The sequence below is a fragment of the Canis lupus genome, chromosome 15 (genome assembly GCF_048164855.1).
Source record: "Canis lupus baileyi chromosome 15, mCanLup2.hap1, whole genome shotgun sequence".
NCBI lineage: Eukaryota > Metazoa > Chordata > Mammalia > Carnivora > Canidae > Canis > Canis lupus.
This window is the reverse complement of record NC_132852.1, coordinates 45,350,922-45,423,010: the sequence shown is the minus strand read 5'-3', so window position 1 is coordinate 45,423,010 and position 72,089 is coordinate 45,350,922. Positions and strand designations below refer to the sequence as shown.

The window sequence follows — 72,089 nt, the reverse complement described above, 5'->3', positions numbered from 1 at the left end:
CATGTACTCTGTCATCTTGTGCTCACACAAGCCCCATGACGCTGCAGTTTCCCCTTGTAGGGTAGGAAAAGAAATCTGAGGGTGCTACATAACGTCTGAGCCGCGAGAGCCACAGCCTGCACAACTCGGACACAGAGAGGCGTTCCCCGAGCCTGCCTCTGTCTGATTCTAAAGCTTTATTCTAAATTACAGAGCTCTCAAAAAAATAAATAAATAAAATAAAATAAAATAAAAAAGTAAATAAATAAATTACAGAGCTCTCTTTCACTTCCCTGCCTTTTTATTTTATTTATTTATTTATTTTTTAAAGATTTATTTATTTATCTTATGATAGAGAGAGAGAGAGAGAGAGGCAGAGACACAGGAGGAGGCAGAAGCAGGCTCCATGCCAGGAGCCCGACAGGACTCGATTCCGGGACTCCAGGATTGCACCCTGGGCCAAAGGCAGGCGCCAAACCGCTGAGCCACCCAGGGATCCCCACTTCTCTGCCTTTTCAGCTGCTGTGTCCTTTACCTGCTTTTCTTAAGCTTCAAATGTCTCCTCCAAGGACACTTTCCCTAACAGCTCCAGGTGCCCCTTTCTGCTCAAGCCACTTCCTGCACACCTGGCATGCTACACTTGATACCGATTTGTCTTCTCCCCAGTAGACTGTGGGTGCCCTCGGCGTAGACTCTGTTTTTCACCTGTGTCTCTACCATCTAGCACTCATCCCAGGCAAACAATGGTGTTTCTTATTAATAATTGATACATTCTTTTCCTCCCCCTAAATTAATTAAGAAATGAATGAAGTCCATTTGTCAGCCTGTTGTTTGGAATCTGGGCTAAAAATAGTGCTTATGTGTTGCTGTAATAGTGCACACACTCTCAAGGTACATGTGGGTTAGCAGAAAGGGTGGGTTGAACTTGTTTTCCATGTTTTAACGACATTGTTTCTTTGGGAAAATACAGTCCACATTTAGGGAATGGTCTTAGACTTAAATTTTAAATCCTCACTGAAAAAAAAAATTAAATCCTCACTGACAGTTTGTGAACTGCCCTTGAAGCTGACGACTTTTTACTATCTGTGGCGTCCACCTGTACATTTTTTTCCTTCCTTCCTTCCTTCCTTCCTTCCTTCCTTCCTTCCTTCCTTCCTTCCTTCCTTCCTTCCTTCCTTCCTTCCTTCCTTCCTCCCTCCTATACAACTTGTTCAGGGCTTACCACTTTCCAGCCCTATCTAGGCACCAGGGCCACAGGTGGACAACAGCGTCCCTGGAATGAGAGGTTCAGTGTAATGGAGACCAGTAGTTACAGCCATGTGGCAAGAGGAGTATGACAAGGTGTCAGGGCTCAGAGGCGTGGACACTGGATTCTGCTCAGATTGGCTAGGAGAAGCTTCCAAGAGGTACTTGCACTGAGTCTTACTGGAGGCCCTGGTTTCTCAGCTGCTTGGGAGCCACCACTGTCACTTTAAGCTGAATGTGGAGGTTTAAGGATGTTTATGGGTATTAGATAGTCTACAGTAACAGGTATCTAGAGAGGGGCCTAGGATCCCACAGGAAGAAAAACGGCCACCCCGGTGTAGACTACTGTCCTGATGGTGTCGATCAGTTGTTCAGTCCATGCTGAAGGGCAGGCACACACCTGTCTGCCACATCTCAAGAGAAAGAAGATAAAATCCATTCGGGAGGCTGTGTTGTGGATATCTCATTGCCTTGACTATGCAGGACCAAGATGGTGCCCATCTGTCCTTTGCTCCACAGCTAAATTCAATAAACAAACAAACAAACAAATAAATAAAGTTTCCAGTGATCAGTGCCCTCCAGAGGGTCCCTCAACTCTGCTGCAACAAAAACAGTTTGAACAAGGGCTAAAAGAATTCATGCTGATTTTGACAAACCTTGACTCCTACTCTAAAACCTAATCTATGGGGATCCCTGGGTAGCGCAGCGGTTTGGCGCCTGCCTTTGGCCCAGGGCGCGATCCTGGAGACCCGGGATCGAATCCCACGTTGGGCTCCCAGTGTGTGGAGCCTGCTTTTCCCTCTGCCTGTGTCTCTGCCTCTCTCTCTCTCTCTCTGTGACTATCATAAAAAAAAAAAAACCTAATCTAAATAAACAAAAATTTAATTTAGATTCAATTTGCTAATACCCAGTGCTCATCCCCTCAAGTGCCCTCTTCAGTGCCCATCACCCAGTTACCCCATCTCCTCACCTATCTCACCTTCTGCAGCACTTTGTTTCCCAGAGTTAGGAGTCTCTCATGGTTTGTCTTCCTCTCTAATTTTCCCCCCACTCAGTTTCCCTGCTTTCCCTATGGTCTCTTTCACTATTTCTTCTATTCCACGTATGAGTGAAACCATATGATTGTCCTTCTCTGATTGACTTATTTCACTCAGCATAATACCCTCCAGTTCCATCGATGTTGAAGCAAATGATGGGTATTCATCTCTTCTGACGGCTGAGTAATATTCCTTTGCATATATAGACTACATCTTCTTTATCCATATGTCTGTTGAAGGACATTGTGGCTCCTTCCACAGTTTGGCTTTTGTGGACATTGCTGCTGTGAACATTGGGGTGCAGGGGTCCTGCTGTTTCACTACATATGCATCTTTGGGGTAAATGCCCAGTAGTGCAATAGCAGGATCATAGGGTAGCTCTATTTTTAACTTTTTGAGGAACCTCCACCCTGTTTTCCAGAGTAGCTGTACCAGCTTGCATTCCAACCAACCGTATAAGAGTTCTCCTTTCTCCACATCCTCTCCACCATTGTTGTTTCCTGTTTTGTTAATTTTAGCCATTCTTACTGGTGTGCTGTGGTATCTCATTGTGGTTTTGATTTGTATTTCTGTGATGATAAGTGATGTGGAGCATTTTTTCATATGCTTGTTGGCCACGAGAAGGTCTTCTTTGGAGAAAAGTCTATTCACATAAAGAAGTTTTCACTGGGTTCCAGAACTCTGCACCTGGAGGAAGAGATGAACATACTCATTCCTGTATCCTTGACATGGCCTGACACATGGGAAGTGCTCAGCAAGTTGGTTATAGGAGGGCTTTGATGCCTGATACCCACATTCAATGGATTACATACACAGTTGGAGAAGTTTCATCTGGGGAAATATTTACTGCAAGGAAGGACTTTGACATGCCTGTTAAGTCTAGAAATATATTTGATTGTTGGCCCTGAGTGATCATGGGAGTGAGTATATGGATAGGTGATGATCTCTAGCTATTTTGCATTTTTGGCTGAAGCTCTATAATTACTGTAATATATGAGATGCTGGCATCAACCCAAAAGCAGTCCATCCTTGGCTTGTCTCCTGAAGGAGGGCCAAGTAGGATGGTAGAAAAAGCATAAGACACAGACTTTGGAAATCTGCGTTTACATCTTTTCTGGATATAGTTATCCACTGATGCAAAACAAATTATACCAAACCTTAGTAGCTTTAAACTACTGACAAGACTCCTTGACCAAACTTTAGACTCCCCTGAGCCCTCTTCTCAATGAGGTCTCAATCTTGGCCCAGGAGAACTGCAAAATCTTGGCACAGACAGTTTTATCCACCCCCTTGAGCTTCCAGAAACAAGCTAGTGATTGTTCAAGTCTCCTGGTGGGAGGGGTGGATAAAACTGTTTGTGTCCCTGGCGTGACCCAGCCCCCTCTGAGTTCCTGCCCAGGGCAGCTCAAGCTGCCCAAAGAATTTTCTGTTTGAGATTTGCCCTGACCCAACACCTGCCTTAGCCTAACAGTTCTCATTAAATAGCCCCAGCCTGCTCTGTATCATTTTCTGTGTCTCTGACTCTGCTCAGGGCCTCCAGTGGTTGCTCCTCCCTTCTCTCTTTTTTCCCTTGAAAAGCCCAGTCTCTCTGCACAGATTAGAGCTGAGCCCTATTTATGCTGACATCTCTCTCCCCAACTGCAGTAGTCTGAATAAAATCCATCTTGGTTGGCTCTATTACCCTCTGACATTGCAATAAACTCCTATTAACTCATACCATTTCTGAGGGCCAGGAATTCAAGAGAGCCTCAGCTGGGTTGCTCTGGTTCAAGGCTTCTCAAGATGCAGACAGGGGCAGCACTCATCCGAAGGCTTGATTGGGGCTGCAGGGTCTTTCAAGGGGGCTCCCTCACATGGCTGACAAGTAGGTGCTGGCTGCGGGTGGGAGCCCTCAGCTTTCACCCTGTGAACCTCATTCAAGCAGTAGCTCTGCTTGAATGTCCTTGTGACATGAAAGCAAGGTGGGAATTGCACTATCTTTTATGACCTACCCTAGAAGTTATACACAGCCATGTCTGCAGTATTTCACAGGCTAGTCCTATCCACTGTGGGAGGGGACTCTAAGGCTGTGGATACTGGGAGGTGGGAGTCACTGGGGACCAGCATGGAGGCTGGCTGCCACGACTCTGCTAGCAGTCTGTATCATGTCCTTGGGCAGGTCACCAGAGCTCTCTGGGCTGGAACAATGAGGGGAGGGCTATGCTTAATCTATGAGGCTCCTCCCGGGCCTGACTTTATCTTTTATTAAATGAGAGAGTCAGTCGGTGAATGAAAGAGTTAATGTGCTTACAAAAGCATTTCTCACAGAGAGTAGCTCGTTTGCCAGGGTCTGGCCCAATTCCTAGAATTGGGTAGCTTGTTTCATGGGGGAGGGAGAGGGGGTCGCAGCAGCTGTCTGGGTTTCCCATCATCTCCCCTCTCCCTTCCGAGGTCAGGGAGGTGGGAGGGGACATGAACAGGTGGCTCCTGACGAGGCTGGCTTGGATCAATCCTGATACAAAGACACTAAGGATTTGGAAATGAACATGCAAGTGGGGGAAACTGGCAGGCTGCCCTTGGAAGGAGCTGGTCCTGGTTTTGCTCCTTTTAGGAGTTTTGCACCTGATTAATGATTCTGTTCAAGATGGATTAAGCTGCTGGAACCTTTCTCCATTTAGCAATGCCAGCTCTTTCCTCCTCTTAACACTTTTTCTTGGCTAATCTCATCTCCCCCACCCTCAATTTGTTCTTGGGGCAAACTATTGGTCTAGAATGAATTGGGTTTTCTCCTGGAAGGGAGGCTGACTACTCTCTGAGGTGAGAGACTAAGGAGCCATTACAAGCCAGGGGGGCTCAGGTTCAAAGCCCACTGAGATTCTCTTTACTCCCTCTGTAAGTTTCACTCTGAACAAATACTATTACTTTCAGAGGTCAGTTCCTGGCTCCATTCTGCCTTCCCCAGAAATGAGCGGAAGATAGGGAGCAGGCACTCAAACCAGGAAGTTGAAAGGAGTGGCTGTTATTCAAGGTGTAAATAAAGCCCTACACCTGAAATCCCTCCTTCTTCCTTCTGTCCTCTTCCCTCACTCCTCATGTGAGCCTCTACAAGAGCACAGCCTTGCACACAGTCTCACATAAGGAATGTGAAGCCACAGCATCAGGGCCCCGAGATGGACATTACAGAGATGGAGTCCAAGCTTCTTCCCTACTCTCCACCTTCCTGCAAGAGCACATGTTTAGCGCTGGTTGACCAGTCATCTGGCAATCCCTCTTCCTGCAGACAGCTGTCAGGAGGGTAGGACCTGGGTGACTGTGGGTGGTGGGGGGCAATAAACAGATGAGGGGCTGCATTTGCAGCCTTCCCTCCAGCCCTGCCCACCTCTCTTTTTCATGGACTTTCTCTGCCCTCCTCCACACTGCTCTTTATTCAGCAGGGACCCAAGGATCCCTCTCCAGAGAAAGCAGATCATCGTGGGCTGAGGGTGCCAAGTACCCTGCAGCCAAGGAACCCGGCACAAAGCTCCTTTATGCCTCGCTGTGTGCTCTCCTTCCTGGCCAGGCTGCCCTGTGCGTGGTTTTCCTTAGTCTTTCTTCACTATTTCTTTTCCAGTTGACTTAGTTATTACAGTACATGGATGGCAGGGGACGAAAGACCCTGGAGGGTGGGCCTGGCTCCAAAGTCTGAGTGGGAGTGGGGCTCCCCAGCCCTGCTGTGACTTCACTGGGGGGTGGTGCATCACATGCACCCACCTTCCAGAGGCAGGGCATGACTGTCAGTTATGGCTTCCCTGTTGGGGCTCTGGCCTCCACTGGCCTAGGACATCTCTGGAGAGTACTGAGTATGAAGTGGGGGGTGAGTGAGGCCCTCCTTGCCAGCTCCAGATGAGGTATAAGGTAGGTCGACACACTTAATCATGAGAGACACAAAGAGAGACGCAGAGAGAGAGGCAGAGGGAGAAGCAGGCTCCTCACAGGAAGCCCAATGTGGGACTCGATCCCCAGACCTGGGATCACACCCTGAGCCAAAGGCAGACACTCAACCACTGAGCCACCCAGGTGTACCCCTGTTCCTGCTCATAGATTTGACTTCCTCCTTCAATCAGTTTCAGAGGGTTACTAGAATGTCTATGACCCACACAACATGACACTGTCATTAAATTATCTGCTTTACATTTAAGTAACCTTTTAACTCAAACTCTTGTAATTCTTTTTTTTTTTTTTAAAGATTTTATTTATTCATAGAGACAGAGAGAGAGGCAGAGACACAGGCAGAGGGAGAAGCAGGCATCATACAGAAAGCCTGATGTGGGACTAATCCAGGGTCTCCAGGATCACGCCCTGGGCTGCAGGCGGCGCTAAACCGCTGCACCACCGGGGCTGCCCAACTCTTCTAATTCTTATGATCATACAACTGAAGTTTCACTTTTGAGGTCACATGCACATGCTTCATGTGGGAAAATATAAAAGTTAGTAGGGAGAACAAAGTTCAGCCCGGGTCCTTGGCCACCTTGGTTTTCCCCATCATTTATACCAACCTCAGACAGGTGACTACCTGTGTGTGTACTGCACGAGGACTTGGGGTAGATGCCCAACTCATATTGCAGCTGACAAAATGTAAAGGGGTGGAGGATAACTGGGGGCAAATTTTTAGGTGTGATACTGTTCATGAAATCTGTCCAGAGTGTTGGATATAACTAAGTTTGATGGAAAGGGGACTCTGGTCTGGGATTAGGGGACAGACAACCCCTGCTGAGATGCCCAGGCTGGTATAGACAGGGGCAGTGCTGCTAAATGCCTGCACCATATTACACATTTAAAACACTCAACTGCGGGGATCCCCGGGTGGCTCAGCGGTTTAGCACCTGCCTTTGGCCCAGGGCGTGATCCTGGAATCCTGGAATCCCGGGATCGAGTCCCGTGTCTGGCTCCCTGCATGGAGCCTGCTTCTCCCTCTGCCTGTGTCTCTGCCTCTCTGTGTCTCTCATGCATAAATAAATAAAATCTTTTTTTTAAAATTTTTATTTATTTATGATAGTCACACACACACACAGAGAGAGAGAGAGAGGCAGAGACACAGGCAGAGGGAGATGCAGGCTCCATGCACCGGGAGCCTGATGTGGGACTCGATCCCGGGATTCCAGGATCACGCCCTGGGCCAAAGGCAGGTGCTAAACCGCTGAGCCACCAGGGGATCCCCAATAAATAAAATCTTAAGAAAAAAATAAAACATTCAAATGCGAAAGGGAGGTGGGGGGTTGGGGTGACTGGGGATGGGCACTGAGGGGGGCACTTGGTGGGATGAGCACTGGGTGTCATGCTCTATGTTGAACTCCAATATAAATAAATAAATAAATAAATATCACTCAAATGCATCTCTACAGGCAGTAAAGAGATGCTGTTTCCCTACTCCCCAAGACTTCCCCCTAAAGCCATCTACTCCAGCACCACCACCCCCAAGCGCCTCCTGAAGCATCTTAAAATCCAGCTGCTAAAGGGTTAAGTCCATTATAGCTGGCGGCCAGGACCCTCTTTCAGTGTTAGAGCTAGTATCCCTTGTCAAACATTTCGAGTATTACCCCTGGCTATACGGATGACTATAATATGTGTTGGCAGAGATATCTGGAAGGAGCTTGGCTGTGGCAATGCTTGAAGGTCTGATTCACTGAATCTGAGAGTGAGTTCTGGTACATGGTGCGGGGGGGCCCATGGCATTAAACCCGTTCCTAGACATCGAAATTTGATTTATTAACATTGGCAACAGTTACAGGCCATCTTGCCAACAAACTTTCTGAAATTGAAATCACATGAAACTTTCCTAGTTCCTGCTAGTGCCACATACGCCCTTTCCTTTCTAAAGCAGCAAATTCACTTAAAAATAATTAAGAAAAGATTGATGGGATTTTGGAATTGTAATGAAAAATATGATCTCATTAGTAAGTCATGAGTCAGGGCCAGGCACTCTGTCAGATGTATGCACTTCTGCATAATTAGAAGAAGCTGATACAAGGGCAGCTAATAACGACATGAATTAAAAAATTAAAATGGTTTCCCTTTATACTTTTTGGCTGTGCTGAGGTTTTTCCTTTTGCAAAAATTCAGAAAGAGATCTCTTTCTTTACCCTATCAAATGGAACAGTTGGTCCAAGAGAAAATGGCAGGAGAAAGAATTAAAAACACTAACTAAAAGGCGTCTTTGCACTGAATCTGTCATCAAGTGTCATTTAGGTTATGGTCCAACATCAGAAATGCTCTCAGCCACTTATCTTCAAGAGGATAAATATACCCCTGAGGTGAGCATGTTTTGAAAAGAGCCACTGCATTAATAATATAAACTTCATATAATCTCTGATTTGAACTATACAACACACAAAGCGATTCCCCTTCAGCTGAGACATACAAACTCTGGAAAGACCACAAACAGCTGGGAGCGAGACATCAGAAAGATAGCCTCATTTCTGCCACTCCCGGCTGGGTGACCTTGAGCAGACCAAGTCTGAGCCTTGATTTATTCATTTATAAAATGGGGTGGGAAGACCAGCCTGTCCCTTTGATGGGGAGATTCAAATGATATAATGTTTACAAAGCAGGCATTCATTCAAAATTGTTTCTCTCTCCCTTCTCCTTAGGAACCTTGCTTAGTTGACATTTGAAAGTTAACGATTTCCCTTTTCTTTCTTTCTTTTTTTTTTTTTGGGCGATTTCCCTTTTCTTTATTTTAAAGGTCGCTGAGTATCCACCATGTGCAAAGCTTCAGCAGAGGAGCACAGTGAGGACTGGATTTATAATCTTGGTGCAGGTGGGGTGAAGGGATGGACAAATGCGCATCGCTTGTGCACAAAGCAGAACGGGCTAGATGCTGCGGAAGCTCAGGGATGCTGGAAGCTGCCAAAGCAGAGGGTCTGCATGAGGGAGAACAAGGAGCCCATGCTAGCTGGTATACGCTACTGTGTCCACTGTTAAAATATTGATGTGCCTCTGCCCTGAGCTCCCCCACACTCCCGCACTTTGGCTCCCTCCCTGGCCTCCCCCAATCCAGCAACAAAAGGTCAATGCCCATCATGTCAGGGACTAGAGGCCCTCCTCTACCTATGACTCGAACCTTGTGATTAGATGGTGCCTGTGATGTGGTGGTGGTTAAATACATTCAGTATCACCCCTGGGTGTGGGAAGCATAAGGGACTTCATAAGCTTGCTGGTATATGAAGTGACCCTGACAAGAAGAATGAGATTTTGACCAGCAAATCAGAGGGAGGGTATCCCAGGAAGGAAGAACAGCTAATGAGAATGGGGGAAGAAACAAAATAAGGCATTGATTTGAAAAACAGGAAGTGGGAACTGGTAAGCGGTAGGAGACAAGGATAAAAATGTTATTAGGATATTGTAGAAGGTCTTGGGCACTTGGGTTGCTCAGTTGGGTAAGCATCTGCCTTCAGCTCAGGTCATGATCCTGGGGTCCTGGGATTGAGTCCCTCATGAGGCTCCCTACTCAGTGGGGAGTCTGCTTCTCCTTCTCCCTCTGCCCCTCCCCCTGCTCTTTTTCTCTGTCAAATAAATAATAAATAAAACCTTTAAAAAAAAAGATATTGTAGAAGGTCTTGACTTTTAAATGAGGAGATTTACCTTTATTTAGTTGGAATGCACTGAAGATTTTTGAGCAGGGAAGTGATGGAGTATTAACTTTCAAGAAATAGGGATGCCTGGGTGGTTCAGCGGTTAGGCCTTTGGCCCAGGGCGTGATCCTGGAGTCCTGGGATCAAGTTCCACATCAGGCTCCCTGCATGGAGCCTGCTTCTCCCTCTGCCTATGTCTCTGCCTCTCTGTGTGTGTCTCTCTCATGAATAAATAAATTAAATCTTAAAAAAAAAAATGAAATGACACAAAGGCAGAAAAAACACGTTAAAGACTCTGTTGCCAGGACAGAAGCATGGGAGCCTGAATCACGATGTTCTTAATGGAAGTAAGGAAAAAAAAAAATGGGTATAAGAGATAAGTAGACACTAGAGAACCTATCAACCAACTAAACATCTTTAAGAGTTCTTGAGAGAGACGGGCTCTGATCCCACTGCCACTTTTCCAGACATGATCCCAGAAGAGTTTTGACCTGCTAGGAAGGTAATTCCATGGTGCTTCACATCCCTGACTTCCTTACCACCCAGGGCGTGTATGCCTCCATTCAGCTGTATTCTCATTCTCCTACTGGTGAGGGCCCCCTCATCCTTTGCACATTTGCATCTTGACCTCCTCTTCCATGGTGCCTCGGAGTTAACCCTTACTGACCATCTCCTATGTGCCAGGCTGTGTGTGTGTGTGTGTGTGGGTGCTTTTTGCTTTATCTGATGGAAAATCTTTGGTAGGTGGATATGGTGTGCTCATGCAAACCCCATGTATCAAGGACTTGAGATCAATATTCTCTTGGTTCTCAGTTACCCACCAGCATTTCCAAATCATTACACTGCTACCCTCGTATAAAATTCTCTTTGGGGATTCACCATTTGATAGTATTATTTTTTTGCCCCTCCTCCTCTGTTGTATCTACTCAAATCCTGACCATGTTTTCATGCTCACTGAAGGCTATCACACAGGTTTAATCTTCCATCCTAATGTTATGAGTTCTTTCAGTGGCCATTTGGACAATTCATATAAAACCAGCCTGGGTGGCTCAGTTGGTTAAGCAACTGACTCTTGATTTCAGCTCAGGTCAGATATCAGGGTTGTGAGATTGAGCCGTGCATCAGGCTCCATGCTCAGTGGGGAACCTGCTTGAGATTCCTTCCCTCTGGCTCCTCACCTCAGATACTCACACTCTCTCAAATAAATAAACAAACCCAGCCCAGCATTCCTTCACTTCCCACTCCCACAGTCTCCTCCTTCTTTCTCTTTCAGCCATTTATTCCAGTGGTGCACTCAAACCTTGTCATCTCTAGAGCTACAGACCCTTGTCAGAAATAACATTCTCAAACTCTAACTTCTTGTCTTTCCAGTTTCTTTATATCATTACTCGCCTCCAACGCAATGTTAAACACAAACGGTAAGAGCAGGCATCTTCATTCTGAATTTCAAAGGGAAATCTTTCAACATTTCTCTATTAAGTATACTTGCATCGGTGAATTTTATAAAACATTTTAATGTACCTTTACAATGATTTTTCTCCTTTTTTAGTGAGTGTGCTAAATTACAGTCTATTTTAGTGAAACAGTTTTACATTCATGTTATATACTCAAATTAGTCATGATGCCTTAGATTTTTATACATTTTCTGAATTAGTTTGGAAATATTTGGTATTTTTGTATTTATGTTTATAAATTATATTAGCCTGAAAATTTTAATTTGTTTCATTTAATATCCTTGACAGGTTTTGATACATAGTTATGATAGCCTTGTATAATGAGTTGAGGAACATCCTCTCTTTTTCATGTATCTGGGAACATTTGTGAGAGATTGGTTTGAATTCTTTCTTACATGTTGATAGAGTTCACATGAAAAGCCATCTGGGCTTGGAGTTTTCTTTGGGGGAAGCTTTAAAATTACAGATTCAATGTCTTTATTTTATAGGACTATCCAGACTTTCTATTTCTTTTTTGTGTCAGTTTTTCAATCAAAATTTTCAAATTTTTACATAGTTATTTATACCATATTCTTATTATCTTTTGAATATCTATAAATTCTATAGTGATGGCCCTTTTCATTCCAAATTTACTTTGTGTTTCCTTCTCTCTTTTTCCCTTTATCAGTCTTATCTGAGATTAATCAATTTAACAAATCTTTTAGGAGAGCCAATTTTTGGCTTTATTGATTTTTGTATTTTATGTTAGTTTTCTATTCCATTAATGTATATTCTTATCTATTTTATTTTCTTCTTTCTACTTTTAATTTGATGTTTTCTGGGGATCCCTAGGTGGCTCAGTGGTTTAGCCCAGGATGTGATCCTGGAGTCCTGGGATTGAGTCCTGCATCAGGCTCCCTGCATGGACCCTGCTTCTCCCTCTGCCTGTATCTCTACTTCTCTATTTCTCTCTCTGTCTATCATGAATAAATAAATACAATCTTAAAAAAAAAACTGAAATAGTAGAAAACATCAAATTATTTTTTTAAGATTTTATTTATTTATTCATGAGAGACACAGAGATAAAGAGAGAAGCAGAGATACAGGCAGAGAGAGAAGCAGGCTCCATCCAGGGAGCCTGATGCGGGACTTGATCCTGGGACTTCAGGATCATGCCCTGGACCAAAAGCAGGTGCTAAACCACTGAGCCACCCAGGGATCCCCTGCTATTTCAGTTCTAACTTTTGAGATAGATGGTTGTTAACTAATTAACTTTCAGCCCTCTGTTGTTTTTTTAAAAAGATTTTATTTGTTTGAGAGAGAGAGAGTGTGAGAGGGAGAGAGAGAAAGAAGCTGAAGCACACTCTGAACCAAGCTCAGAGCCTGATGTGGGCCAGACCCCACAGCTGTGAGATCATTACCTGAGCTGAAATCCAAGAGTTGGATACTTAACTGAGCCATCCAAGCACATCATCTTTGTGTTGTTTTAAAAATATTTCTATTTTTAAGTAATCTCTACACCCAATATGGAATCAAACTCACAACTCCAAGATCAAGAGTTGCATGCCCCTCAAATATACAAATGTAGTGATCTAAGGGGCACCTGCACCTCAATGTTTACAGTAGCAATGTCCATGATAGCCAAACCATGGAAAGAGCCTAGATGTCTATCGACAGGTGAATGGATAAAGAAGATGTGGTATTATATAAAATGGAATATTATTCAGCTATCAAAAATGAAATCTTGCCATTTGCAATGACATAGATGGAACTAGAGGGTATTACACTAAGTGAAATAAGTCGATTAGAGAAAGACAATTATCACATGATCTCACTCATATGTGGAGTTTAAGAAGCAAAGCAGAGGAACAGAGGGGAAGAGAGGGAAAAATAAAACAAGACAAAAATCAGAGAGGGAGACAAACTGTAAGAGCCTCTTAATCATAGGAAACAAACTGAAGGTTGCTGGAGAAGAGGGGGGTTGAGGGATCAGGTAACTGGGGTTATGGACATTGAGGAGCACACCTGATGTAATGAGCACTGGGTGTTATATAAGACTGATGAATCACTGACCTCTACTTCTGAAACCAATAATACATTATATGTTAATTAATTTAATTTAAATTAAAAAAAAGAGTTGCATGCCCCCACTGACTGAGCCAGCTAGGCACCCCTCAGCCTTCTTTGTTGACACAGCATTTAAGGCTACAGACTTCTCCCCCAAATAATGCTTTACCTGCATCCCATTAGGTTTGTATATAATATATTTTTTAAAAGATTTTATTTATTTATTCATGAGAGAGAGAGAGAAAGAGAGAGAATGGCAGAGACACAGGCAGAGGGAGAAGCAGGCTTCATGCAGAGAGCCTGATGTGGAACTCAATCCCGGGTCTCCAGGATCAGTCCCTGGGCTGAAGGTGGCACTAAACCGCTGAGCCACCTGGGCTGCCCCTGTACATAATATTTTTATTATGTACATTCTATTTGAAATATTTTATAATTTCTACTGCTTTCTTTTTGTTACTCCATTTGTTATTTAGAATTATGTTTCTTACTTTCCATCAATATACAGATTTAAAATTTCTATTAATGATTTCTAGCATAACTGCATTTTGGCCAGGGAAGGTATTGTTTACTTTGATTCATCTGACAATTATTGAGACTTCCTTCATGAGGCAGAATATGATTAACTGTATGTAAATGTTCCCTGTGCACTTGAAAAAAGTTTGTATATTCTGCAATTTAGGGGTGGAGTGGTCTATTTATATCCCTTTGGTCAGTTTCCTAATCTTGTCATTCAAATTAGATACATTCTTGCTGATTTTTTTTTTCTAATCCTAATAATTACTGAAGAGGGGTGTGCAGAATCTCCTAAGATAATTCTGTTGAATTATTTACTTAATTATAGGGTTTGGGTCTCTTTTATTAGTTTTATATTTATGATTCTTAGAATGTGTGCCTCTCACCTTTAAAATTTGTAGTTATCTAGAACACTGGGACACTCTTCTGCCAAACCTCTGTCCCAGCTTCTCCAATTGTTCCCACCAAGCCAGACTTTTTGTCTGACCAACTGCTGTTTATCCTTTAGAACTCAGTTTAATGTTGTTTCTTTAAGGAAGACTTGCCTAATTCCCCAGGTTTGGGTTACATCCTCCTCCTCTGTATAACTGAAATGTTATTTTTTTTTAAAACATTTTATTTATTATTCATGAGAGACACACAGAGAGAGGTAGAGACACAGGCACAGAGAGAAGCAGGCTCCCTGCAGGGAGCCTGATGTGGGGTTCGATCCCAGGATTCCAGGATAATGGCTTGGGCCAAAGGCAGGCACTCAACCGCTGAGCGCCGAGGTGTCCCCTGAAATGTTATTTGTGAAGTTGAATCAAAAGACCTACCATATCGCATTATAACTTCCTAAATTTTAGTCTGAATCCTTCAATGTTAAAGGGAATCCCCCAGGGCTACTTGGCTGGCTCAGTCAGAAGAGCATATGACTTTTGATCTTGGGGTCATGGGTTTGAGCCCCACATCGGGTGTTGAGATTACTAGAAAAATAAACTTAAAAAAACCCACCTCAATGTAGAAAGTATCATGTTCACTTATCTGTGTAAAGTCTTAGAAATAAAGGAGTAATTTACCATTCCCGAATTTATTTTTTCTATTCTTTTTTTTTCCTTCTCTATTTTCTTTTAGGATATATATTATATCTCTAATCCATAAATTTGGGGGTTAACTTACCTCTGTAGTCATGATATAGCCAGTAATAATAGAAGAATAAAAAGAGTCGAAAAAGAATTTAAGATAAAATAGCACAAATTTCTAATTTTTACAGATGAAGAAACAGACCTACAGAAGTGAAATGAATTTTCCTGAAGTCATTTACACTAAGTCTTATAGAAGAATGACTGCGTTTATGGGCAACACTACAAAACAAAATGTAAGGTTGTTTTTGAATATAAGTACCTATTATTTAAGTGTTACTGGGTGCTAACGAAGGAAACAATCCACAAAACTAAAAGGCAACTTATGGAATGGGAGAAGGTATTTGCAGACGCATATCTGATAGAGGCTTAGTATTCAACATATATAACGAACTTATACATGTTCTTATACATGTTTTATACATGTACTTATACATGTTTTGAGGTTACACCCTCAAAATAAATAATCCAATTAAAAAATGGGCAGAAGACATGAACAGACATTTCCCTAAAGAAAACATCCATGGGGTGCCTGGGTGGCTCAGTCGGTTGGGTGTCTGCCTTTGGCTCAGGTCATGATCCCAGGGTCTTAGGATCGACCCCCACATTAGGCTCCCTGGTTAGCAGGGAGCTTGCTTCTCCCTCTCCCTCTGCCTGCTTCTCTCCCTGCTTGTGCATGCTCTCTCTCTCTCTCTCTCTCTCTGTCAAACAGATAAATAAAATCTTAAAAAAGATAAAGAAAGAAAGAAAACATCCAAATGGCCAGCAGATATATGAAAAAGATGCTCATCATCACTTATCATCAGGGAAACAGAAACCGCAGTGAGATATGACCTCGCACCTGTCAGAATGGCTAAAATAAAAAACACAATAAACAACAGTGTTGCCCAGGATATGGAGACCAAGGAACACTAGTGCTCTGTTGGTGGGAATGCAAACTGGTACAGCCACTGGTAGAAAACAGTATGGAGGTTTCCCAAAAGTTTAAAAATAGAACTACCTTATGACCTATCAATTGCACTACTGAGTATTTACCCAAAGAATACAAGAACACGGGCACCTGGGTGGCTCAGTCGGTCAAGTGTCTGCCCTCAGCTCAGGTCATGATCCCAAGGTCCTGGTATTGAGCCCTGCATTGGGCTCCCTGCTCTGCTTTTCCCTCTCCTCCCTGCTTGTGCTCTCTCTGGCTGTCTCTGTCTCTCTCATATAAATAAAATCTTAAAAAAAAAAACAAGAAAAAAATTACAAGAACACTAACTCAAAGGGATACGTGCACCCCTATGTTTATAGCAGCATTATTTACAATAGACAAGATATGGAAACAGCCCAAGTGTCCATTGGTTGATGAATGGATGAGGAATATGTGTGTACACACACACACAAACATACACACAATGGAATATTACTCAGCCATAAAAAAGAATGAAAGCTTGCCATTTGCAATGATATGGATAGAGCTAGGGAGTATAATGCTAAGTGAAAGAAGTCAGTCAGGGCAAGACAAATACCATATGATTCCAGTCATATGTGGAATTTAAGAAAAAAAAAACAAGCAAAGGGGAAAAATAGAGAGAGAGAGAGAGAGAGAAATCAAGAAACAGATTCTTAACTATGGAGAACACAATCATGGTTACCCAGGGGAGGTAGATGGGGGGGGGGGGGGGATGCCTGAAACAGGTGATGGGGATTAAGGAGGGCACTTGTGATGAGCACTGAGTGATGTATGGAAGTGTTGAATCACTATACTGTACACCTGAAACTAATATTACACTCTATTTTAACTAACTGGAATTAAAATAAAAACCGAAAAAAAAACAAAAACAAAACCCTAAACAAAGAAAAACAAATGTTGGGTGCTGACTGGTTAAGCAAGACTTACAAACTACTTAGATAAGTAAATAAAGTTGTTTTTTGTTCTGTTTTGTTTATTTATTTAACTTTGTTACTTTGACTTGTTCAAACTAAACTGCACTGAATTCAGATTGCATCATGTGCTTACTTGCAAATGATAACGGCTTATATTTGTAAGCATCTTCCTTAATGAGGCCCTATTCTGAGCACTTTACATCTCATAATACCCCATGAAGTAGACACTTTGTTGTTCCCATTTTGCAGATGAAGAAACTGAGGCTGATGACACTAAGTAATTTGCCTAAGGTCACAGCACTAGTTAGGGTCATAGAGAAGCAATCTGGTGCCAGAGTCCGGGTCTTCACCATGGCTACCCAGCCTATGCTGATGGCTCTTTTCCCTTCTCTTCCAATAATGGCTTTCCTCTGTCTGCATCGGGACAAGCTTCTGGGTCACCTAGATGCTCTCAGGGGTCATCTGTCTCCTGCAGGTGCTCAGGGAAAGCTAGGACTTCTCTTTTTCCCCCTCAGTGCACTTCTTTGCTCCTTCCCCCCTTACAGGGTACACCCCGTCACACTGCAGTGACTCGTTGGTGAGTCTGTCTCATCCTCCTTGAGGGCAGGGTCACGGATTGTTCATTTGGTATTCCCAGAACACAGCACAGTGCCCGGCACACAGCGGATACAGGAAATGTGCTCTAGTCTAGTCCTGTTTAATCAATAGTAATTGAAGAAATCTGAAAGATAAGCAATCTCTGTAGGCATAAACTCAATGCCATATATATCTATTGATTTTTTGCTTTGATAATGAGTTATATGTTGTTATTACTGACTCTTGATAGGCTCAAATGATTAGAAAATAATCATATGTAGAAGCACCCCAGGCAGACCCTCAGCACAATTACAGAGTTGGTGATGTCTATCTTTCATTTTTGAGATCTCAAGAGCTTCCCACCTCTGCTTTCTGTGGTCCTCTCACTAAGCCAGGCACCCTGCATACTCTGTCCACATTTTAGTCCTTATCAAAAGGTCTGGTTCTCTGCTTGTCCTCAAGGTTGGCAACTATGACAAATGAATTCAACGGGAAGGTGGAAGACCACTCAAGCATCTGGAACATAATGTGTCCTGGATGGAGTCGGGAGTTTTGAATGCTTTTTCTCTTTCTCAATTTGGCAAAATAAGGTGACAGAAAGAGATAATGATTAGGATTATAATAGCCACTACTTATGCAGCCAGACACATGTTAATCATTTTACATGCATTATTTTAATCTTCACGGCATTTATTTGAGATAGATATTGTATCCTGTTTCTTACAAGCTATGAAATAAAGGTTGACATGATCTGTCTATACTTCTGCACCTAACAAGTGGCAAAGCTGGAATAACAAGTCTTAACTGTCTGGCTCAGAGCTTGTGGTCTTTACCACTACTATAAGCTTCCCCGCACCGTGATATTTTATGAACTGGAAGGCGTGGCCAAAGCTTTAATCCAAATTATTAAAATCCTATTGCAGAGTTTAGTAACTGAGGGAAAGAGTGAGGAAATATTTTTGGACATAAGTGCCAATTTGTTGCTCCTAAAATCACATCACTTGATCTCTTATTTATTTGGATTTGGCAAGTGTGAAGGTAAGAAAATTGGAATGGACAGGTTAGAGAGAGTCCCTCAGGCCTTCTGTAGACCAATTCAATACTCCACTGGCCAAAGCAATTATCCCTCTTCAGCTTTTACCAGGAAAAGGCCAGAAGTTTGTCAAGGATCATTCATCCTTCAGCTAGCAAAACAAACCTCCCACCATTCCCACGAGAATAAGTCCATTACAGAAGGGAATGGCTGTGAGTTCTTCTGAGCTTTCAAAGAACTTAATGGGGAGTTAAAAAAGAAAAGAAAGAAAAAAGAAAGAAAAGAAAAGAAAAGAAAAGAAAAGAAAAGAAAAGAAAAGAAAAGAAAAGAAATATTGAAGGGAAAAATTCCCTGGATAATCTGATTGTTAAAGTGATTGTGCCAAAGTTAAAAATCTCTCAGATATTTGAACCTTTCTGTTCTTGGAGCTAATAATATTAAACATCTTTGTAATATAATTGTTGATATTTTCATTATAATTTAACAATGGTGCCTGCGTGTAGTGTTTGCTTAATTGAAGAAGTTGGTTTACAAGAAGGAGTATAGTATCAGTGTAGTTTAAAACAACACAAGCTGACTGAGTTAGTGTCACAGCATTAGGTATTTTTTTAATAAAGATTTATTTATTTTATGATAGACATAGACAGAGAGAGAGAGAGGCAGAGACACAGGAGGAAGGAGAAGCAGTCTCCATGCCAGGAGCCCGACGTGGGAGTCGATCCCGGGACCCCAGGATCGTGCCCTGGGCCAAAGGCAGGCGCTAAACCGCTGAGCCACCCAGGGATCCCCAGAATTAGGTATTATACACAAAAAAGTAGTATAACGTCCATTTATGACTAATACAGTGTGTGATCTCAGGCAAATCATTCAATTCTCTATTTTTTTTCTTAAAAATTGTATTTACTTATTCATGAGAGACACACAGAGATAGAGGCAGAGACACAGGCAGAGGGAGAAGCAGGTTCCCTGTGGGGAGCCCGATGTGGGACTGGATCACAGGACCTTGGGATCACACCCTGAGCCAAAGGCAGATACTCAACTACTGATCCACCAGGGTGCCTCTGGACAAGATGACTTCTAAGAATTTCTTAGAAGAACTTTTCCTTTAGCTGGGAGAGTCACATACTAATGGTGATATTTATTTGTTAATTCATTCATCCCCGAAGCATTAATTAATTATTAATCCTTTCAAGTATTTATGTATTAAGAGCACACACTGGGCACCAGGCATTCTGTTCCATGCTAGAAATAGATAAATGGATGAAAAGACACAATCTCTTCCCTTAAGGAGTTGACCTGCTGTTGGAATTGGGCCTGTATCAATGCAGGATTGACTATGGTTGCAAATAATAAGGGTCCAAAAATAGGTCATTGAATTTTAAATTTAATATTCCCATACTACATTATCCTTTGGTTTAAAGCAACATCTCTCAGTGTTTATTCTTTGGAAAATTCATTTATTCATTTGGCATTTTGTTTACTGGGTGCCTACTCTGTGCCTGCTGCCTTCAGAAAAGGTTCCACCATCAAGTCAGTTTGGGAAATATTGGATTAAATGAAACTGAGGCTTCTCAGGCTCATTTTTTTTTTTTTTTAAATTTTTGTTTATTTATGATAGTCACACACAGATAGAGAGAGGCAGAGACACAGGCAGAGGGAGAAGCAGGCTCCACGCACCAGGAGCCCGACATGGGATTCGATCCCGGGTTTCCAGGATCGCGCCCTGGGCCAAAGGCAGGCGCGCCAAACCGCTGCGCCACCCAGGGACCCCTTCTCAGGCTCATTAACATGTGATACGACTCATGGTTTGCAGAATTTCTTGCCATGGGGACCTTGTTTTGGGGGAAGAGCTCATAGGACATGTGTTGCGCGGTGCATACTTTGATGAAGTACTGAAGGTCCCTCTGTCTCCCCAGCCAGGGTGGAAGCATGTTGGTGGGTGAGGTGGGGGGCTTGTAAAACAGAAGGTTATCCAAGCATGTATCGCTCAACATCTCAACTAGAATTAGACCATTATAGCTCTATCACAATATTCTTCCCAGAAACTTGATTTACAGTAATCTCTGTCTTGAGATGGCTTTCACTTCAGGTGAACTACATTTTTAAGGTCTTCGGGGAAAAAAGCGGCTGGAGCTCCCCATAAAGAGCTGTATCATCTGATTTATTAGAAATAAAGCTGTTACTTCTGTGGGTGATGTCTCTGTTCTCAGTCTGCTGGAAGAGAATGGGCCAAAATATACTAATTGGATGAAATGGAAATTACAGGAATTTGGAAATGGAGCCGATGAAAACACAACCAGCACTAATCAAAGGCTAATTATTCTCAACTGGCAAGATGGCCACCTGGGGGTGTGAGTGACACAGACAGGCCAGCAGAGGAGGAGCCGAGGCCAGGCCTGGAGGCCACTGGCTGAGGGTGGACGTTTCCAAGAGATTGTTTTCTGTGAGTGTTTCTGATTAGTCAAGAAATGTTTCTGGGTTTCCATCCTCTTGTTTACCAGAGGAAGGGCTGGCTAGGGGACTGGGGGTTCTGGGCCACAGTGCTGATTGCGGTTAAGAGGATGACAATTTACATTTGTAGAGCACTCCCTTGAGGAGCCGGAGCTCTGGGAGGAGTGATGTTTGCTTCCTCCCTTCCTAACTACATTTTAATGTTAGATGATCAGATTAAAATGAAGGAAAAAGAAACTTACAGAAGGGCCTTGACAATATGACTGTGAGAGGGAGGAAAGGCTGCCTGGCCAGGACCTCTTGGTGGCTATGTGTGGGAGGCACACGAGGGCCAAGTATTTCCCACCACCTCTTTGTCCACAGGCTCCTTTCCAGTTCGCCTCTGAATGCTTCATGGTGGGGTCCAATCCAGTCACCCATTTCTTTTCTTTTTCTTTTTTTTTTTTTCAGTCACCCATTTCTTAAGTAGGGACAGCTCTGTCAAAAACTCATCCCAGCACTTGACTTAAGGCAATTCATTCCTCGAGATGGCATCCATTTTTAGGGGTTTAATTTTTGTAAGTTTTTTTAAAAAAAATTAGACTTTAAAAAATTTTTTTTTATTTTTTAATGTAATCTCTACAACCCAACATGGGGCTCGAACTTATAACCCCCAGATCAAGAGTCACATGCTCAATTGACGGAGCCAGCCAGGTGCTCTCATTTTTAGGGACTTTAAATAATATAGGAAATAGTGAGCTACGGCTATCATCCTGTATGCTCTGAAAGTCAGGGTGGGTTACAGTGTAACACAACCTCCCCTGGAACTCACAACAGTGAGGTGAGGTTTCCGAGTGACTCTGCATTTACTCTCAGGTTATCCTCATTCGAAATACATACAGAACACCACAGGGTCTGGGATTTTTATCAATATCTACATAGAATGTAACTATGTACACCTATACAGAATGGAACTACTCCAACTAATCTTTCTGAATATTTCTGGAAATAAGTTACTTGGCTTGTTATTTCTGGCCATTTTTTTTTTTTTCCAGGCAAATCTTGAAATCATTGAATTTCAACAAAGGTAGGAAGGAAGCTCTTTAGAATACTGGGGAAATCTTTGGCTTAGGCAGACCAGACTTGGCTCAATGTGGGCAGGTACAACTGGCTAGAGGGATGCTAGATGCACCCCTCTCCTCTTCTCTTGAGAATCCCGCTGCTGGAGGAGTTGGTGAGGAGTCTGGTGGTCTGGTGAAAGGAAGAGGGGAAGGCCAGTTAGGGCCGATACAGCTTTTGATCAGGCATCATAAGAGCCAGGAATATTGACACACAGATTGAATTTAGGGGAAAATAGATCTTAAATTATGAGGAGGCATCGTTTTCATCTAACCCAGGGATCTACTCGATGCAGTAATCTCTGCTCCGGTTTCAATCCGTGCTTGAATGCATCTATTTGGTAGGGGTCACTGCCTTCCAGGCAGCTCATGTTGGTGGTTAAAGAGTTCCTTCTTAGATTAGCCCTAGACTTACATCCCAGTAACTTTTACCCTTCGGATAATAGAAGCAAGTACAATTAACTGTGAACAAGGGTTTGAACTGCATGGGGCACCTTATATATGTGCAGATTGTTTTCTTTGATAAATACAGTACGAGGGCAGCACAGGTGGCTCAGAGGTTTAGCGCCGCCTTCAGCCCAGGATGTGATCCTGGAAACCCAGGATCGATTCCCACGTCAGACTCCCTGCAGGGAGCCTGCTTCTCCCTCTGCCTGTGTCTCTGCCTCTCTCTCTCTCTCTGTGTCTCTCATGAATAAATAAATAAAATCTTAAAAATAAATAAATAAATAAATAAATAAATAAATAAATAAATAAATAAATGCAGTACAGGGCTAGAACTGTACTTTCTCTTCCTTAGGATTTTCTTAGTAACATCTTTTCCCTTAGCTTATTTTATTGTAAGAATACAGCATGTAATACAAATAACATAAAAAATATTTATGCTTTATGTTATCAGTAAGGCTTTCAGCCAACAGTAAGCTATCAGTAGTTCCATTTTGGGGGAGTCAAAAGTTATACATGGATTTTCGACTGCAGGGTTGGGAGGGTGGCCCCTAACCCCTGTGCTAAGAGTCAACTTCCTTCTTCCTTCTACACCATTGTCTCTCCAGGAGTTGAAGATAGACACTAGTCCCTATAAATATTCTCTGCTCAGATGAAAGGTATGTCATAGGAAACAAGTAAGTGCTGACCGAGTCTGCTCCGGGTTAGGAGCATCCCTATCACTCTCAACTAGGAAAAAAATTCCAGATGTAAATCCTGAAGTAATTTTCCAGACCAAATCTGTTAGGAGACACAAATATTAAACTAACAGTGATAACGTTTGGAGAAAATAAATAGTGTCATTTTTGAAGACTTTCTTCCTTATTCCTGTCAAACCTCTCAAGTAAAGATTATGAAAAGTTCTAAAAGAAAAAAAAAAGGAAGACAAGGAAAAAGTATTTGCAAAATACATGGTAAAGGTGTATTATTATTATTATTTTTTTTAAAGTAGGCTCTAGGCCGGACATGGGGCTTGAACTTGTGACCCTGAGGTCGACAGTCACACTCTCTACTAACTGAGCCAGCCAGGCCCCCCAAAGATATACTATTTAAATAGTATGCTCTTATACATCTATTTATCTAATGGGCAAACAACAGCTAACTGAAGTTATCTTCATGAGCTAGGGTGATTTGCACGTATAAACTCACTGAATTCTTACGGTGACTCTAGGAGTTACATGTTATTCCATTTTACAGATGCAAAAACTGAGGCGTAATTACTTGCTTGAGATCAAACAGCTGATGAGTGAGACACAGTGGAGCCCAGGCGGTCCCTGACCACTGCACGCTGTTGCCTCTTGTGAACAGTGATGTAGCAAGAGAAGAGAAGCTGATAAGGAAAAAAGAGAAGCCCCATCAGCAGTTAGGGGCATGTGGAGTGAGGCACTGAGATACCATCTACTTAGAACCTTTGACCTAAAACATCTGGTATTTGCAAAGCCACGAGAAATAAGCACTTGTCTGTGCTGCTGGTGGTTTTCAGCCTTTCTGAAGAGAAAGATTAGCATCAGGCACCCCAAGATGTGTGTGTCTTTTAATTCAGAAGGGCCATTTATAAGGAGTTATCCTGAAGAAATGAAGAAGAATGTATACAAAGGTCTAGTTGCAAAGGTATTCAAGGTGGTGCTGGTGGAGTCACTGTGACATAGACAAGTTAGAGAAAATACTAATTTTCAACCCTAAAAAACTGATTAAACCTGGCAGGACACGTTCATGGAGGACACCAGGCCACCAATAGAAAAATGTGCAGAAGAACTGTTAATACATGGCAATCTATATATGGTGTAAGTGAAAAAACCCCTAGGTTTCCATGTAAGAATAAGCTGCTATTTTTTCCTTTTTGGTACACGAAACGAATGTTTACATACGCTGTGAGAAATGAGTGTAAAGATATATGCCAGGTTGTAAATCACGATTATCTTGTAAGTAAAGGCGATTTTAATTCTCTTCTTTGAGTCTATTGTATTTACATTTCTTTCTAAGTTGAACACATAAAAATCTAATAATAGAATAAAATAATGGGCAAATAAGTTATTTTTAATTAAAAATGGGAAAACAAGAATAAGCAGAATATTCCAGAATGAAGAATCCTATGGGGACCTCCTATCCTCCATGGTACCATGTCAATGTCCATAGGGGGTCTCTGAAAAATGGTGATTATAGTTTCGTCTCACCATTAAAACAAAAATCCCATCAGGACGTGGTAATTTTCTCGTAAAGGAGAGAGCTGTTGGTGAGGGAATCACAAGTAGAATTAGTTTTTCTTCTCCCTTAAATGTGTCCAGGAGAGTTTCATACCTGAGTATGAAGTCCCTCGAGAAGGGCAAGGATGTGTTTATTTGTCTCAGCCAACATTTCTCAAGAGCTTAAGACGTCCCTGTCGCCCCTAGGACAGCCCCCATCATGGGGACTGAGGGTCTCCAGGCAAAGTGCACTTTGTAATGGGATGTTGTCTTTCTTTATCAGATGTCCCCTAAACCGTCTGTGCCTTAAGGGTGTGAGTGGCTCTCAGCGACACACATACAGGTCAGGGTGCACCTTGGGCATTGCCAGCAAACATGAAGCGCTGATGGCAGCGTTCTGGGCAGCTTGAGGCAACAGGACTCAGGTCTTTGCTGAGGCCTGCTGGGAGGAGTGCTCTTTCTCCCCGGCCAGAGAAGAAAGATCTGTTTCCTGTGGGGCTTGGAGGGTCCACACCATGGTTGTGCTCCTCTCCAGAGCTCTAAACCCTCTCCTTTCTGCCTAGGCATCCTCCTTTTTCCTCCCTGGGGCATCAAAATTAGAGAGAGAGAAAAATTAGAGAGAGAGAGACACGTATCCCTAACTTTTCCCCTAACCAATCCTCTTAAGCAGTCCCCGTCATCATCTCGTGGCTCTGGACACAGGCCATGTGCAATGTAATCTCCCTGTGCGTACACGGTGTCCTCAACACTGTGGTGCTCCCCGTTTTCCCTTCCCTTCTGTTGAAATCTGACCATGTTCCAGATTCCAGTCCAGATTACAGAGAGAGAGAGAGAGAGAGAGAGATGTGTTTAAGCCTAAATATGGTAATTCAATAGTATTCTTCAAAAGGACACAATCTTTTTATGAGTCTCAGGTGACTATCAATATTACCTGAATATCCCAAGGAAGGAAACTCAAATCTGTAGACTATATTGTCCTGTTGGCAGATTACATGAATGGTTTTCTTGTTTGGACTTGCCATAAGCACGAGAAGAAAGAGACCTGGGTTTTGGGGTGCCCCACTGCTCCTCTCACCATCTGGTGTGGTCCTGTTTCCCTTACTTATGCTCCATCTCCACTGTGGGTATCATCATCCACATAGTTCCTCAAACTAGAGACTTGGCCTCACTTCTCAACACCCCAACCTCCATTGCAATGACAATGCTTCCAACATCCTTGGGACACATCACCTTCTCTGACATTGCCCTGGTTTAGGCTTTCTTCTTGTGTTTTATCCACCTATAGAGTATCCACCTATAGAGTATCAGTTTAAGGGCCCACTTAGAAAACAAAGAAACTGCCTCAAGTTCATCTTTGGAATGAGAGCGAGTTTGTCTTTAACCAGAGTAGCATGTCTGGCAGCAAGAGACTTCCTATAATTATAAAATAGGTAGTAAGGAGAGCCGTCTTGCAAACAGATGAGTAATTGAGGAAGATAAAGTAATAACTGGTGAACGGAAGGAGGAAATAAATCAAAGTCTGACAGCATCATTTAAAATGAGCCAAAATAATGTGTTTTGTAGCTTACATATATTTGTCTCACTATGGCAGGACACTGTGCAAGGCTGAGTGTGTAGCCAACAGAACCCCGAGACAAGAACAAGGCTGGCCAGCATGAAAGAAGGTGGATGGCTGACAGAGCTCAAGGTAGAACATGTGTAGAGCTGCCAAGGGGGGCAGAGGAAACCTAAGAAACCATCCTGGAACCACAAGACCAGATTAGACTGAGAAGCTGAAGCGTGTCAACGCAAGCAAGCACAGTTGGTGGGGGTGGCCGGGGCGCAGGATGAGAGGGGCATGTGAAAAGACCCCCAATCCCAACACAGGCAGGCTTGTCTGAGCTGCTCCCACCCCCTGAATTAGGCATGGCTGCCGTCTCCTCCATGAAGTCCTCCGTGACCACTCAGTCTGCAATAGCCCAGTTCTCTATACATTACCCCGCTTGATTTCTCTGACAAGCACTTAGCATTCCTGGTTGTTTTCTCACTTCTTTGTTAGTTTTTTCTCTGTGTCTCTCAACAAAGACGTCAGCTCATCTCAAGGAGCAGAGTCTGGGACTGCCTGGCATGCAGTAGGTGTGCTCAATGAATAGCACTGAATGACTGGAGGAGCCCTTGCCTGCATCTCCTGCTCCCACTCGTCCTTGCATTGCCAAGGGCACAGCTGGCTGTGTGGTAGGACACAGACGCCTGATGCATCCACTCTACGTTTTGAGATTGAATATATTAACACTGACCTGTTAACCTCAAGTACTTCCACCACCTACTGGCCAGACATGTATCCCTAACTTTTCCCCAACCAATCCTCTTAAGCAGCCCCCGTCATCATCATCTCATGGCTCTGGACACGGGCCACGTGCAGTGTAATCTCCCTGTGCATACACGGTGTCAACTTCTGTTGAAATCTGACGCGTTCCAGATTCCAGTCCAAATTTCCCTTGGGGTTCTCCCGAATACTCCAGCCCACAGGACTTCTTTCTCTGACCTGCAAAACTTGCTGTGTATTTCAAGCTATATTTATTCTCCTACTTAATGTTGTCACAGTTGTCTCATGGAGGTTAGGGCCGCTACCCCTGCATGAGTCCCCAAGGTGCAAGAATGGGCCCTGGTCACCTGCCCTCTTACTTCGCAAAGCCCCTCACACTAAGCTGGACACGAAAACGACACCTGGAGTATAGTGGGTGGAGAACGCGGAACTGCCCGTCTTTGTCATTTCTCTGTGCTCTGGCCACAGCCTGCCCCCCCACACAACTTAGCTGAGTTGTTGTGAAGCTGATGTGGAATTCACTCAGGGTGGCTGACATCTGCTGTTTCCTTACTACCTTAAATCCATGTATCCACGTGCCAGGTACAATAGTAGATTCTGGGATGTGGGAATCCTTCACTTCTCTGCTCTCAGCCTATTTGGATCCTACTACTAGGGTGACCACAGAAACCTCATTACTCAAACTGGACACTTAAGAATAAAAGGGGGGCTCTATTCATGACTCTGCCAGGTCCAAAGGTATAAGTCAGGCTCATCCCAGGCAAGGTGGGACATTCTGTTGCTCTATTTGGAGCTGACTCTACACTGGGGTCCAGGAGGGTCATGTGGCCCAATGTCTGCCAATGACAGCTTCCCATTGCTCCAGCACAGTGCTTGCTTCGGGGACAGGCACACAACTCCTTAAAGCCGGTGAGACACCAGGAGCACTTTGCTGATGTTTGGAATTATGGCAGGTGCTCCTCCTTATTGTATTTGTCTGGAGTGGTTTGGAGGAGCTACCACACTCGTCTTGGGAGCCCAAGAAAAAGACTTTCTTCTTGTGATACACCCTGTTGGATCTCCATGTCGTCAAAAGCTCAACCCTGAGAAGAGGTGACAGGTAAGCACTGTAGCAATCATCCCTTGCGGAGTCAAGCACTACCCACCAGCTGTGTGAGCAGGTCATCCTGGACGTCCTGCCACAGAACAGGACAAATAATATATATGGTTTTTAAGCCAGTAAGCTCTGGGGCGCTGTGTTACGTAGCAGTAGATAACCGGAGTTGAGGAGACGGGGAGAGGGTAGGCATGACCCTGTTGGGAGTCCTGGAGTAAGCCACAGTATTTCTGCTTCCATGTCAGTAGCCAAGACTCAGTCCACATCCACCCCAGACTGTTAAGGAGGCTGAGGATTGCAGTTGTCCAGTTCTGCTAACTAGGCCCTATGGAGCCACCAGGGGCTCGATGAGGACAGAAAGAATTTGGGGAGATAAGCAGCAGGCTTGCACATGGCTTTTTGGTATTTTAAAACATTTTCCAGGGGCGCCCGGGTGGCTCAGCAGTGGAGTGTCTGCCTTTGGCTCAGGTTGTGATCCTGGGGTCCTAGAATAGAGTCCCACGTCAGGCTCCCCACAAGGAGCCTGCTTCTCCCTCTGCCTGTGTCTCTGCTTCTCTCTGTGTGTCTCTCATGAATAAATAAATACAATCTTTAAAAACTAATAAAAAATACAAAAATTTCCAGAGTTCAAATTTATCTCCATCCTTGTCACTCTCAGTAGACAAACTCCACTCTTGTGTGGGCTATGCACATTTCCTCTACCTTAAGTTCCATGCATCTCCATCTGTTCTCTCTTCTCTTTCTCTCCTTTTTTTTTTTAAAGATTTTATTTATTTATTCATGAGACACACACACACAGAGAGAGAGAGAGAGAGAGAGAGGCAGAGACACAGGTAGAGGGAGAAGCAGGCTCCATGCAGGGAGCCTGATGTGGGACTCGATCCCCGGTCTCCAGGATCACACCCCGGGCTGAAGGTAGCGCTAAACCGCTGAGCCACTCAGGCTGCCCCGTTCTCTCTTCTCTTGCTCATGGCCACTCTTTTATGTGTGTTCTCCATCCTCTTGCCCCACATTGTCTAGCACTTGGCTCCCTCCACTCTTTCTCATTCTCTACCTCATTGTACTCTGGGTTGGCTAGGCAGCGAACATGGAGTGATGGCTGAGGCAGGTGATGGGGCACCTACCTGGGAAGGTCGGTTGAGAATGGCCTTCATAAAGAAGTGACGTTTAAGTCAAGACCTAACGTATAAGGAGGGTCCATCATGTGGAGTTCGGTTGGCCCAGGTGGGAATGGAGGCAGGAAGTGTTTGTGCAGAGGAAGTGCTATATTTGAAGGAAGAGTTAGCCTTTAGGGGGAAATGAAAGAAGAGGTATATAAGAATGCTGTGGGCAAGTGGCCATGGAGAGAGGCTCTATGTGAAGGAGGAGAGGTAAGCAGTGGCCAGATTTGATGGGCCTTTGAGAAAACCAGAGGAGCTGGACTTTGTTTGAAAGCTTATGGAATATGGTGGATATATGGTGAGGAATAAAACAGACATTGTTCCTAATTCCCACTGAGTTTACATTCTAATCTTACAAATTACAATGAAAGATACAAGGGATCAAATTACAAGGGATTGCACTTGGAGCTTTGACGCATACAGTCTCTAAGCTCCTGGAGGAATGTGGCTATGTTCCTGGGAGTTTGAAAACACTCCATGAGAATTTTATAATTTTGTTTTGTTTTGTTTTGAAAAGCAATAGGAGGGACGCCTGGGTGGCTCAGCGGTTGAATGTCTGCCTTTGGCTCAGGGCGTGATCCTGGATTCCCGGATCGAGTCCCATGTCGGGCTCCTTGCATGGAGCCTGCTTCTCCCTCTGCCTGTGTCTCTGCCTCTCTCTCTTTCTGTATCTCTCATGAATAAATAAATAAAAATCTTTTTTTAAAAAAAGAAAAGAAAAGCAATAAGATTTTCTAAAGCATCAGATGATCACCTTTAAAATGAGTGTTACTACACAATATTAGGACTGGCGTATGTGTCACAGTACCAGTGGCAGGGGGGGCTTCCGCTTGCCCCTCACACTCCTCTCCACTCTGTTCCTCGTCCCGGGAAACTGACCTGCATGGACTGTAGGCAAGAGGCTCCCCTGTCTCTGAGAGTCTGGTTGGGTTCAGTCTCATCCACTGCAGAAGCACTTCTGGTCCACAAACGGCTCGATATTCATTTGCCAAAAAAGTTTGGCATTAGAGTGAAATTTAACATTTTTTCATCGCGGGTGCCAGTTTTACCCTCTAGGATGATGCTCATGAGGAGTCCAAGCCCTCCTCTGTGCAAGTGTTTTGTCCCCTGAGGCCCCAGGAGTACTTTTCCACCTCTCTACACTTGTCCTCCGGGTGCCACCCTTGGGGGCTCAGCACAAACACCTCCCCTCCAGGAAGTATTTCCTGGTGTCCTTTCCTGACCGAAGGTGGACTCCCCTTGGCTTGAACCTCTGAAGCCTATCACATTCCGCTGCATACTCTGCTCATGGCTACACATCTTTCTTCCTCTGTCAGTTTTTGCTTTTTGAAAGCAGGATCTGTATTTCTTTCTTTTGTATTCTCCTCAGCCCTTACCAAGGTGTCTTACATATTACAGACATTTCATAAATATTTAGTGAATGAATCAATGAAAGATACAAGACTGTATTATGTACATTTTGTATGATACACACACACATACCTACATGTACAGGAACACCGAAAAATAGAACAGTTCTGCATAATTGTATAATACCCATTTGCCTGCTGCCATGAATACTTGCTCTCTCTGCATCTGGAGCACAGTCCAGGCTGCTCTCCAGCAGCTCCATTAAAACACTGTCTCTTAATCTGCAACCTTAAGCTTCTCTTGTGCCAAGGCTTCTGGCTTGAGATACCCTCCATTTGTATAACCCAGCATCCCCTTGGGCCCCGGCCCTTCTACCACTCCTTCTGCTAATGGACTCTGGCATAATCAACTGAGTATCAATCTCTTCACTGAGTATCAGTCATCAGAGTGGCATTATTCTTGTGATCTTGGGGAATGTTGGATGAAAACAGTTCAAACACAGACTATGCCCTTCAGGAATTTATATCATACAGGGAAAAATAAGGTGTATCCATGGTAAATCAAAGTGAAAACACGGAGAGACAAATAATCTATATATGCTTAGAATGCCTTTGAAAACACTTAAAAAGTACACCCATGTGCAACCATATCATCAATGTACAGCCACATACAAGCACACACACCCATGTGCAACCATGCACACCCATGCACACCCATGTACAACCACATGCACCTATGTGCACCTACGTGCAACCACACACCCCCATGTGCAACCATGTGCACCCATGTACAACCATGTGACTATAGTTTGAAATATTGCATTGCATGCTTAAAATCTGCTAATTAGCTTTACTTGTGGTGGCTATTTTACAATGTACGTATGAAATTATTATGTTGCACATCTCAAAGGCGTACTATTTTTAATTGTCAATTATACCTCATTAAAGCTGGGGAGAAAAATGTACCCACAAGCATAAAGGGATATTCTTTTTTAATTTTGATTTATTTATTCATGAGAGACACACAAAGAGAGACAGAGACATAGGCAGAGGGAGAAGCAGGCTCCCTGCGGGGAGCCCAATGCGGGACTTGATTCCAGGACCCCATGATCACAACCTGAGCCAAAGGCAGATGCTCAATGCCTGAGCCACCCAGGCATCCCATAAAGGGATATTCCATCAAGAAAACCAGATGTGTAAAACTCAAAACCTCAAGGCAGTACATTGGGAATTATTGATAATTCATGTAACAAGATATATATTTTTAGTGCCTAGCTTCTTGACGATATTGGAATTGTCACAGATTCTGAAAGCTGGAGGGACCTTGAAGGTTATCTACTTTCACACTTGCATTTTACAAACGAAGAAATAGGAACCATCTGCTCTCTCACTCTTTCTTACTCTGGGACGCCTGAGCATTGTCAAAGACAACCACACTGCAAAGCAGGTGGACGTCACTGCCAAGTTGAGGGCCGACTTCAGCTGGGCCCTCAGCGCTGCCCGTATGATTTCACTCCTTTGAACCTTCCTCTGCTCACTGCCCACCTTGACCCCCTTCAAATGCTAACCAAATCCTCCTCGTGTTTCTCTGCTTTTCTATCCCTTCCCCCAGACTTGCTCTAAACAGCTGACCTTTTCATTCAGCGAATATCTAGGAAGTATCTACGATGTCCCAGATTCAGCTTCAGAGGCCATGGCTACCGTAATGCATCAGGCTAAAGTTTCTGATCTTAGGAAGCTTCCATTCTTGTTGGACGCTGTTGCCAGACTGCAAACGGGCAAACACACACTTTAAAAAAGTTGATAATGGAAGATAATCAAAAAGAGTGATGGGCAGCTATTTCACCTCAGGTGGTCTCAAAAGGAGAAGGTAATGTGTAATCTGAGTTCTGAATGAACAAAAGGTCTGCTTCTTCATAGTTCAGGGGAAGAGCATTCTAGGTGGAGTGGTAAGGGGAAACAGCAAGGATTAAGTCTGGAAAAGTAGGCAGGCACTAGGCCATGTTGTTTTGTAATCCAAGGTATGAAGTCTAGATTTTATTCCAAGTTGGGCTGGAAGAGGCCACTGGAATATTTTAAGTGGGGATGTGACAAACTTTGATTCATACTTTACTTACTTATTTATTTACTAAGTAGGCTTCATGCCGATTATGGAGCCCAATGCAGGGCTTGAACTCACAACCCTGAGATCAAGACTTGAGCTGAGATCAAGAGTCAGACGCTTAAGCAACTGAGTCAACCAGGCTCCCCTGATTCATATATTAAACAGAATGAGAGAGAGAGAGAGAGAGAGAGAGAGAGAGAGAGAAGCAGAGAGAGAGGCAGGCTCCCCACAGAGTGGAGAGCCCGATGTGGGACTCACTCGATCCCAGGACCCTGGGATCATGACCTGAGCCGAAGGCAGATGCTTAACTGACTAAGCCACTCAGACGCCCCTGATTCATACTTTACAAGGTGAGTTATTGCTGTGTGACCCATGGGTTGTAGAAAGGTCAGAGAGGAAGTCCAGGGGAGTTAGAGCATTATTGTCATAGTCTAGACAAGAGCCGAGGGCTTAGCCCAAGGACATGTTAGAAGACGTGGAGATTAGGTCATTTGGAATAATATGTCCTCAACTTGCACTAAAAGGATTTGTAGATGGACTGAATGTGGGGAAGAAGGAAAGTGAGGGATCATGACCAGGGGATAAACAGGTTATGGGTGAGATCAAAAATTCTGTTTTGCCTGTATTATGTTTGGACTATTTACCAGACATTCATATGGAGGGACAGAGAAAAGGTTGAGTCTAGAGGATGAGGGAACAGTGAGGGCTCAAGTGGGATGTGATGACCATGAACATCTGGATTGTTTTAGTGCCATGGCAATGAGTGGTGATCCCCCAGGAAGTGATTGCACGGCAGGAGGAACAGCAGTGGAGAGGCTGACCTTTGCTGGGAATAGGAATGGCTGTCTCATCCAACAGGAGGAAAGAAAGAACTTTGGAAGAGCTGAGGTTTTTGAAGGAGGGAGGGGAAGTGGTTGGGAGAGATCACGGGAAGCAAGGAGGCCCTGCCTCTCCTGCACAGAGAGAGTGAAAGTTGGGGCTGACTGCTCATTAGTCCCTTACTGCTGACTCCATGGTTGACTGGCTCCATAGTGAGAACTCTGATTACTACCCAGGTACCAGTGGTTCCTAAATTCCTAACGTTGCTCAGACCTTTAGTTCCAAATGCCAGTTAGAACTCTACAGATGGATACCCTACAGGTACCTCAGACTCAGTAAGTTGCAAACTGACCTCGGCTCTCAACAGTGCTTTTGCTTTGACATCTTTCTCAGAGAATGGCATCGCCATTTGTCTTTCTGGCCAAGTCTGAAAGCTGACGTTTGTCCTATGATCCCCCTGCCTTCCCAGCCAGGCTCCCAGTTCTGGCATTTCTGCATTCTGTTCCCTCCTGTGCAGCGCCCCCAGCACAGCCTTGGTGCAGGCCACTGTCCTGGTCCAGTGAGGCCACCCTCACAACCCGATTTGAGGGCTTCAGGCCTATCTTGAGTCTGTCATCAACACCAGCTGGATAGTTCTCTCAAAACACAGATTAGTCCCTTCTCAGCTTAAGATTTTTCGATGAAAAACTCTGATGGACTTTGTTTCAAAAAGGTGGAATGAACACACATTCTTCTATCTGCTTCGAGACAGAGAAATGATGGAAAAGAGAAAAATGGTTATGTTACAGAGTTGATCTTGAAGAGAAGGGACTATTTTGTGATGGAAAACTCTGATGGTGGCTACAAAAAGGAAAGGAGACAGGAGGCCACAGTCCCAGGCTGAGGGGGAGAGGCTGCCGGGGGCTCCAGTGGGACATGCCCAGGGGTGCAGGTGGTGGGAGGACTGCTGCCACACAAGGGGCCCCTCACCATCACCAAACTCCTGAGGGACATCAACACTATGAAAGGGAAACAATAAACACAATAAGTAGAAGACTTTGAGCTCTGGGACAGAGCTAACATATAGGAAGTAGACTTTAGAACTAGGACATTGAACACTGTCAGTACGTGAAAGGGTGGAATCACATCCAATAAACAAAAACAGTAAGCTAATTAATTAATTTAATTAAATATTTATTTGAGAGAGAGAGAGAGAGAGAGCACAAGTTGTGGGGGAGGGGCAGGAGAGAATCTCAAGCTGACTCCCTGCTGAGCACAGAGCCCAATGCGGAGCTGGAACCCAGGACCCTGAGACCACTACCTGAGCTGAAATCAAGAGTTGACCACTTCACGGAGCCACACAGGCACCCCAACAGTAAGCTATTTTAAAAGCTGTTATTCAAAAGAGAACGAGGTGCCTGGGTGGCTCAGTCAGCGGGGTGTCTGCCTTTGGCTCAGTGTCCAATTTCTAACCACGCATCTGTGGACCCCATCCCCCAGTGTACACACAGGGCCGGGCACAGAGGTGCTTCATGATTGCTTGCAGCAGGAATGAATGAATGGATCAATGAACAGTTCTCTCAGTCTGTGGCCCTCCAGAATGTCAACATCTTCATGGAGTGAGATGGGGCACCTCCATGAGCCTACTGAGGTCACCCCAGCCATAAATTGGGATGCAGGCAGCCAGGGAGGGCTTGCTGCCTGACTGTTCTAGAGACAAGTTTGGATTGTGTTCCTTCCAAGGGCTTCTGGGAAAAATGCCTCTGCTGACAGCTCTGCCCTTAGGCCCGAGGCCAAGAACCTCTGAACAAATAATGTGCTTCTCAGCAAGCGTAGGAGAAGACAGCCCTGTGTCTGGGGAGCACACGCTTCCTGTCTGCAGGGTGCCTGCTGGGACGTTCTTTCTCTGTGTTCTAGATCAGGTCCAGATTCCACATGAGGCAGACAGCTCCTTGGCTGCCACCCTTACTTCTTGCCTCATGAAAAGAAAACATAAAAAATCAAAAGTCTGCAGCAGTTATCTCCTCACTACCCTTAGTTCTGACACTCTGAACTTGAGCCTTCCTAGAGAAATAATTACCTGGAACCTAGAGAGTCTGCACTTAAATACCATCTAATTCAGATGACTAGAAGCTCTGTGATGTAAGGCACAAAATAAGCAGTCACCCACTCACATTCCTCTGATGAATAAGGCCAAGGGCAGGGCAAACTCCACCCATTATTTCCCAGAAAGCGATCACTGTAATCTTTTAGAAAGAGTGAAGAGACATCCCGAGTGTCTCCTCTAATTTCGAAGACAATTTTTGAGTGTCCCAGAGTTCAAAAGCAAGACAGAAGATCCGACCAGGCCTGTCACTGACAGTGTGAATGGACCACGTCATTCTACCCTTCCGGACGAGACTCTGTTTTCAGTCAATTTATTGAGGCCATTGCTACTCGAGCCTGAAAGTCTTTCCAATTCTAAAATTCTGTGATTCACCAAATTTTGGCTGCAGTGTTTTCCCAGTTTTCCCGCTGCCATGCCTGTTCATTTGTTCACTTTCAGTACACAAGAGATACCTGAATGTACATGCTTGTAAGAACTTTACACAGTGCCACTGCTGTGTTCAATGTGTCAGGGACACATGATACAGAAAGGCTGCTGAGTGCTCCTGCAGGAAATCATGGGATTATTTCCAATTTCTACCAAGTCCTTGGCGAGCGCGACCACTGTTGCCCTTGTCCCTGCTGAGGACTTTCTCAGCTGGATCGTCCTTAAAGCTCACTGTGCTGACTCTTCCCTGCAGGCTCCCATGCAGCTCCCGGCAGAAGGAGCCACACTGAGTGATCTCTTGTCACCTACGCCCCCAAAACTTGTCCACATTTTAACTTCCTATTTTGGGCTCAGAAGAAGCAGCTCATCTCTTCCTTCTCACTCTAGGACTCCTCTTGCTGGCACCTCAGGGCTGTGACACACTCTCTCTCCTCTGCAGGTGCCACCCCCCCCTCCGCGGTGCCATTCCCCTCCTCCACCTCTGCAGGTGCCACCCCCTACCTTCCCCTCTGCAGGTGCCACCCCCCACCTTCTCCTCTGCAGGTGTCACCTCCCCATATCCTCCTCTGCAGGTGCTACCTCTTTGACTTCCTTCTTCCTTCAACTTGACCCAAGTTTCTCTGAAATCCACACTTCCTGGGACTGTGCCTTTTCCTAGGGAGCATTCACCACACACACCCTGGCTCCCTCTGCCAGGTCTCCTGAAAGAGGGATCTGCCTCTCTGGGTCTTGGTTGCATTTCTGAGGCCTCGTTTGCTTGCTAATGATTGCCAGCAACTACCTCATAACTGGCCCTATGGTGCTTTCTTGTGGCTTCACCTCATTTCAGCTCTGACCAGTAGGCTGCTCTCTCCTTTCACGGCCATGACCCCATGCACGACTGGCGTGCCTAAAGCCCCTCAGTCTGTTGCTTCCTGGCAGGTTCTCTGGCCGCCTCTTTCTTTACCTCCCCTGGTGTTATCAGTGTTCTGGCCTCTGTCCCTAGATTCTCACACCTCAGGATCTCTATGAGCAGTGCTCTCCACAGCCAGCACCTCACTGCTGCTCAGAAATCTAGGCTCCATGTGGGAAGCCCAATACGTGGCTTGAACTCATGTTCCTGAGATTAAGACCAGAATTGAGGGACGCCTGGGTGGGTCAGCAGTTGAGTGTTTGCCTTTGGCTCAGGGCGTGATCCCCGGGTCCTGGGATTGAATCCTGCATCGGACTCCCTGCGTGAAGCCTGCTTCTCCCTCTGCCTATGTCTCTGCCTCTCTCTGTGTCTCTCATGAATAAATTTTTAAAAGATTTTATTTAAATCTCGTCCTTCCAAAACTACATGTGCACATGACATAAAGTGTGGAATAGGATTTCAGAGGCTTCACATCCTCTCTCAGGCCTATATAACCTGAACTCCCTGGGGGCCCATCAACTTGAGACTGAAAAATCTTACCTGAGAGTCAGTTCACCTGTCATCTTCTCCACTAAGCCTTTCTGGGCCCTGCGGGCACGCCTTCCTCTACAGGGCCTCCTCTGCCCCTCTACAGGGCCTCCTCTGCCCCTCTACGGTCATAAGAATCACTGTAAGCCACAGATGACAGGCACAATTTCTTGAGAGCCCACCGTATCTGAGACACATTTCAATGTTTACTGTAACATGGCCATTTTCACAGATGAAGCACCTGAAGCTCAAAGAGTTTAACCACAGAGCTTATAAAAGGGGGTGGGGGTGGGGACTGGAGAGGGAACCTGGCTTCTGATCTGCATTTCAGAGATTGGAGCGGGAACCCCTCCTGTCACTGACCCTCTGTTCCGCTTTCACAGACTGTCGTGGGAAGGAGAGAAGATGGTAACCGGTGCACTCCAGGGCTCTGGGCCCCTCTCTGGGGCCTCTGGGCCCCTCCCAAGGACAGTGTTTACTACATAAACCATGGCTAAGTGAAGAATGCTTGGTTTGATCTCACAGCTTTGGTTTGCAAGCACATCCCCAAAAATGCCTGGCATCCACCAATGATTACTTGAGAGAGCCAGCACATTACTTTCAGGGAAAAAAAAAAAAAAAAAAAAAAAAAAAAGCCCCCATCCCTGTCTCTGAATGGACATGCAAACCCCAAATATCAGTGAAACCACTGATTTTTATCCTTCTGTCCCAGACTTGGAAACCAGAAGTCCCTGTCTGAGTTTTCTAGCCGCATGACGGCACAAGGCTTCTCCTGGGAGGCTGAGGGCCAGGGTGTGCTTTGGGCTCCTGTTCTTCATGAAGGGGCTGCTCTGTCTGCTGTTTCCATGTCTTCTGGGACAAACTTACTAAGTCCAGAGCCATTGGTAGTAGAAGGGTCCATGCTTCCTCTGAGGAAGCTGTGTTAGCAGTAACCATGACCAGACCAGCACAAATCTGTACATGCTCCTCTCTGATTGGGAGCTGACAGGAAAACACGGATCATAGGTAGGTGCGTTTGAGGAATATTTTTACTACTGTCAGCAGTATTAAGAACATTGCTAAGGTTTCCCCTAATCCGACAAGCGGCACACTAGCAATAATGAAAAGCTCCGGTTTATCTGAGCGTGTACAACGATCTGCGTACCACTCTCAGGCTTTTAGTGTACGTGATGCTGTTCTCACAGCAAGTCTGGGAGAGATTTGGGGTTTTATTATCTATATTTATGAATGAGGAAGCCAAAGCCAGAGGCTAGGTAGTTTATTCAAGGTCACATGATTAGCAGGGGGAACAAACTGGATTTGAACCAGCCCTTATTTGGTTCTAAAGCCTGTCCTCTTCACCCTTACAATCTGTTGTCTGCTTGATAAACCTCACTCATGCGTGCCTCTGGATCCTGCTCCTGCATCTGGTCTTGTACCTTCCCTCATTTAATCCACTGGTGGACTAGGAAGATGACCTCTTCCTGGTTACTGCTTTACCCCCTTCCCTGCCTACTTAAAATACTCCCGGTTTCCTGCAGGCAAAGGATAATGTTCAAACTCCCTCTGATACTTGCGATTTTTCTGTCAATTGTCTTTATTTCACCCAGAACATCCCTTCTACTGATCCTATAACCTGCAGGCAAGAACATTAGACTCTGGAGCAAAAGTAAGGAGAGGATGGTGTACACTTTGCAGGAACCTATATAAAACCTATGACTATCTCCTACCCTCATTAATATGAAACATTAAAGGAAGCATTTTTTTTTAAAAGGAAGCATTTCTAAAAATATTTTATTTACTTACTTGAGAGAGAAAAACAGAGAGAGTACAAGCAGGGGCAGAGGCAGAGGGAAACATAGGCTACCCGCTGAACAGGGAGCCCAACACGGAGCTCAATCCCAGGACCCCAGGATCATGACCTGAGCAGACGCTTCCCAAAATGAGCCATACAGGTGCCCTTAAAGGAAGCATTTTAAATAAAGAGAGTATCATGACAAAGGAGAGAAGAATATATAGTGAAAAAAAAAACCAGTCTCTTCAACAAATGGTGTTGGGAAAACTGGACACCTACATGCAAAAGAATGAAATTGGACAACTTTCTTACATCATACACAAAAACCACCGCAAAATGGATTAAAGACCTAAATGTGAGACCCGAAACCATATAACTCCTAGAAGAAAACACAGGCAGTAATCTTGACATCAGCCTTAGCCACATTCTTCTGGATATGTCTCCTGAGGCAAGGGTAACAAAAGCACAAACCACACCAAAATAAGCTTCTGCACCATGAAGGAAACCATCAATAAAACTAAAAGACAATTTATGGAATGGGAAGAGATATTTGCAAATAATGTATCTATATACAAAATATACAAAAACATGTATTTTGATATCCAAAATATATAAAGAGCTTACACAAGTCAGCACCAAAAAACCCCAAATAATCCAATAAAAAAATGGTCAGAGGATAGACAATTTTCCAAAGAGGGCATCCAGATGGCCAAGAGACTCATGAGAAGATGCTCAACATCACTCATCATCAGGGAAACGCAAATCATAACCACAGTGAGATAGCACCTCACACCTGTCAGAATGGCTAATATCAACAACACAGGAAAGAACCAACAGAGTTTGGCAAGGATGCGGAGAAAGGTGAACCCTCTTACACTGCTGGTGGGAATGCAAACTGGTGCAGCCACTCTGGAAAACAGTATGATAGTTCCTCAAAAAATTAAAAATAGGGATCCCTGGGTGGCGCAGCGGTTTGGCGCCTGCCTTTGGCCCAGGGCGCGATCCTGGAGACCCGGGATCGAATCCCACATCGGGCTCCCGGTGCATGGAGCCTGCTTCTCCCTCTGCCTGTGTCTCTGCCTCTGTCTCTCTCTCTGTAACTATCATAAATAAATAAAAATTAAAAAAAAAATTAAAAATAGAAATACCATACAATCCAGTAATTCCATGACTGGATGCCCAAAGAAAATAAAAATACTAATTTGAAAAGATACATCCACCTTTATTGCAGCATTACTTATAATAGCCAAGATATGGAAGCAACACAAGTGTCCATCGCAAGATGGATGACTAAAGATGTGGTGTCTATATACAGTGAAATATTACTAAGCCATAAAAAAGAACGACATCATGTGCAACAACATGGATGGAGTTAGCGGGAATTAGTGAAGTCTAAAAAACTAAGCAAATGAACAAAGAAATAAATGCCGAAAGAGACTCATTAAGTACAGAGGACAAACTTGCTTGGGGGATAGGCTGGAGGGATGGGCAAAATAGATGGTGGGGAATGAGAGATCTAGGCTTCCATTTATGGAATGAACGAATCACAGGGATGGAAGGCACAGCATAGGGAATATCGTTGATGGGATTGCAAAAGAGTTGTGTGGTGACAGATGGGAGCTACACTTGTGGTGGGCACAGCATAGGATGTAGACTTGTCAAATCACCATGTTGCACACCTGAAACTAATATAACACTGTGTTCAATACTTCACCTATATGCCAAAAATAAATATATAAAAGGAAAGCTTAAAAAAAAGAGAATGTTAAAAAAAAGACAATATTAGTGACATTTTTCACATCATGAATTACTAATGGTGGCTAATGTACAATTTCTCTTTACCACCTGCTGCTTGCTAAAAACTCTAGCGTCTGTCCAAGGAAATTTTAGTGAAGAGCTTGTAAGAAAACAATGCCCCCCCCCAAGTATGTGTACTAAAATCTTTGCTGATTCTCCATACAGTTGTTTAGTGCTGCTTTGCATGTGGTTTGTCAAGAGAACCTCACACCATGAGTATATTTGCTGTGAGTCTCCTTCCTGCTGAATGAAGGGATGAGGAAGTGTGTGTAAGTTTGCTGTGTTATGACTCCACCAGAAATTTTCTCCATCAGGAAACACTCTTCCCAATAATGTATTGATTAGCCAGTGTTAATAGTTAGGAAGACTTTGAAGAACTATGATGAAAAATTATGATGAGAATAAATGCTAGGGCCTATTTTAGGGTGTTTTCTTGGTGTGTGTGGGGGTGTGTGGGTGGGGTTACCTTTTACATTTTAAGATTTTGCCTTCGTGTAGGGTGAACATGACGGTTCTCCCTGATGGGATGCATGAGGACACCTCTGCCTGGGGCTCCGGCTGACACAGGCACTGCTCGGCCAGTGCTCACTGAAAAAGCAGCCAGCTAGGTCCTTGCCATCATGGGGCATCCCTGCATCAAGGGAAGAGGCCAATCTGAGGTCTCTCCTGACTCCAAGGTTCTGTGATGTTGATCCTGGCCCGCCACTTTGTGGCAACTGGACCACGGCCATGCCACTCACTCATTTAGGCCTTAGTTTCCTTGCTCCTAAGTGGAGGGTTCGGCCTGGTTATCTCAGGCTTTCGTAGACCTAAAACCCAGAGAAAAAACACTGAGATGCTAACACCAGTCACCTCTGGATGTGAAGAGGTCTATTTTGTCCATCAGGTACAATCCTTCCACATATTGTCCAGATTGCCCATTACACAGTGGAAACAAGAGCCAGGGTACATTCTATTCCAACAGGAATGACATGGAACACTGAGATAGTCTACCCCAGAGACAGCTATGCTCAGAGTCCCCCAGTCTTGGCTTTGCTGCCTCCCTGCAAATGCAGAGTGTTGTAGGTTTTGCATGATTCAAAGAATAAAATGCACACAAGTCCTCCCTCCTTTTATCACCCAGAGCAGCTCATGATACAGAAAGCTTGGCCTAGCATCAGTTTAGGCAATGCTGAACCTGGGGTCTGGGCTTCATTCCCTTATTAACTAGCTTTGGGACCTGGGGCCTAATCCACCTCTGGGCCTCATTTCCCCCATCTGTAAAAAAGCAAGAACAAAAACAGTCATACTATCAGAGGATCTAAAATCCAGTGCTTATGTGATTAACCTGAGGCCAAACAGCAAATCAGTCTAAGATGCTTACTCACCACCCTTAGCCAAGGACAGTCCTAGGGCTAAGGCCCACCTCTGTCCTGGAGGGTTCAAACTCGGGCTTGGGCTCGCTGGCTCTGGGGGCTTGACAGGCTGCCCCAAGCGAGAGTTTATCTGGTTCCAGATGACAGAGAGTAAATCCCTGTCCCGCCTACGCCCAGCCCCAGGGCAACCCTCTTTCTGCAACCACAGAGAACCCCATAAATGTTTGATCTGTCACTACCACCTGAAACAGGCTCCCTGCCTCTCCCTGCACCACTCCACTCTGGCAGAAAGGGGAAAAAAGTACTTAGGTTCAGCTGCAATTTACTCAGCAGAGTGATTAATCAATTAATTATTCCATTCACCGAGCTGTTCAAAAGCATTTCAGAGTGTTTACCATGTGCTTTGTCTTACTGCTGGAGAACCAGAGGGGGAAGCAGGGAGGCCTTCCATGTTATGCGCCTCGGGAGTGGAGGGTGTATGTGGATGAGACACGTCTGCCAGTGGCCTGGTGCCTGCCCTGGGACTGAGGTGTCATCCGGTGGTCCTGCCAGTTTGATTTTCCCATGTGAATTTTCTACACAGAGTGATCATTTTAAAGTGAAGATCTGCCAAAGGCTGTTCCTTGAAGTTCTTACAGCTTCCCCAGGCCTCAAGGATAAAGAACCTCTTCACAGGACCAGAAGATTTGCCAGGAGTGGGTCTTAGGTTCCCCTTCTAACAGCCTCGTTAGTCATTCTCCAGAACTGGAATGCTGCTTCCACTCTTGACCCCAACCACCCCTCTCTCGAGAGATTGAACACCATCCCCCACCCCGGCCCCTAAAAAACAAGAAGGACCTGGCTAAGGCATCTTCACTCTCGGATCCCTGGACCTTCAGAAAGCTCCTCCCTCTACCCACCTGCCTCGCTTACTCACCCATGGCTTCACAATTCTTTGCTGGCTTCTGCGTCTTCTCCAGTCACTGAAAGGGAGCTATGCTTACCTGTGTTTGTAAGTCGGTGCCAGGTGCAGGGTTTGAATTCAAGCAGGCCTTCCATATGTGTTGGGTGACTGAATAAATCTGGGGTGTGTACATTACACGTCTGTGGTTATGTGGGCTTTTGGTTTGGAGAAGAGAAGGCAAAGTAAACACTTCTATATTGAGGTAAGCAGAGAAACAGATTTTAGAGAGCAAGCGGGTCAAAAAGCCTAAACAGCCCAGCATTGACCAGCTTCTCATTTCACTGGGCTTTACTGTGTCCCGGGTCAGAAGATGCTTGTTTGCTTTTGAAGTGCCTGTGACGATCTCTCTAAAAAAAAAAGGCATTACTGTATGCCCAGGCCAGGTTCTTCTCTGGGATTGGAATTATAAAACCGATCTCAGTCCTCCTTGTGTTTTTTGTTTTCCATGTAGAAAGAGCTGGCGACGGCCTTTCCATGCTCACTCCACAGGGAGGGGGGTTGATATTAGATAAAAGAATGCATCTGGAGCATTTAGCATAATGGCTGGCAAGCAGGAAGTGCTGAGTAAATGCTACCTTTTATTATCCACTGTGCTAGCAATTGTGTCATGACTTTTCCCCCGGATAGAGATGCACTGGACATGGGGGTTTGCAGTTTTATAGCAGGCTGGGATATGAAGCCTGCTTGCTGTGGGAGCCAGCTGGCCAGATCCCCAAAGTTCTCCATTCCTGGGTGGAGCTACTAGCAGAACCCTGGTCCCAGTGGCTTCATGATGCACCTGTACCTGTTGGGAAGCAGCTGCCTGAACTTACACTGACTAGCTGCTAATAATAGGAAAGTGTTTCTTTGACAGTCTAATCTCACTTTTTCCGGTGATGTCATTTCTCAGTCTTAAGCGACAATACTTTCTTTCTTCATTTTTACAGCATTTGGACATTGAAATTTATCATTGCTGATTTCTTTAAAATCTCAACTTAGGTACTTGGATATATGTTATGTGTGTGTTCCTGTTCATGAATGTTCCAGACAAATGGAAGGGTTCCAGACAAATGATTAGGCTACTCTTTGCCTGACTTCCCAAATCCTTCATGAATGGAAGAGAGGACTGGGGAAGAAGGAGAAATGTAACTTTGGGGGTAGATGGTATGGTTATTATCACATAATTTTCCAAACTTTTCGTTAGAGATTCTCTCTAACGAAACATGGTTAAAATGTAAATGAAAGGACACAATTTAAACAGAGCGATTTAGCCTGACAGGTAAATGTAAAGGAACTAGGGCTGGTATCACCCTTTTATCTTGGTAACGGTACAAATATTACGAACTGATATGAAAGAGGCTCAAGTTTAAGAAACAAATATTCAGCTGAGCTCATTCCTGTGCCTTGCCAATGGGTACCATTAGCCACTGCCTAACTTCCAAAGGCATAGGAAGTACAGAAAGTCTTGCAAGCTTGTTCCCTTCATATAAGTGCCTATGAGAGTCACTGCCCCAGCAGCTAGAGCAGCTAAATATACACCAGAGAACAAAGTGGGAACAGATTTCGTGATCAGGCCAAAGAACTCGCTGTCCTAGATAATGACTCCAAATACTCCATGCTTTTGGTGGTGGTGGTGGTGGTGGTGGGTCCAGCAGCATGGATCTAGTCTCAAAGATAAGGAAATGGAGGGATGCCTGGGTGGCCCGCTGGTTGAGCATCTGCCTTTGGCTCAGGTTGTGATCCCAGAGTCTTGGGAACGAGTCCCACATTGGGCTCCCCGCAGGGAGCCTGCTTCTCCCTCTACCTGTGTCTCTGCCTTGCTCTAAACAAAACCCTGAAAGATTAAAAAAAAAAAAAAAAAAAGATAAGAAAATGGACATGGCATAGGGATTTGGGAATAGGGCTATGAACTTAATTCAGGTTAAAATTCCAAAGCAAGTTTCCCAAACTACCATGGGCTGGAATGGCAGCTTTTTTGCTTTGTTGTTTCAAGGGTAGGTTTTATTTTAAAATAGCTTTATTAAGGTATAATTGACATACAATAGACTATACGTACAAAAGAGTACAATTTGATGTTTGGACATATGTATACATTCACGAAATTGTCAACACAATCAAGATAATGAACATATTCATCACCTTGAAAGTGTCTGTATATTCTTTTATAACCTATCCCTTCTGCCTCTCCCCACTCTTTACCCTACAACACATTCCTGGGTCATGTCCCAAGGTAATCTGACTGTTCCTATACATTTGTATTTTCTAGAAATTTATATAAATGTAATCCATACCAAGTATGGATTCTTATATCTGGGTTCTTTCACAACATAATTATTCTGAGATTCATCGATGCTATTGCCTGGATTTCCTTGTACAGATGTGCTAGTTTATATCCATCATCTGTTGAAAGACATTTAGGTTATTTCTAAATTTTTGCCATTTTGAAGAGAGTGGCTATGATTTTTGTGCACAACTCTCTGTATGGGCATACACTTTCATTTCTCTTGGGTCGATGAGTAAGGAGGGGAGTGAATGGCATAGAGTCAATGGGTGTTTAACTTTTTAAAAAGCCACCACATGGATTTCCAAAGCAGTGGCACCATTTTACCTTCCTACACAGGGCATAAGAGTTCTAGTTTCTTCATATCTTCCCTAGTACTTGGTACAGCCATTCTAATCAGCATGCAGTGGTATCTATTGTGATTTTACTTTGCATTTCCCTAATGGCCAATGATTTGAACATCTTTTCTTTTTCTTTTTTTTTAAAGATTTATTTATTGAGAGAGAGAGACAGCAAGTAAGCACAGCTGGGGGTGGGTGAGGGGGAGGGGGAAGGAGACAGACAAGCAGACTCCCTGCTCTGTATATACACACACACATATTTTCTGGACTTAAGACCTTTTCTAAATATATGATTTACAAATATTTTCTCACATCTGTGGTTTTTCATTCTCTTAGTATATCTTTAGAAGGACAGAAATTATTAATTTTGATGAAGTCCAATTTATAAATTTTTCTTAATTATGGATTATTTCTTCTAAGAAATCCTTAAGTCAAGGCCAGTAGATTTTCTCCTATGTTTTTTTTTAGAAGTTTTATAGTTCCAGTATTACATTTATTTATTTATTTATTTATTTATTTATTTATTTATTTATGATTTATCTATCTGTTTTAGAGAGGGGAGCAGGGCAGAAAGAGAGAGAGAGACTCCAAATCAGTCTCACTGCTGAATCTGGAGCTGGATATGGGACTTGATCCCATGACCTTGAGATCATGACCTGAGCTGAAACCAACAGTTGGGTGCCCAACTGACTGAGCCACCCAGGTGCCCCCTGGTATTACTTTTAGAGTTAATTTTTGTATGGTGTGAGGTAAGGGTTTAATTATTGTTTTTACATGTGGATATCCAAATGCTCTAGCACCATGTGTTAAAAAGACTAGCTTTTCTTTAAGTTGCCTTTGCATGTGTGTTGAAAATCAATTGATGTCATTGATGTGTGTGTGTGTGTGGGGAGCGGTCTATTTTTGGACTTTCATTCTGTTTCATTTGTTTTATCTGTTTTTATGCCAATGTACATTACCTTGATTATAGAAGTATTATAATAAGTATTGGAGTCAGATAATGCAATTCCTCAAACTACTTCTTTTGAAGTTGTGTCAGCTGTTCTAGGTCCTTTGCATTTACCTATTAATTTTAAAATTAGCTTGTCAACTTCTACAAAAAAAGCCTGCTGTGATTTTGATTGGGATTATGTTAACTTTAACAATATTAAGTCTTCCAACTGATAAATATATTTCTTTATTCTTTAGGTCTTTTTTTTTTTTAAATTTTATTTTTTTAAGTAATATCTACACCCAATGTGGAGCTCAAACTCACAACCCTATGGTCAAGAATCACATGCTTCACTGATTGAGCCAGCCCCTCATTTTTTTGGGCCTTCTTTAATTTTTCTCAGCAGTGTTTCTTTTTTTCCTTTTCTTTAAAGATTAATTGATTGATTGATTTGAGAGAGAGCGCACAACCACCACTGGGGAGGGGGGAGAAGCAGCAGGGGAGGGAGAGGAGCAAACAGACTGCACAGAGTATGGAGAACCTGATGCAGGGCTCAGTCCCACCACCCTGAGATCATGACCTGAGCTGAAACCAAGTGTCAGATACTTAACTGACTGAGCAACCTAGGTGCCCTATTGCTAAATTCTTATTAGTTCTTTTTTTTTTTTTTTTTTAATTTTTTTATTTATTTATGATAGTCACAGAGAGAGAGAGAGGCAGAGACACAGGCAGAGGGAGAAGCAGGCTCCATGCACCGGGAGCCCGATGTGGGAATCGATCCCGGGTCTCCAGGATCGCGCCCTGGGCCAAAGGCAGGCGCCAAACCGCTGCGCCACCCAGGGATCCCTAAATTCTTATTAGTTCTATTAGCATTTAAAAAAAAAGATTTTATTCATTTATTCATTAGAGACAGAGAGAGAGAGAGAGAGAGAGAGAGAGAGGCAGAGACACAGGCAGAGGGAGAAGCAGGCTCCATGCAGGGAGCCTAATGTGGGACTCGATCCCGGGTCTCCAGGGTCATGCCCTGGGCTGAAGGCAGGCACTAAACCACTGAGCCACCCAGGGATCCCCTATTAGTATTTTTGTAGATCCCATCAACTTTTCTGTATAGATGATCATATCATCTATAAAGAAAGTGTTATTTTTCCTTTCCTTTACCACTTCCTTTATCTTATTTATTTTTGGGGCCTTACTGGCTTAGCTGAAGTGATGAGAGTAGACATCCTTACCTTCTTCCTGAGCTTAGAATGGAAAGCATTCCATCCCTCACCATTAAGTATGATGTTAGTTGTTTGTTTTGCATAGATGCCCTTTTTCAGGCTGGAGAAGCACCCTTCTAATCTAGTTTGCTGAGTTTCTATTAGGAATGGATGATGAATTTTCTCAACTGCTTCTCCATCTATTGAAGTGATATTATTTTTCTTGAGTCTGTTAATATGGTAAATTACACTGATCAATTCTTGAATGTTAAACCAACCTTGCATTCAAGGGATAAACCACACTTGGTCACAATATATTATCTTTCTTATATATTGGTACATTTGACTAGTTAAAATTTTTGGATCTGTGTTCATGAGGAATATGGGTCAATACTTTTTCTTCTGTATGTCTTTGATTTTAATGCCAGTAATGCTGGCTTATAGGATGAATTGGGAAGTGTTCTTTTTGGATTCTCTGGAAGAGTTTTTGTAAAATTACTATTACGTATTCCTCAATATTGGGTGGTATTCAAGTGTGAATTCTTACAAGGGTAGGAAAAAAAGTTGTGAAAGGCTGAAATGGACCCAAAAGATGACTAGGTGTATCTTGTCTAGGTCATGCTTCTAGGTTATCTCAGTCTTTGTCTTTGAACTGTGTACAACTCTGTAAACTGAATACTGATAATAATGCAAAAGAGTCTTGTCCATAAAAATGCAGGTTAATTGTATCTGGTCAAAGGCAATTTATTATTGCCCTGAAAACAAACCTATTTTGCATATACTGTGAAATAATTTCACGTCATTGCATACTCTTCGAATTATCTTTTGAACCAGTTGTAACATCTAATGGTTCCCTCATTAGTTAATGAGTTAAATAAAATCTTTGATGTGTTCATTTTATACTTGCACAAGAATAGTAATTTTACCTTTAACATTATCTTTTGACAGGAATGATGAGAATTCATGGTACGGGCTTTGTTAAATCCAAGTATTACCAGGTTGGTTACCTGCTAAGGTGATGAGCTCCAGAGAAGAGTTGTTTTAAGATGAAAGAGAGGATTGGCATTTGTTTCCTCATCTCTAAAAAGAGGTATTGAGATGGATAATTTCTAAAGTCCTCTCTCATTCTAACTGTACAACTCTGACTTGGCGATTTCATGATGAACTTACTTCGATTTGCAGAGTTCAGTTTCATTATCTGTTAAAATGGAATAGTGACACTTTCTGTACCCATCTCAGATAATCACACGAGATAATAGATTTGAAATGTTGAAAGTGCAGTATAAATCTAGAGGGTTATTATCTGTTCTTCACAAAAAGCAAAGATAAATGATCCCAAGCCTCATTCTCTCATTTTGGCCAATTGTTTAAAATTTGAAATCTTTGTAATCTTCTAGGAAACCTGAATGAGCTGATTTGAACTTAAACTTTTTTTTTTTCATTGAAGAAGAGTCATCATCTTAAATTAATTTCATCATGGGCTTTAAATAATCTAGAATGATATTAAATTCTGAAACTAGACATTCTGAAATACATCAAATGCCTCCAGGGCTGCTCTCAAATACTGGGGCAGTTGCATGGACAGTGCTGAGAAGGAGCCATTTTCATTTCTATGCTGTAATTAAAAGGTTCATAGAATTCTTCAAAAAGCTGTATGTCTCACATTTCCTCACGGCCAGTGCTGCCTATGAGCCAGGATACTCCTTGAGAATGGTCTTCCTATACTCTGAAGCTCCTTTCTTATTCCAGCCTGTTTTCAATCACCTCCCTTAGGGGTGTTGGTATATCCAGCTTGGGAAGGCACAGGATCCAAATGTGCAGGGCTCCAGCAAGGTAGACTCTGTACTTTTCTCCAGTATAAAACAATGAATTTATGGTCTAGTTTATGTTCTTAATACCTGAGGTCATGTATATATTGTCTTGTTTTCTTACACTTAAGATAAAATTAAATTGAGTGATATTAAGTTCTCTTCCAATTTAAACGTAAAAAAAAAAAAAACACCTTGTATGCTATGAAAGAAAAATAGGAAATATAGCCTATAATTCTTTTTTAAATGATTTTATTTATTCATGAGAGACATACAGAGAGAGGCAGAGACACAGGGAAAGGGAAAAAGCAGGCTCCCTGTAGGGAGGCAATGTGAGACTCAATCCCAGGACTCTGAGATCACAACCTGAGCCGAAGGCAGATGCTCAAACACTGAGTCACCCAGGTGCCCCTGTATCTTATATTTCTATGTGCCTCTCTATGCATTCATTCATAAAATCCATCAATTTATTTATGCTATAGGTATCTTCTGTGTGCAGGGCACTATGTACACTACCAAAAAAACACCCCAAAACTAGGATGTAACTCTGCTTTCAAGGAGGTTATGAAAATCCTTCTCCCACCAGGGGAGTGTAAGGGGTAAGGGGGAGAGTGCCTTAAGGCCTATATTAGTCAATGCTAGAGGAACTGCTACTCAATTAATTAATTAATTAATAATCAGCAAATAGCATCCAGTGAAGAAGTGTGGCTTAGCCTCCAAATGCTAATTACTGGCCTCTTTATGGTGCTGAGACAGTGAGGGCAAATCATTGCAGGATCCCAGATGAGTTGGCACACAGACATTGCAATGAGGCTGTGATTCTCATTTGTACCAGCATGCATGCCAGTTTTTATCTAGTGAGATTAATTAGAACTTTTAAAGTGTAAGTTAGAGCCATAAAATATTAACGTTCATGTCATTGGTAATCTGTAAGTGTACTGAAATAGCCCAGGGCAATTTTAGGGTATGCTGCTTTGACTGGTATTTGGAGATGGGAGTTTCCCACTGCCTTTCAGGTAAAGGGTCCTTAGTATTCTGCTCTGTGACCCTGACCTTTGACCTGCAACTCTCCTTACCTCTGCATGTTCTTGCATCCATCTTCCTAACCCCTTTGGTGCTTCCCAGAAAATGTAATGTTACTTTGATGCATTTGTCACATACCTGCAGCTAGAATTCTAGCTGTGACGTCTCCAGGAAAATCCCTGGCTCAGGTTCTAGATTGTTCCTCCATTATTAACATGACTTATGATGCTCCATTAACTGGAAAATAAAAGCAGCATTTATTTCCCCTCTACATGCAACTCCCAATCACTAAATGCTCTATTAAGGTGATGGTAATGGTGAACTGGTCTATTTCCTCACATCTTTGCACGATGCGTTTCCCAAGTGTTCCATATTGTTGATCCTTTAACATAAACTTCTAGAGAGAAAGGCCCATGTCTGTGTCGAACTGCAGTTCCAAGGACAGTGACAAGTGTAAATAAAGGCTTTGTTCTCCCTCCATTCAGTTACTGTATCATGGGTTTACATTAAAAGACGTATACATTGTAAGAACTTTGGTATTGTGGAGATGCTCTAATTCAGATTTCTTATGTACAGACAGAGAGGTCAAGTATCTGCCTTATAGTGCACTTTGGGTGAGAAGGAGAACCCAAGCTACTTCCCACCAGCACACTGTCTTTTAAAATGTGTGTGTTTAGGGATGCCTGGGTGGCTCAGCAGTTAAGCCTCTGCCTTCGGCCCAGGGCACGATCCTGGAGTTCCAGGATCGAGTCTCACATCAGGCTTCCTGCATGGAGCTTGCTTCTCTCTCTGCTTATGTCTCTATCTCTCTTTCTGTGTCTCTCATGAATAAATTAAATCTATAAATCTATAAATAAATAAATAAATAAATAAATAAATAAATAAATAAAATGTGTGTGGTTTGTGTGTGTGTGTGTTTTTAGAGTGAGAGAAACTTAAAGATTTTTTTTGCATATTTTTTATTGGAGTTCAATTTGCCAACATATAGTATAACCCCCACTGTTCATCCTGTCAACTGCCCCACTCAGTGCCCATCACCCAGTCACCCCATCCCCCACCCACTTCCCCTTCCATTACCACTTGATCATTTCCCAGAGTTAGGAGTCTCTCAAGTTCTGTCACCCTCTCTGATTTTTCCCACTCATTTTCTTTCCTTTCTCCTTTAATCCCTTTCACTATTTTTTATATTCCCTATATGAGTGATACCATATAATGTTTGTCCTTCTCCGATTGACTTACTTCACTCAGCAGAATACCCTCCAGTTCCAACCACGTCAAAGCAAATGGTGGGTGTTTGTCGTTTCTAATGGCTGAGTAATATTCCATTGTATACACAGACCACATCTTCTTTATCCATTCATCTTTCGATGGAAACCGAGGCTCCTTCCACAGTTCGGCTATTGTGGACATTGCTGCTATAAACATTGGGGTGCAGGTGTCCTGCCGTTTCACTGCATCTGTATAAAGATTTTTTTCTAAAAATTTCTCTCTTTGAAAGAGAGAGAGAGAGTGAGAGAGCAGGCACGATCAGAGAGAAGAAGAAGCAGCTTCCCCACTGAGCAGGGAGTTGAACATGGGGCTCGATCCCAGGACCCTGAGATCATAACCTGAGCCAAAAGCAGATACGTAACTGATGGAGCCACCCAGGTGTCCCTAGCACACTGTCTTCTAAAGAACAACATGACCTGGGCACACCTGGCACCCAATAGTACTGACCTGGTCTATTCTAGTTCTGTCGGGACAGTGGACATTTGCATATTTGGGGCTTCTTATCACATTTTGTCTTTCTACAGTTGGATAAATTCCTACACGATGAAATCTACCTCTCCTACCCAGAGTCAAGACTTAAAATCCCTAGCCACCATGTCGGGAAATGTGGACCTAATCCTAGGCTGCTCCCACCAGAGGCCCCCGTGTTAGACTTTGACTTGACAGTGACCATTTGATGAAATGGGCTCTGTGTGGATGTTCCATTGTGCTGATGCTGGTGCCAGCAGTAACTTGTGGCTTCTTCGGCAGTGGTGGTGGTGATAGTGAGTCCCAGATGCAGAAGTGGCACCATGCTAGAAGCAATTATACTCGGGGAAGGAAGGTCAAGTTTCCACCATTCGGTTCCCAGTGGAAGTTGTGGCTCTGGACTGGCTTTAAGAGCTGCTTCTGGAGGCTCAGCCTCAAAGCTGTTCCTCTGGCCATTGAACCAGTCTGTTAGCTAGCATTTCTAGTAAATCCTTTCCTGGCCACCGTGGATTCTGTTTTATTTTTCTATTTTGGTAATTAAAACCCTGACCCATATTGTATTGGTACCAGAAGTAATGCCAGCTCATGGACCTTTAAGAAAATAAGGATCTTAGGTTTGGTCTCTGATCCCAGTGAGTGTGAACACAGTGAGAACACATTTACTGGTAAAAGGTGGGGCTTGGGCAGCCCCTGGCATCAATGGCAAAACTGTTAAGCCAGGGATCACTCTGGTTAACAGGAATGACACATGCATGCATTGAAGGCAAAGCGCGGGGTGCGGGGGCGGGGGGGGGGGACAGGGGACTGAGTGGCCACACCCACGGAATGACACGATAGGGATGAGCAGGTCAAACCCTGTGGGGTCGTATGGTTGCTTTTAAATAGACTGTAGATTTTTTTTAAAAAAAAGGAAGATTGTAAATAACAAATCTTAAATTTTAGTTTAAGGAATTTTTTTTAAAGATTTTATTTATTCATGAGAGACACAGAGAGAGAGAGAGGCAGAGACACAGGCAGAGGGAGAAGCAGGCTCCATGCAGGGAGCCTGACGTGGGACTTGATCCTGGATTCCAGGATCACGCCCTGGGCTGAAGGTGGCGCTCAACCGCTGAGCCACCCAGGTGTCCCCTAGTTTAAGGAATTTTCAACGAAGCGGGTATTTCTGATTGTTCTGTCAACCGCCAACAATACAGCTCGGAACTGCCACGGAACAGGCCCCAGCCCTCATCCCATCATTCACGGGCTATGATGAGCCAAGCACAGCTACCACTGAGCGTTAGGATTCGAGTCGGGGAAGAGGAGGCTCCTGTGACCTGGGATGGGGTCTGGTGGGGAGATCTGGATGCCCAGACTGTGCTGTGAGACCCCAGCCCACCACAGAAGCCACCCTCTTCTCCGTTGATACAGCAGGAAGACCCTGTAACAGACCACAGAAAGTTAGTCCACCTCATGCTAGACCCTCACCCCATTCTTGCCTCTAGGTCGCTAAGTACGTTGACTCTAGCCCAGCCCTATGTGGAGCTGGTTTTTATTACTTGCACCTGGGGTCCTAAACAATGTAGCTGCCACATCAGGCTCCTGCTGTAACTCTGGTTCTTCTGTCAAAACACAACACAACAAACCCTGCTACCTCAGAGCTTCAACTTCCCAACAGTTTCCCTAGTCCTCCTACTTTGGATTAGCAACAGCAGGAGAGGCTAGGGCAGAACCACTGGCTGTCCTAAGGAATAAGCCAACCAAAAGCCACATAAAGGAGTCTAAGGGCATTCATATAGTACCTTGCCCAGGGCCCACCTCAGGTAATCATATCTGCCTGTCTGTTCTCCTTTGCATCTTGAACCACATGGGGGCATGCCTCAGTTCCAAGGCAAAAAGTCAGTGTTTTCTAGTCTCCTGCCACATGGCTGCCCACAAATACCTTACAGGGATTTACTTCTCTTCCCCTGAGCAAGCAAGCGTGTCCCTGTTCTTGGACCTGTTTGTGGAGACATCAGTGGGGGCACACAAGAACATCTCCTCCAGAACACTAAGTCCTGGGAGGTGACCATGACGGTGACAATGAGTGCTCTTGCAGGCCTGCAGGGGCCATAGCGCTGGGGCTGTCCTTGAGCTGGTGGCATGGCTCAGGGACACCCCTGATCTCGGGGTGTCTGCTTTCAAGATGTCTCTTGGTCTTTAACAGGCATCTGATCACATAAATTCTTACTTCAGTATTGTTTAAAATGGAAAACAAACAAACAACCCTTGAAAATAACCTAAATGTCGCCAACAAGAGATAGGCCGGATTTATTACGGTACATTTGGAAGAGGGGGGTCCAGCTATTAGGCAGATGGCAGAAACCAGCAGAACTCTCAAAAGCAAAGCAGCTTAAAGATATTATTTTGAAAGGCTGTGTAATGCTTGGTTATACAGATGTATTATGACTTATTTATCCGACTTCTTATTCTTAAATTGTAAAGTTGTTTTCAGTTATATCTGCTATTACAAGTAATAACCTAATGATCATTTTAACATACAATTTTCTGTAATTTAAAATAATCCCCTCGAGATAGATTCCCGAGATAGACTCCTAGAAGAGGAATTTCTAGATCAAAGGGCATGGATTTTAAGGACCTTGATATGGATTTCCAAAGTGCTTTCCACAATGTTTGCATTGACTTCTCCTCTGCAGTGCATAAAAATTTAATTCCATTCTCCTCAATATTATCTTTAATTGGCCAAAAACAATGTTTTATATTGTTTTTAAGATTTATTTGTGAGAGAGAGAGAGGGAGTGAGTGAGCACATGAGGCAGAGGAAGAGGGAGAAGCAGACCCCCTTGCTGAGCAAGGATCCTGACTCAGGGCTCAGTCCCAGGATCCTGGGATCATGACCTGAGCTGAAGGCAGATGCTTAACCAACTGTGCCACCCAGGGGCCCCTTCATATTGATTTGTTTTATTGATTGATTGATTCATTCATTCATTCATTCATTCATTTGAGACACAGAGAACAGCAGAGACACAGGCAGAGGAAGAAGAGCTCCCTGCAGGGAGCCCGATGTGAATCTTGATCTCAGGAACCCGGGATCACATCCTGAGCCGAAGGCAGATGCTCAACCACTGAGCCACCCAGGCGCCCTCCTTCATATTGTTTTAATTTGCATTTCTTGATGACCAGTTAGGCTCACAATTTTTAATGATTTTTTAAGGTTATTTGTGTACTTTCTGAGAACTACATGTTTATATTTGGGCCCATCTTCCTCATAAGTTTTAGTGTTTTTTCTATTAATTTTTAAAAAAGACTATTTATTTAAGAAATCTGTATACTCAATGTAGAGCTTAAACTCAAGACCCCAATATCAAGAGTCACATGCTCTACCAACTGGGCCAGCCAGGTGCCCCTATTTTTCCTATTAATTTATATAAAGTCTTAACTAGGGCAGTTTGTGCTATTGCACACTGCCCAACCTGCCCACCGGTCTTTGGAAACCATTTGGCTCATTCATTGCAAATGACCACGGCTTTATCCTGAAGAGCTCTACTGCTAATCCCAAAGTAAAGTCCTAGCACATTGTGCATGCACAGAGACCTCATGCAGATTGTGTGTAACAAGAATGTATTTCAAACAGCATGAATAACTCAAATTATAATTTATTTAAAATGTGTCCCACTTGCATGGCTTGATATGTTAAATCTAAAGGAATCAATAAAATACATTTATTTTCTACACAGTGATATAACAAATCTATTTTTATTTAGACCACAGAATTGTAAGTGATTTGTTGCCTTTGAAAAAGGAGAGTCTCAAAGATACTGTACCTATCATTTTGTCAGATTTGACATCAACTGGGCATTTTTGGGGTGTTTGTGATAAACCACCAAAAAGAAGGGCAAGTAAGAGCTTGGCCTGAACACTATGAGTGATCAGAGTGTGAATGTTAGTATTTGTACATAAATGGTGTTTGTGGAGACGTCAAGTGGGAGCATATATGAACATCTCCTCCAGAACACAAAGTCCTGGGAGGTGACCATGACGGTGACAATGAATGCTCTTGCAGGCCTGCAGGGGCCGTAAGGCTGGGGCTCTCCTCGAGCTGGTGGCACTGGCTCACCCTGAGATCAGGATCTGCTTTCAAGATGTCTCATGGTCTTTAACAGGCAACTGAATGATCAGGTAAATTCGGTATTGTTTAAAATGGAAAACAAACAACCCTTGAAAATAACCTAAATGTCTCCAACAGGAGATAGGCCGGATTTATTATAGGATGTGTTTGTTATAAGTGAAGGTGCTAATTTTCATGAAAAATCTTGATTATGAAGAGATGACTTTTAGAACGGAAGGAATAATGCATTGTTCAGGCAATGATTCCAAGGATTTGTGGAACTGAATTAAAAAAAAATTCATTTAAAGTGGACTTGAGGGCATCTGGGTGGCTGTTGGTGAAGCAATGCCTTTAGCTCAGGTCATTATCCCAGAGTCCCAGGATCAAGCCCCATGTCCAGCTCCCTGTTGGAGGGGAGCTGCCCCTCCCACCCACCCACCCCTGCTCATGGGTGCTTGCTCTCTCTCAAATAAATAAAATCTTAAAAAAAAAAAATAAAATGGAGTTGAGGGGGGTAAGGGTATGGGCAAAATAGGTAAAGGGGATTACGAGATACAAACTTTGAATTATAAAATACATAATTCACATAGATGAGAAGTACAGCATAGGGAATATAGTCAGTAATACTGTAATTATGTGGATGGTAACCACACTCACCAGGGTGACCACTGAGTAATGCACAGAATTGTCCAATCACTGTTGTATACCTGAAACTAATACAACATTGTATGTCAGTTATACTTCAATACAAAATTTTAAAAATAATTAATAATTTAAAAAGCAGCGTCAGGGGGCCAGTGGAGGAGCTCTCACATGGAACCATTAGTTGCAGCCCTCTGCAGACCTAAGAGGAGGAGGTACACCTTGTATTTTCCAAGAGGAAGAAGCTCACTTCATGACCCCAGCAGGAAGAAAGAAGATTTTCTCCTGGTTTAGCAACAGCAGCAACCAATGAGGAGTCATCACTGTGGGACCCAGGAAATTTAACAAAATCACCTACCCCTGGACAAGCAGAGCAGGACTGACTCTATTTTGGGCTGCACCTGCCTCGTGCTGACCTGCTTATTACTTAGGGCACTGCCCCTCCCTAGTCAAAGACCAGGGCACACCCTAACCGGAAATCCGGCTCAGAGGACCAGCATGACTGTGCAACTTTCTGCGTATCCCATTGGCCACTGGCCCCTATAAAGTTGCTAAGCTAGTCTCGGGCTCCAAGTCCCTGCTCCGCTGGGTATACTTGGACCCAGGCTGAGCTTGTAAACAAACCCTCGTGTGTTTGCATCGGTGTTGGCTCCTTGGTGGTTTCTCGGATTCGCGATCTTGGGCACAACAATCACTACTCACTCAGCAAATGAGAGGCCAGCACTCCTGGTCTTCTCCCTAGGACTCTGGTCCACAGCAGCCCTCCCATGGGGCCCTTTCCTCCATACAAGCAAACTCCTCTCCTTTGTTCTCGACACCTGCCCACGGTTCACCATGGCTTGCTTGTTCTGCATTGCAATTCCTCTGCTATTCCTAAATAAAGCCACTTTGCTGGTAAAATAACCAGAAGCTTTATTTTCAAGGTCGACAGATCTAAAGCTGAACTCTTTTTTTTTTTTTTTTTTTTTTTAAAGCTGAACTCTTAAGAGTCTATATGATAAACCACAAACTTAGCCCTGAGTATGGGTACCTCCTTTTACTGATCAATTCTCAGGAAGTTTTCTTTCTTTCTTTCTTTCTTTCTTTTTTTTTTCTCTCAGGAAGTATTAAGAGTTGGCTCGGGCAGGTTCTTCTTTCTTTTCCACAGGTACCTGGCTTAAGCCTGCTTTTACAAGTTGTGTACCTAACGGAAATGCATGATGCTTCTTGCTTCCTTTCCTGGTTATTCTTTTCATCATCCTCCTTGGGCAGATGCATACCATAATCATAACTTGGTTTTCACGCAGCTTTTTCTTACCACTTTTTTTCTGAAATAAACACCATCATCATTTTGCTCAGGTAAAAAAAAAATTTGGAGTCATCTCTGACTTTTTCTCCCTCATTCTATATCCAAATGTTGTGGGCATGTGCTCTATATCTGCCGGATGATAATACTTCTCATTTTCTCCCCTGCAACCACCTATCTAAGCCACCACCACTACTCCCCTTTTCTATTGAATATGCTTCCCAACTGTTCCTATGTCCACTCATGCCTCTGGCAGTCAATTATATACTCAGAAGCTGGGCTTGACCTTCTAAAAAGTGAATCAGATCATGTCATTGCCCAGAACAAAACTCTCCCGTGACTTCTGATCATAGTTAACATAAAATCCAACATCTAGGGGCGCCTAGGTGGCTCAGTCAGCTAAGCATCTGCCTTCTGCTCAGGTCATGATCCCGGGGTCCTGGGATGGAGCCCCACATCAGGGTCCCTGCTCGTGGGGAGTCTGCTTCTCCCTCTCTTGCTCACTCTCTCTAATAAATAAAATCTTAAAAAAAAAAATCCAATGTTCATACGATGGCCTGCAAGACCTTCCATGCCCTAACCTTGACTCCTCCTGCTGTTTTTCACGTGCCAGCTCATGGCCTAATGAAGGGCCTCTGCACTTGCTACTTCCCCTCCTTAGAATGTTCTTTCCTCAGATATTTGCAAGACTCTCCTCCACTGCAGTTTGGACTCTGCAAAAATGTTACCTCCACAGAGATGCCTTCCTCCCTCATTCCTATCTCTTCTCCTTTTTCTTCATAGCACTTTTCACCATCTGACTTCATATTATATATTTATGTATTTGTTATTATCTGTGTACTGCCCCCCTCCCCAACTTGTTCACTGTTGTACATACACTCCTACAACAGCATCTGGCCATATCATATGCTCACTAAGTTCACTATTAGTTGAATGAATGCATTTTTGAAGCTACTTATGCTTTGCACTTTTAAGTCTGCATGAATGGAGACTGTATCAGCAGTGGAGTGACTAGATGATAAGGTAGATGAGAGAGTTTCATTTCAAAGTGCAGGACCCAAATGTGCAGCATCATGGGCCATGAATGGAAAGAGGCATCAAGCGAGGCTGTGGAGTTCAAGTGCGTGGGCAGAGAGAGAACCAGGAGAAAGTCCATTTGAAGAACTTTAAAGTTAGGAGCTCAGTTTTTAATTCTACATTTAGAAGATGCCGGAGAAGTGAAGTGGATTTAGATTTATATCATTTTGTTATTGCTTTTGTAGTCATCATTTCACTCAAGAGAATTTGTTAAGCATGTATTGGTATATAGTGTTCTTCTGTTTCACTACAAAACACAAGCCAAAGCAGTATTAGTCAGGAGGATAGCAAAATGAAATGGAATTACTGAATTGAGGAAGCAACAGAATGATGAAGATTAGATCGATACAGCAACGCAGAAGGGAAAAAAGCAAAACTATAAAAAGCAAGATAAATAGAAAACACGAAGATATTAAAAATCAGACCAGCCATATCAAGGATCATTAAAAATTTTAATAGATTAAATTCTATTAAAATACAAAGAATCTCAGATTTCACTTAAAATGTTACAAGCTTTTTATAAGATGTACATCTAAACAGAAAACATGAAGATATTAAAAATCAGACCAGCCATATTAAGGATCATTAAAAATTTAAATAAGCTAAATAAAAAAATTAAATGGACTAAATCCTATTAAGATACAAAGAATCTTAGATTGCATTTAAAAAAGTTATACGCTTTTTACAAGAAGTATATCCGAAACAAAATTCCATAGGAGAGCTGAAAACACAGGGATGGATATAGATGACGAAAAATAAAAAAGCAAGACTTGCAAGCCAAAAAAAAAAAAAAAAAGCAAGCCAAAAAAGCATTAATGGAATTGAAAGATATTTATATTAATATAAGACAGTCATTAAGAGGATATAATAATGATGATTCTTTGTGAACTGAGCAACATAGATTTAAAATTGTAAAGCAAATATTGTTAGAAATATTAAAATTTGAGGGGCCCCTGGCTGGCTCAGTCAGTAGAGCATGTGACTCTTGATCTCAGGGTTATGAGGTTAAGCCCCATGTTGAGTTTAGAGATTAGTTTAAAATAAAATCTTTTAAAAAAAAGAAGAAATACTAAAATTTGATAATGCAATTGACAAAGACTTTAAATATTTAAAGAAATTAAAAGATCAAGTATATAAGGAAAAGGAATTTACTGCAACTTCATACCAACAAATTTGGAAACATAAGCATGATTGAAAATGTCTTTTTAGAAAATCTGAATAAACTACTAAGTATAGGGAGAAAAGAAAGAAAATGTAGTCACAGATTTATCTCTCCCAAATACTCTAAGCCAGTTTCAGGTTATAATAGGTAAATTTTATCAAATCTTCCCAAAAGTTACGGATACTATAATTTTTTTTTTGTTATTCATCTGTTCCAGATAGTATAGGGGGAAAAAAAGAAAGAATTTCAATTCATTCTAGAAGGCTAGAATAACCTTGATCACCAAATTGGGCAAAGACATAGAAAGGAAACTGTAAACATAGATGCAAAAATGCCAAACAATGCATGAACAAATCAAATCCAGCAAGCAATTAAAAAGTTTAGTATACAGGGAGACATAAAATGATGAAATCTATTATGAGTGAAATATATGTAAAATATTTATTTATTCTTAAAGATTTTATTTATTTGAGATACAAAGAAAGCATGAGCATGGGAAAGGTTAAGGGAGAGAGGGAAAAGTAGGCTTCCTAGGCAGGAAGCCTGACACGGGGTTTGATCCCAGGACCCTAAGATAATGACCTGAGCAGAAGGCAGATACTTAGCCTACTGAGCCACCCAGACGCCCTTATATATAATTTCTTTAAAAAGATTTATTTATTTGGGGGAGAGAGAGAGAACATGTGTGCATGGGGAGAGGGTAAAAGGAGGGAGAAAGAATCTCAAGCAGACCCTCTATTAAGCATGGAACCCCACGGGGGCTCCATCCCAGGGCGCTGAGATCATGACTGGAGCCCACATCAAGGGTCAGTCAGCCACTTAACCAACTAAGCCACACTGGTGCCCCTAATATTTTGCTTTTGTTTTTTTAAAGTAGGCTCCCAAAATGGGGTTTGAACTCACAACCTTGAGATCAAGACCTGTGTTGAGATCAAGAGCTGGATGCCTAACCAACTGAGCCGTATACATTTCCTAATAGAAGAATGATGGCAGGGGAAACCTGCCCTCTGAAATATCAACATTTACTATAATAAGAGTACAATAATTAAATATGGCATAGGAAGAAATAAAGAATCAAACAGAATAAATCAGAAACAAGTCGGTTCATAGTGCATTTGATAAAGATTAAATTTCAAATTAGTGGGGAAACGAAGGCAAAATAAAGATTTTTTCTCTGCTCTTTTTTTAGTTGAGGTATAATTGACCTATTAGTATCATGAAGGAAAGGTTTAAACACTAAATAAATTAATTAAACTGCAAAAACACCAGAAGGAAGTCTAAGAGGATATTTTTATAATTTTTATAATTTACTTCTATGAGGAAGGCTTCTCTCTTGCAAGACACCACCCAGAACGCATAAAAGGTTTTTGATTTAGCTATGGACAAAAATGTAAGCTTCTGTTCAATGGGAGATACCATAAATAAAAATTAAAAATGACCATCTAGAAAACACATATAAGAATAAAAATAATAAGAGCTGACATTAATATAGGTGTTATAATCTGTCAGGAATTATGCTAAGCATTTTACATAAATTATTTAATTACAAGTGATAAGTGTCATTATTACTACTATTATTCTGTTTTAGAGATGGGAAAACCGAGGCTTTGAAAGGTCAAATATATACTACCTGGGTTAATATTTGTCGTTGGCATTTGTTGCTTTGCATTGTTCAAGACATCCATTCTCTGGCCCCATCACTCCTTGGACGTGTGAACAAAGTCAGCTAGAATCTTTTTGGCTTTGGTGCTAGAGGAGAATGGACCTTTGGGTCTAGAAAGCTTGAAGGATGTGATTTAAAGTTTCCGGTGGAAAAATAAAATAAAATAAAGTTTCCGGTGGCCGTCAATGTTTCTGTCTACATAAAGTAAACTTAACTGATGGAATCATAGAATAGATTAGCAGAGGCGAAAGATAAATGGAGAAAGGTCTTGACCTAATGGTTTGGGTCCCTCAATCCACTTGTGCCTGAATTATGGCAGTCAGTAAATTCCATCTCAAGCTAATGTGGATGGGTTATCCGACCTGTAGAATACAATATCCACAGTATATAAAGACCCCATCTATTACTTAAGGCGAAAAAAAGACAAATCAGTAGCACAATGGACAAAGCATGTCATTAGAAACTCTATGAAGAAGTAATAGTGGGGGTTAATTCTAGGACTCTTGTCTGGGGAGGCCAAGCCTCTCTGGTGGAGGACCACACACAATTTTTATCAGTTCCTCCTGAGGACTCCCCAGTGCTAAGAGCTACATAGTTAAGGACATCCCATCCATAGTTAATGTCCAGCTAGAAGTACAGACAGTTTATTGTGGGATCATTTCTGCCTTATTATATGGACTTCTTGTTTGGCTCTATGAATTTAAGAGGTAATATTCCTTAAATGTGTACTTAGAAAAGATGAGAAATCATTAATGGTTTATTGTTTCTGAAATACTGAAGAACTGAGAAAAGATTCCCCCCCTTCTTGGCTTCTGTGACAATCATGGAGGTGTGGGGCTGTAAGTGTGTTACAGATGGGGCATGGGTCATTAACTGGCTCTTTACTGCAAGGTCTCTGCCTGCCCTCCCAGGTGGCTGGCTGCACAGTCTGTAATGAAGCTGACAGCAATTGGAGGCACGATTTTTCTTCCTTAATGCATGGCTTCTTTGGAATACAATCAATTAAAGAGTTTTATTTTATTCCATCTCTACAAATTGGCTGTGGGATGATGCTTCTTTGTTGTTGAAAAAAAAGTCCCTGGATGGATATAGAGCAGCAAAAAGAATGTCACCACTGAGTATGTGACATAAATTGGGCAAGTGTCACATACTGTGACAATTTAGGGTAAGAGTTTACTGAAAACCTCCTCTGTGCTCAGTGTGGAGGGCTCAAAGCGAGTAGAAAACATTCTTTCCCTCAAAAAGCTTTCAATCTAGCTTGAGAGAGAAGGAAGGGTACAGGGAAGGGACAAAGATGGACGAGTATGATCAGGGAAGTGACAGAGCTTGTTCTGGAAGTGGGGATTTCAAAAGCCAATTTTGGATACGTGTTCCTTCAGGACAGGAAGGAAGAAGTTTAAGATAAGTACAGGTGTATATACACCTGCACGATACCGACATCAAGTTCATGAACCAATACAGGTTCATTTTGTCTCTTTAAACATGATGTGTTGACCTCAAAGCCATGATAATCTGTTAGCAAGGTATGCCTGGTTCTACTAAAAGGAACTAGAGCTCCTTGAAAACTCTTATTCCATGGGCATGACGCAGAAAAATTTCAGACTAATGAAGACTAGTCAAAATGGCACAGAACAAGTCTGAAAAAGCACTGCTGATTAAATTTGGGAAAAATTTTCACACCAAAAAAACTAGAACTGCAATGCATTAAAACACAGCAAACATACAAAAATCCACGAATTCATACTGATACTGAAAACATTTTTTTCACAGTCACATTAGAGGTGGCTTTAGGGAATCAATTTATTACTCTAGTAAAGGGAAGGAATCCAGCATTTATCCTGCCTTTCCAAACATGAGAGGAAATTCTCCTCTAAGAATTGTGGCTAATACATGTCGAAAGAATGAAAACATTAGAATACCACCATTTAGGAACCCCTAATGAGAAAATCATCCTAGGCAATGGTTGTTAATGTCTGTTAAAATTGTAAGGTGAAATGACGTCTGAGAGTTGTTGCCCACTAAAAAAAAGAAATGGAGGTATAAGATAGATCAAAAAGGACAGCAGAATGGAGAGAACAAGATGATGGACGTAATGGCAGTTTATGATACTATTCTCCTACCTTTGTGAATTTTTGAGAATTTCCATGATAGAACTTAAAAAAAAAAAAAATCCTGCTTCCGTTTTTCCTCTATGAAGTCTTTCCTGCTACAGAGTTAGGCAGAGTTGACCCAAGCCTCTCAGCAGTTTTCCAAAATAAAGACAAACCATCTATCTAGAGGAGGGGGCAGGAATTTTGCTAGGTCAAGTGTCTTTGTGGAGCCGGGGACACCATGGGTTAACAGCCTGTCCCTGGCAGCTGAGCAGGGGGCCCCACAGCTGCCAGCAATTAGGCTAGCTGGCAGTCCCCTTAGGAAACTCCTGCTGCCTGATTAGGACTAATTGCTAGCCGGCATCTAAGTCCCCAATCGATAGAAAAGGAAATCCATTAGGGAAAGGCCGGGCAGGGAGAGGCTGCCTTCTGGTCAGTCTGCCTGTGCATGGATATGCAGACATGTTCACCGCTCCTACCTGAGTGCCCCAGATGCACCCCACCTTGCCAGTGTTACTGGAAAAATTACACCGTGAAACTCTCTTACGGTTTCCTCTTGACCCTGATTTTGGCCTACAACTGAAAGATGCCTGTTTCTGCCAAGAATGGCGTGATGACAATGGTTTCTCTGAGCTATAAACAAGGTTCATGAGAGTGTGGCCAGGACACGTGTGCCTGGGAAGCCCAGGATGGGCTTTGTGTAGGTGTGGGATTTCAGCTGTGCTTCTGACTTTGGGCAGTTTGTTCTGTATTAAGTAGACTCAGTTCAGAGACTCTCTGGCAGCCACTGAAAAAAATGTCAGATCCTTGAAATCAGTTTGAAATTTGTGACTGGACAGCAGACGGGAGGGCAGTTTTCACGGGAGCCGTATCAACCAACCATGCTAGGTTCTGAGTGTACAAACATGCGGAGGACCCGGTCCCTACCTCAGGAAGTCCTATGGCCCACTGCAAATTCAAAACCAGAAAGAGAATACAGAAAGACCTCTGGAGGGATCCCTGGGTGGCGCAGCGGTTTGGCGCCTGCCTTTGGCCCAGGGCGCGATCCTGGAGACCCAGGATCGAATCCCACATCGGGCTCCCGGTGCATGGAGCCTGCTTCTCCCTCTGCCTGTGTCTCTGCCTCTCTCTCTCTCTGTAACTATCATAAATAAATATAAAAAAAAAAAAAAAATTAAAAAAAAAAAAAAAAAAAAAAAAAAGAAAGACCTCTGGAAGTGCTTACACAGCAGAAGGGGCAGTATTTCTACTCCCATCACCAAATTAACGTTTCTCATTTTGTTGAATTTCTCATTAGACTGAAACACAGACACACACACACACACACACACACACACACAGAGTTTTCACTTTTAACCTATTTTGGAATTCAACGGTCTGATAATCAAGTATAGATTGTATTATTTGAGAGAATACATTGTGAGCTTACTTATTTATTTTTTTTAGATTTTGTTTATACTAATCTCTCCATCCAGTGTGGGTCTTGAACTCACAACGCTGAGATCAAGAGTTGCAAACTCTGCCAACTGAACTGGCCAAGCATCCCTGTGAGCTCTCTTGAGGTAAATTTCACAAGTAAGACATGGGTCACATCAAGTAAAAGTACCTCCATAGATTATACAACGGCTAGATTAAATTCAACCTGTGAACTTGTTTCTCCCAGAAATAACATGCATCTGAAAACAAGAGAAGAACCAAACCATTATCTGTAACTCTGTACAGGGGCATATTCTGGTCCCTCTTGCACTAAAGTGTAAGAAGTTTGAAAGATATCAAAGTAAAACTACTGTAAATAGAAAAATAAAATCCACAATAATGTGTTCCAAACTAGGTATTTTCCTCAAACGTGATCTAGAGCAACTTTTTAAAGTGCTTAAGAGCATTCATTTGCTTTAAAATCAAGTTTCATGACAAATAATCCATTTATTAAAGAAAGTCAGGTATCAGTAGCTCATTAAAGTCACTGCATTTTATGTATGAAAGTAATCATTAAACTGTGTTTCTGTCAAAATATTCTAAGATTCAGTTTTTCCCAAAGTACTACCATAGTGCTGTTTAGACTTAGGATGACTTTGAACTGTGATCACGTTGCAGAGAGATCCTCGCTCTCAGGTGAGAGCTACAGAAGAGACTAGAAGAGACCTTGGTGGGGATGATTGGGATTGTGCTGCACAGCTTCGTCCCCTTGTGACTGGTAAATTCTTACTATTCTTCTTCTTCTTTTTTTTTTAAACATTTAAAAAAAATTTTTATTTATTTATGATAGTCACACAGAGAGAGACGGAGAGAGAGAGAGAGGCAGAGGGAGAAGCAGACTCCATGCACCGGGAGCTCGACGTGGGATTCGATCCCGGGTCTCCAGGATCGCGCCCTGGGCCAAAGGCAGGTGCCAAACCGCTGCGCCACCCAGGGATCCCTTACTATTCTTCTGTGTTGCTGAACTGGGATGAGGTCACCCTGAAAGTGACAGATGAATTTGAGTGACCTGACTCAAAAAGTCATCATGAGACAAGAACTTGTCACTGGCAAACTCACTTCTTTTAAGGTATTTGTCTTTTTTTTTTTTTTTTTTTTTCAGGGTGTTTCAGGGTGTAAGAAGCCCAATGATAGAGTCAAGAGACTGGCTTTCCAAACTAAAAGGAAAACAAATCTCATTGTTTTAAGCTCAGAAGTCATACTTTGTCCTTTGTCCCAGAAGAAGGCCAGGGAAGTAGGAGCAGGGAAAGAATGTGACCTGTCCGATGTTTGTGATTTACAGAGCAGAGCTGGTCCTGGAACTGGATTCCCCAATTTCTAATCCGATGTTCACCCTCCACCATTCCTTTGATTTTGCTATTTTTTCCCCCAAAGTAGTCTCTTTATTCTTCATTTTCTTTTATTTCCTACTTATTCCTTTTCTTGGTTAGATGCTTTTCGTTTCTTCCCTCTACTTGAGTTCTACCCTTTTCAATTGCATGCTTTTCCTGTTCTCAGGAGTTGCTGGACTGCCTAGAAACTGGGGTGTGAGGCGGCCTTGGAGAAACATTAGAAACTTTGCCCCACCTCCACCCCTCCCCAGGCTTATATACTCCTCTCTCAAATAAGTACATAAATAAATCTTTTTTTAAAAAATGCATACACATTTTATTTATTTCCATTTTAACAGCTTTGTAGAGTGGTCACGGTCCTGATCTTGGAGGAAAAGCTTTCAACTATTCACCACTGAGGAGGCTACCTGTGGGCTTATCCCGTGGCCTTGATTATGTTGACGCACGTTCCCTCTATACCTGCTTTGTCAGAGTGTTTATTATAAATGGATGTTGAATATTGTCAAATGCTTTGCATGTATCTGTTGAGATAACTGCATGATTTTCATCTTTCATTTTGTTAATGGGGCATAGATATCACAGTGATTGATTTGCAGATGGCCACCCTTACATCTCTGGATCAAACCCCACTGGATCATGCTGTGTGATCCTTTTTTTTTGTGTGTGTGTGTGATTCTTTTAACATACAGCAAATTCAGTTTGCTAATATTTTGTTGAAGACTTTTGCATGTATTTCCATCAGGGATACCGACCTATACTTTTTTTTTTTTTTTACGAAGATTTTATTATTTGAAAAAGACAGATACTTTGGCCCAGGGTGTGATCCTAGAGACCTGAGATCAAGTCCCACGTTGGGCTCCCTGCGTGGAGCCTGCTTCTCCCTGTGCCTGTGTCTGCCTCTCTCTCTGTGTGTCTCTCATGAATAAATACATAAAAAAAAAAAAAAAGAAAAGCAATTTTCCGGGCAGCCCCAGGGGCCCAGTGGTTTAGCGCTGCCTTTGGCCCGGGGTGTGATCCTGGAGACCTGGGATCGGGTCCCAAGTCGGGCTCCCGGCATGGAGCCTGCTTCTCCCTCTACCTCTCTCTGTCATGAATAAATAAAATCTTAAAAAAAAAAAAAAGACAGATAGTGACAGAGATGGCAAGAGCGAGCATGAGTGGGGAGGAGAGGGAGAAGCAGACTCCCCATTGAGCAGCAAGCCCAGGGCGGGGCTCCATCCCAGGACCCTGGATCATGGCCTGAGCTGAAAGCAGATGCTTAACTGACTGAGCCACCCAGGCGCCCCATCTAATTTTCTTTTCTTGTGGTTTTCTGGTTTCGACATCCAGGTAATGCTGGACTTCTGAAGTGAGTTTGGAAGTGTTCCATCCTCTTCTGTTATCTGGAAGAAGGACTGGTATGAATTCTTCTTTAGAACCACTTGGTTGGGCAGCCCTGGTGGTGCAGTGGTTTGGCGCCGCCTGCAGCCTAGGGTGTGATCCTGGAGACCCGGGATCAAGTCCCACATCGGGCTCCCTGCATGGAGCCTGCTTCTCCCTCTGTCTGTGTCTCTGCCTCTCTCTCTCTCTCTCTGTCTATGAATAAATAAATAAAATCTTAAAAAAAAAAGAACCACTTGGTTATTTTTTAAAAATCTGGCTACTTTCTTATGATTTCTATTTCCTTATTGATAGTCTCTATTTGATTAGACAGTGTCACTAAAACTTCCTTAATTCTTCAAGCATTTTCTCAGTTCTTTGAATATATTTGTAATTGACTTTTGCCTACTCATCCAACATCTGGCTCCTTTCAGAGGCAGTTTCTGCTGCCTGTTCTTTTTCATGTGTATGGGTCACATTTTCCAGTTTCTTTGCATAACTGGTAAATTTTCTTTGCATAGTGATATTCTCAATAACAGTAACTCTAGTGCTGGCTTCCCCTCCCCCACCCCTCAAGGCCTGTTGTTTCTGCTTATTTTCTTGGTGGTTTGGCTGTATTGTGTTACGAAAATCCATTACCCTCTGCAGCATGCAGACTCTGAAAGTGCTCACCAGAAGGCACAGCCCTAGGCACACAGTCACCTCTCCTGATCTCCACCCTCTTCCTAATAGCTTACCATCAAACTTTCCATTATTTTGGGGAGCACCTTTAAGCCTGAACTTTCTCCTATTCTGCTCCAAATAATGTCGGATCTCTTTGGAGCTCTCTATTCTTATAGCTTGCCTCTCTCCTATTGCTCTGGAGTTTCTCTCAGTGTGGCAGTGCCAGCTTCTCCTGGAGGGACACCCTGTTTTTTAAAGCATGGTGCTGTGTGGGGACAGTAACCTCTGCTTTCCTCTCCTGGCATAAATCCTCTGCACTACAAATGAGCTGGGTTGAGGGCTTTTGAGGCCTGTGTTCTTGGCTGGTTGTGTTTGTTGAATTTCCATCCTGAGTGGGTACTGGGTAGTGATGAAGACCCAGATCTCTCAAGCTTCCTCAATGTCTATTTGGGAGGAAATGAGAAATGCCGGTAGTTTGTTCTTCCTGGAAAGATACTATATCCCACAATGGGAAGCTGGAGAGAGAAAGCCCTATGTTCTTTTCTGGGTCGGCCCCGGGCAGAGCTTCATCATTCTGAGCTGGGCTGAGGAGGAGGGAAAGAAAGCAGCTCATGCCTCAAATGCCACAGACACTCCCTAGTCTCTCAAAGAGATTTAGAAGATTTTCCTGAATCAATGTTTCTTCATTTGCTGTATGCCTTGAACACACTTCCAGACTTTAGACAGTTTTTGTTTTTTTTTTTTTTAAAGCCATGTTTACCAGTTACAGTGAATTCACAAAGGGGAAAATCTGCAGAATTCCCTACACCACTATTCCAGAAGTCACCTCAATGGATTAGATTTTTATTTTTATTTATTTTATTTATTTATTTATTTATTTATTTATTTATTTATTTATTTATTTATTTTATTTATTTTTAGATTAAAAAAATTTCATATTCTATTTAAGACAAATTCTATCTTAAAACTTGGAAGGGACTCTTAATATTACTAAGGTCAACTTCCAATTAACGAAGACATATCTAGGCATCCCTGATTCACAGTCCTTTCTTTTTCTACCTTTTTACCTTTCTTTCTTTCTTTCTTTCTTTCTTTCTTTCTTTCTTTCTTTCTTTCTTTCTTTCATTTATTCATGAGAGACACACAGAGAGAGGCAGAGACACAGGCAGAGGGAGAAGCAGGCTCCATGCAGGGTGCCCAACATGGGACTCGATCCCGGATCTCCAGGATCAGGCCCTGGGCTGAAGGCGGTGCTAAACCACTGAGCCACCAGGGCTGCTCAATTCACAGTCCTTTAATCTTTGCTTGGTGACAACCTATTCATGACTTCCTACATAGGCAACTGGTTTGCTGCTGGACCTAAAATATGCCTGTAATTGGTAATATTTTGAAAGCATCTAAATTGTCTAATCCTTCTTGTATTACACAGTTCTTCAAATATTTGAGGCCAAGCATCAAATCTTCCCTAACTTTTTTCTTTTTAAGTAGTTAACCTTCAAGCTTTCTTTAAATGAGGAAGTTTCTGAACTTGTAAACAACTTAGTCACTTTTCCCCCAATATCTCTCTTAAAACTGGCCTAAATTAAATGCAAACATCTAAATGAGATCTGAGGGATTCAGTGTATGAAACTATTATTTTCAGTACAGATGGGTAGATGTAAATAGATAAATGGATCAGTTGACGTAGATAAATGATTACTTGAATACCTTCCAAAAGACCCGCAAAGCTGAAAGATTTCCTTTTACCAACTAGCATTTTTGGGGCACTTTGTTTAGTATGGCAGTATCATGTCTAGTAGTTCCACAGTAATAGTGGAAACCAAAGAAGTCAGAGGCCAAGTAAGGGGCTTTCTAGGGGAGATTTCCAACCCTTATTCAGATGCATTATTCCTCATGTCAGTACAAGTATACTCTTATTAGCCTTTTATTTGTTCCCTGCATAAAGACAAAGGAAGGATCACAGTGCAAACTACTCACCAAGCTTTCTACGTCTTAGGTAACCAGAGCAGCTCATAAGGAGGCATTAAATTCAACCTGTAACTGTGCTAGAGAGTATTTAGCTGAAAACTCCTTTTGTTTTTCTTCACTATGTCACATTAAAGCATATTTGAAATTTGCATTTGGAGCCAGAATTTTAAAGGGCAACAAGGAGGTTTTCCATTTGTATGTTTTTGTAGTATCGTTGGGAATTATTTTTGAAATGAAAATCAGCAGATATATCGTCCTCTGGTTACCATCCTCCAAGGATTCCTTTTTTCCATATGAATTCAACCTTATTATGGGATAGAATTTTGCCTTGGTGTTTCATCTCTCTCTAACTGCTATTAAATTCCACTATGGGTTATAGGTAAATCCTTGCCTCTAATGTAAAAGATCCAACATTTTCTGGTTTGAATAATCTCAAATGCAGTGAATTCATGTCTGAGAACACCTGATACTTCACTTGCTAGTCTTGTCCATTTTTTGCACCACAAATAGCTTATTACTGGGAGGCAAGGGGGCTGAGTCTTATTTTGTGTTGAAGTAGCAGGGATACCTGGTAGAGAAAAGGCCCAATGGCTCAATGGACAGAACATGAAGAAGAAAAGTTTCAGGAATAGGGCAGATTTTAGGGCAGCACAAAATAGTCTGAAAACCCCAAATTCTCTAAG

The 72,089-nt window shown here is 42.9% G+C and overlaps 1 long non-coding RNA gene across 1 annotated transcript; it reads right to left on the bottom strand.

Annotated features, from left to right (window-relative positions):
* Positions 1 to 48,799: 48,799 nt before the first annotated feature.
* LOC140605008 (uncharacterized) lies at positions 48,800 to 53,353 on the bottom strand. The gene is made up of 3 exons (XR_012007806.1): positions 52,109 to 53,353; positions 51,008 to 51,106; positions 48,800 to 49,236 (listed from the first exon to the last, which is right to left on the bottom strand). It is a non-coding gene; the product is annotated as an uncharacterized lncRNA (long non-coding RNA).
* Between the last annotated feature and the right edge of the window lie 18,736 nt (positions 53,354 to 72,089).